Raw genomic sequence first — 72,089 nt, forward strand, 5'->3', positions numbered from 1 at the left:
GAAACAAGAGCAATAGGCTCTATACTCCCTTCTTTATTATCCAAATTGAATTCCAATTCCTCACCATTAACCCGTAATATAAACTTACCTTTTTCACATCAATTATAGTTCGTGCGGTGGCTGAAAACGGTCGTTCTAGAATAATTGGCATTCTAACATCTTCCTCAATATTTAAGACAACAAAATCCACAGGTATTATAGATTGTCTTACCTTTATGAGCACATTTTTCAAAATACCAATTGGATGTGTGATTGATCGATTCGCCAATTGCAATGTGATGTTGGTAGCTTTTAACTCTTGAAGTCCCAACCTCCGGGCAACCGATAACGGCATAAGTGACGCACTTGCACCTAAATCACATAAAGGATTAGAAAAATGCAATAAACCAATAGTACAAGGAACAGAAAACTTTCTGGATCTTTTAATTTAGGATGGAGTTTGTTCTTAATTAATGCACTACACTCTTCCATTAATGCTATTATCTCATTATCTACAATTTTCCTCTTCCTTGACATGATATCTTTCAAGAAACGCGCATAAGAGGGAATCTGTGTTATAGCATCAATGAAAGGAATGTTAATGTGCAATTGTTTAAACATTTTGAAGAACTTTTCAAACTCCCGATGCTCTCTATCTTTCTTCAACCTGTGAGGAAAAGGAATCACATTAGAATTTAACTGAGGAGGAGGTACATCAATATTAATGACTACATTATCATTTTGGCTTGGTTTTACTCCTTCATATGCTTGCTCCTAATCTTTTTCACTACTTGAATTACTAGAGTCAGGTCCCTCAACCATTTTACCACTTCTAAGAGTGATAGCATTGACATGCTCTCTTGGATTCACTTCAATTTTACTCGGTAATTCGCCAGGGTTTCTGTTGTTGATCACATTGGCAATTTGACCAATTTGAACCTCCAAATTCCTATACATCCCAGCCAATTGGTCCAGCTGCCCCTCAACTCGCTCGAATATATCCGAAGTAACCTTAGCAAGCTTTTCCACCGCGATCTCCCAACTTGGTTTAGTTTCAGCTTGTGGTTGCCTCAATTGAAATCTTGGCGGATTGGCTGTCCTTGGTTGATTGCTTTGGTCTTTCCATCCAAAATTTGGATGATTTCTCCATCCCGGATTATAAGTGTTCGAGTAGAGGTTATTTTGAGTATTACGATTGTAATTATTGACAAATTGTACCTGCTCAAAATCAACACATTCATTAGCATAATGTTCACCTCCACATATAGAACAACAAGCTACATGTACATTAGATAAATTTGGACCAACTCCACCTTGTCTACTTAGTAACTTCATCACATTATTTATTTGAGCACTCAGCATATTGAGAGTGTCCATTTCTATCACACCTACGTGACGTCTCATGTTACCTTTCTCATTGGCCCATTAGTAATTATTTGCGGCCATTTCTTCTATTAAATTTTGAGATTCTTGAGATGATTTACCCATTAAAACTCCACTTGCAGCTGCATTAATCATAGTTTTAGTAGAAAAAATAAATCATTATAGAAAGTTTGTATGATTAACCAATCGGGTAGTCCATGATGTGGACATTTTCGAAACAAATCTCTAAATCTTTCCCATGCCTCATATAATTATTCATCTTCCAATTGGCTAAAACTCGTGATATCCATTCTTAGCTTAGCAGTGTTACCCGGTGAATAATATTTATTCAAAAATGCCCTTGATAAATAATCCCATGTGGTAAAAGTATTAGGAGCATGAGAATGTAGCCATATTTTAGCCTTATCTCTTAATAAAAATGGGAACAATCGTAGTCTTATAGCATCATCACTAACTCCATTCATTTTAATTGTATCACATATTTTCAAGAATGTAGCTAAGTGTGAGTTAGGATCTTCTACTGCATTATTTCCAAATTGAGATTGTTGAATCACTTGGATAAGTGATGGTTTAATTTCAAAATTGTTAGCATTTACCGTAGGCCTTGCTATGCTTGTTTGAGATCCTTATGTTCCTGGTAGAGCAAAATCTCGTAGAGCTCACCTATTTATTTCGTTTTCTGTCATCTCTTCTTCAAATCGTAGCTCTATTAAGATTTCCTCTATTGGTTGCCAAACCTCTTGTTCCTCTTGCTGTGGTATATGCCTTCTTTGTCTGCGTATTGTGCTCTCAATTTCTGGATCGAAAGGTGCAACTTCTCGAGATACCCGGTGCATACACTACAAACAGAAATAAGAGAGATTATGCAACTTCAATTGTCAAAAAATGCAGAATTAACTATAAATAGTTTAGCTAATAAAAATATAGTTGTCTAGATTAATAGAGATGATTAGTCCCTAATATTGCCGCTCCTCGGCAACGGCGCCAAAAATTTGACGGGTTTTTAATATAAGTGCAAGTTCAATTCTGATTTTATACCCGTTTGTCTGCAAGTATACGGGTCAATCAAGTAATATAGGGCATGTATTGGGTCGATCCCACGAGGAGCAAGTTAAATAATTACTAGGTCCTTATTTACTCTATTATTTAGACTAACAATAAATTGGAGAAGAAATATTATAAATGCTACTTCTTATAATCTGATTAGATCAATGCAAGTTACAAATGGAGAAATTTCACTAAAAACTTGAATCTAGAGATGTAGATTCCACTTATGGCACAAAAGATCCAAATGAATGAATTTAACACTTGTTACTACTCTTGTTTAACTAGGGATTCATTTCCAAAATTGCCAAAATCTCATTCTCATGATAATAATGGTCTAGAACTGCCTAGTTTTCCCTAATCTCTTGGTGAATAACTAACGGTGTTCTTACTTCATTCATGAAGTGTAAATTCAATCCACTTGAATGTATTTCTATTCTCATGAACCTATAACTCAAGCTCTACTCATGTTATTCCATTATTATTACAAATTCTCATTGAGTAATAACAACTATAAACCTGCTATTGGTGATCAAATAACAACAAGTAGTCAAACATGCACAAGTAGACAAGTTAATACAAGATGTAACAATTGCAAATAATATTCAATTCATATCATTTGACCATAAGTTTCATCTCCTCTCTAGATATAGGAATTTAGCTACTCATGAATGCTATCACAATCAAATTCATAACTTCATTAATGGAAAACATCATAAGTTACAAGTACAAGAAGGATAAAGAAAAGCTTAGCCAAGTTAATGTTGTAGCCCTCAAAATTCTGCTATGTCTTACACTAGATGATTACAAGATGAAGTCTCTAAGTGCTCCTTCAAGAACTTCTAGCTAGAGAGAAAATGTTACAAGAAGAAAACTAGCTACGTATGGTCCTATGACTTCCCTTTCATTTTCTGCATAAAAAGATGGTAGAAAGTACCTTTTTTCTCCCCTCATGATTCCAACATCTCAGATTTGTTAAAAAAATCAAAACAAATGTTGTTTTGGCTTGACAATAAATCATTTTGTCCTTCTTTTTGCTTCAGAAGCATGTGCCACCAAATTCTCTTACCAAAGATAGCTGGAAAGTAGTGTGAAAAGAAAGAAAAACGGCTGAGTCACTTGCAGAGGAAAGAGGCATATCTGAGGCCTTGGATCCGAGAGGTGAAGTATGATCCGAGGACTTCTCAAATGGATCCTAGCTCGGATCGATTGATCTCAGATCCACTGCTCCAAGAGTACAGACGAGGGCTCGGATTCTTTTTGTTGCACAGCACGGATCCATGTTCTTCAATTCCCAGATTTTCGATTCCTTCCCTTTTTTCTTCATTTTTGCTCCTAGTTTCTTTTGTACTTTATCATCCAGATGATCCTTGCTTTTTCTTTATCTCGTACATGAATTTCACATATCAGTATCCTTCAGAACATCACAGATTAAAGCATTAATCCACTCATTTAGCAAGTTTTGATTACTCAAACAACACTTAAGCAATTAGCACCAAAAAGAGTCCAAAATTGGCTTTAATCCTCTCAAATCATAGCAAAAGTGCACGCCAAATTTGTACAAAATATGCGTTAAATATTCACTTGTCAATGTCCTTTAAATCTGACTAGATTTAATTCTAAAGTCACTGGGAAGTTCTTAAAGACAGTTTTAATTATTCAAGGATCAATCGAAAACAAAATTTAAATGAGGGGTCAAAAGTAAACAATGGCAATAATTTAGAGGTTCCACAAAATTTTTACCCAACAATTTAGAATGGTTATACGTGATTAACAATATATATATTTACAATAGTTTGAATTCAAAAAACATTTAGATTTCTATTTCCACGGAAATTAGTTTTATTTCTCATATACACTAGATCCCAACAATACTAGGAGAGATTTATGATCTCATCCTGAAAGAAATTGGATTTTGTCGCTCAGCAAACATACTAGGAGATTGGTATTCTAATTCTAAAGTGAATAGAATCCTATTGGTGCCTATATATTCAGCACTATCAATCATGGGAACTTTATACATCAACAATTCAAATCGTATTTTTTCCTTGTTATACATACTAGTATAACAAGGAAATTGGTATACATTCTAGGATAACAATTCTAATCCTAGTATTTTCTCCCTGTCAAACATACTATTATAACAAGGAAATTGTTATACATACTAGCATAACAATTCTAATCCTAGTATTTTTTCCTTGTCAAACATACTAGGAGATTGGTACTCTAATCCTAAAGTGAATGGAATTCTATTGGTGCCTATATATTCAGCACTATCAATCATAGGAACTTTATACATCAACAATTTAAATCGTATTTTTTTCTTGTTATCTTCCAAGAAACAATGGCTACGAGGGGTCAACCCATCTCCATTATTTGTCTCAGTTTCTTCTTAATTCTTCTTCTTTTACATCCTCATGCTTGCACTGCAAGAAAATTCAGAGGTACCATGGCCGGTTTTATGAATGTTGAACTGGGAAGGCTGTATCACCTTGACAAGATATATCAGCTCGGTGACTCAATTTCTGATACTGGAAACCTTGTTTTAGAGAGTCCCCATGGCAGTGGTTTCTTGTTCACTAGACCCCCTTATGGCGAGACAACGTTTGGAAAACCTACTGGTCGATGTTCTAATGGGCTCCTCATGGTTGACTATTTCGGTATGCACCAAAATTAATTCCAAACTACTTTTTATTATTACTATTTTTTTTGTACTTGAGAATTTTCTTGCAATTTGCCTCTTATAACTTTTTTATGTTTACAACCATTATTCTTCCTTTTTTTAAAAAAAAAATTTACAACCATATCTTCCTATTTCTGGTTGAGGCTATGTGAATTTCTGTTTCTTTGGTTTGTCAAATTTCTAACCTAATTCTATTTATTTATTTTTTCCTAACTCTTCTAGATCTATTTTTTGTTTATTTTTTTTATGATATCTAATTAAGGATCAAAAGTTTACATATACTGAAAATATTAAACGGCAAAACCATCATCTAATCAGGCTTCATATGTGTTACGTGAATATCTTGAAAATTAACATGCTTAATTACACTAGAAAATTTATGCAAAAGTAAAGAGATTAAATTGGAGAGGACAGATTAAATCCCAATTTCATAAAGTTTAAGTTAGTTTTCTTATTACAAAAAATTAATAAGTGGATATATATGTTTTTATGAGGAAAATCGTTTTTGAAACAAGGCAGAATTCCAATTAATTCTTTTGAGGAAAAACTAGTCCTAATTTTTCTTGCAGAACGTTCGTATTTTGGTTCTTTTTTTTTTTTTTACTTTGAATCATATTTGCAACTGAGATTGTTGAATTTTGTTTAACAGCAATAGCATTTGGTCTTCCATACCTCGAACCTTACAAGAAAGCTCATGCAAATTTCGAACATGGGGTAAACTTTGCTGTTGCGGGAGCCACTGCTCTATCAGAAGAGGCATTGAAAGCTAAAAACATTACAAATCCAGCAACCAATAGTTCCCTTAGCGTGCAATTGGAATGGATGGCTTCCCACTTCAACTCCACTTGTCACACTAAACAAGGTTAGCAAATTAATTTAACTTTTTAGCACAGATCAAGAATATATTATGGTAACAATTATTGATTATCCTATTTCTTTTTTTCTTATTCTAAACCCTAGGATGTTGGAAGATGCTCAGAAATGCCCTTTTCTTTGTTGGTGAGATTGGAGGCAACGACTATAACTATGGATTCGTTCAAAGAAAAACCTTGGACGAGTTAACTGGTTTAGTGCAAGATGTTGTCCAAAGTATTACAGATGCTGTTCGGGTGAGTGCTCTCTCTGTTTTTGATTTAATATCCTTGTTAATTTAATTTCAAGTATGTTTTAATTTCTCAAAACGGTCTTTTTTTTAAAAAAAATTCTCAAATTCCTTTTTTTGTTTGCAACTGTTCAAAAATGGCATTTTTCATTAGGGATTTATTTATATGTACAAATAAAAATTTAACAATCTTATTTTCATCTAGCTAATTTTTGCTATTTTCAGAAAGTCATTGGTTTTGGGGCAAGACGAGTTATTGTCCCTGGTAACTTCCCAATTGGCTGTCTTCCAATTTATCTCAGTAGCTTCCACACAAATAACTCAGCAGCATATGATGAAAAACACTGTCTCAAGGACTTAAACAACTTCGCTGAAATTCACAATGAAGTTCTAAAAGCATCAATCAACGTGTTGAAGAAAGAATATCCCTATGTCGACATTGTCTATGGTGACTACTACAACGCCTACTTGTGGTTCCTGTCTCATGCCAAGCGTCTACGTAAGTTAATTTGTTACCATACCATCATTTTGCCGATATTTTTTTTAAGTATATATATGTACTAAATTATTATCTAGCTTAATCCCACAACTTAAAATTTTTGGTTGAAAATTCTTGCAGGATTTGATAGAAATTCTTTACAAAAGGCTTGTTGTGGAAGTGGATCAGGGCCATACAATTTTGATCCTCGAAAGATGTGTGGAGTTGAAGGAGTTTCTGCATGTCCCAAACCTGATAAATACATAAGTTGGGATGGAATTCATTCAACACAACGAGCATATAAGTACATTGCAGGATATTTGTTGCGCTCTGTCTTGCCTCAAATGAGGATGTTTCATCTTTGAGTTGGAGATCATGTTATAGTTTCTGCTAGCTAGTTGTCGTTTCAATTCGGCCTGCAGGGGTTCCTTTTCTTTTTGATTATTTATTTGTTTATTCAATGGTATAACACATTCCATCTTTTACTTTCCATTGACGTTTCTATTGTTATCAATAACATTTTTATTTAGATTCAAATTGAAAAGAAGTACTTTGCATTAATCCAGTAGTACTTGGTACTTCAAAGTTTGCTTTTCAGTTTCATTTTGTTGTTGAAAACAGTTCTCTTGGTCTTTTATCGAGGGGGAAATGGGGAATAGTTTGATTTTAGCCTTAATCTATTTCATGTCTAATTTCTGGCTTTGCACCTGAGTCTAACTCAATAATCCTTAATCAAGCTACTCAAGTTTGGTCAATATTGAGTTAAGTTGAAAAGAGCAGTTGACTCGAATAATTCACAGATTCCTTCTCCTTCAACTTGAGAAGGGGGTATTGGTAGATAAGCCAAGCACACTTCCCTTGCGATGATACACTTCATCCAATCAACTTTCAAACAAGCAAATTACAATTTTGATCACAAAAAATTTGTTTGTTTGTGTTCTGTGATATTATATGCCTTAGCCTTGAATTTACTTGTCTATTTATAATTTATAATGAATTAATTTTTTCAACACCAGTTGTGTATTCACTAATATTAGTAAAGTGCATGTCAATGCGCAAAATTCAGATTTAAATTAAGATTAATTATTAGAAATATGGATTCTCTAGCGTGTAATACTGTCAATGTAAGAAATATTTACCCTTTACATGTATGACCAACAATCACCATGCTAAGTATGAAGTTTGCTATATTTTTCGATTCAAGACAAGTTCCAAATAGGGATGGCAATGGATGCAAGTGTCCACAAGGGAAGTCATGGGGTGGAGGTGGGGCGAGGCGGTTGCGAGGGCGGGGTGGATTATTCTCCACCTATTTTAAATGATAGTCCCCCTCCCTATCCCTCGTAATCACATAACAGTGGGGGCACCCATGGGGAATGGGATGGGGCAAGGTGGGGAGGAAAAATTGGGGGACGAGCCAAAGGCGATGGAGATTTTAGAGCACAAGGGATCCCCTGTTCCATTTCTGCCCGTTGCCATCTCTAGTTCCTAATCTTAGAAGAAAAAAAAAATTGTGGAATGGTGAATTTGTCAATATATAAATTTCATTTTGACCCCCTAAAATATGTGTGATTTCCACTTCAATCGCTAAACTTCAAAATGGAACACTTAAATCCATAAACTTTAAAATCTGTCTCATTTAAGGAAAACCATTGACAGAACCCACAAAACTGTTAGGGTTTTCAAGATGTTTAAAACACTCTCCATTAGTGAGGAACATTTAGGAAAAATCATTTTTCCTAGAAAAAAGAGAAATAAGGAAAAACAAAAAAGAGAGAGAGAAAGAAAGTGGAATAGAGTAGAAACCCTTCCACCTCTCATCTGGACAGTATTCGAGCAGTTTTCTTACCATTTCAATATCAAAAATTTGTTGAAAATCGATTGAAACCATCATGGATCTGCTATTTTAGGCTTAACCAACTATCTGCTTTGATTTTTGAATTCATGCTATCCGATTTCCTTTTGTTTGAGGTATACAGATTATTAAACAATAGAGGGGTCATATGGTAAAATATCAAATCACAGGAGGACTAAAAGTAATGTACCCCTATTTATTTATTCAAGATCCATCGATTTCTCAATTTGATCTTTAACAGTAATAGACACCCCCAACGTCTTTTACGCTGAGATGTACCTCTTAGAGGATACTTTCACTATGCAGAACAGTGGAAGTATTTTGTTTTGCTAGAAAAGCTGAGAAAATCAGGGCAAAGAGGAGGACCATGGAAGTCTGATAAATATGATGTGCTTAATATAGTTTAAAAAGCCAATGTATTGAATTCTTTAATATCTCTGATTTTGTTGTAGTGTGCTGGATGATCAAATATGCAACAAAGGATGTAAGTTTGTTCATAATCGTAGAGCTTGTGACCTGTGTTGCAGATAGACTTTCTCTTCAATTTCTCAGGCAAAAGGCATGGTCATTAGCCGGATAGAAAGATTAGTGGACAGTCCAGGACTCTTAAGTTGATCCCGGCTGCGCAAAAATTTGTAGTTTATACCTAGTTTTTGGTAATCTGCTTGGCATCATATAAAATCAAGAAAAGATGGTAGCAGCCCTTCTCTGTCGCATATTGACTCTAAAACATCCTCTACTGATTTGAGCTGACAACTTCGGTACGTACTTAGCTTCAGATGTAAATTTTATTTTGCAGTATTGATTGAGTTCATTAAATTAGACTGATGACTGATGACAAAAGGTGACGATGGTCAGTGAACGAGGAATTTCAATGCATCAACTTCATTTTTGGGGTACCATTTTGAGATTGAGCACTTGTTTCTTGATGAAGTTTTTTGCTTCTATTTGGTACTAGTTTTCAGCTTCTTTTGCATTTAGGTGACAGTAAAGTAAATCTCGTAAATGATAAATACTCAAAGATATACGGTAGAAAAATAATGCATCTATACTCCCTATAAAGGCATGAGAATGTCAGTAAGATTCTAAGGTACGGTCAGTCTTAGTAGATGAGACTATAAAATTCTGTCTTATTTTTTAGTGATACTCAAGATAGCCTTTTCTTCTAATGATTAGATATATGTAGTGTATTCTAATAACAGTGAATGATGGTAGTAGTTAAAAAATGAAAAGCTTTAAACGTGAGTAAATTTCATTTACAGTGAATAATAATGGTAGTAGTTATAAAATGAAAAGTTTTAAACTTAAGTAAATTTCATTTTCGGTGTTCTAATAATTGACAACAATGGTAGCGATTATGGAATAAAAGTATATAAACTTAACTAATTTCTGTTTATGTTGACATTTAAAAAAAAAATAAAACACTCCAATCTACAAGAAGTTGAGATGAAAGAGGGTCCCCGGGGGGGGGAGGAAAGAAGAAGTATACTTGTTGCTATGCATAAACCCAATTATCTCTATTAACAAAATCTTAATTGCCAAACTGTATAAGCCAGCAAAGATTTTACGTGGTTTATCATTTAATTTCCATTATTGAAAGAATTAGCAGTAAAAAGAATACAAATTCCATGTAAGGCTCCGTTTGATAATACTGAATCTGAATTCTGAATTCTGAATACTGAAATAATTAATTTGCTGAATTTTAAGCACTGAAAAGAGATATATGAATGTCTGGATCTTAATGCTGAATCTATTTATACCGTTTGATAAATATTCATAACTTAATGCTTAAAAAGCTAAATTGTACAATTTTGCCCTTCTATCTTTTAATCCAAAAAGAAAATAGAACCTATGATTTAATTAACTTAAAATTGTTAGGTATGAAAATGGCAATGATTGTGAAGAGCAACGCATACAATGACAATGTTTCTTTGTGTGGGAAAAGGGTATGGTTTCATCGTTTTGAGAATGAGAAAACGAGCTTTTAATACTCCAAAAGCACGTTCAATTACATTTCTCAATCTTGCATGTGCTTGGTTAAAGCGTTCTTCTTTTGATCTTGGACGAGAAGCATTTCGAAAATCAGACAACCAATATTTAATATTTCGATATGGTGTCATAAAGCCACGTGTGTGTGGATAAGCTGCATCACATAAATAATATTTATCTGCATAAAAAATATATATATCAAAATATAAATGTTTGTGGATGAAAATTACTGCAAAAAAAATACTATTGTTAAAAAAAATTTTTGAATAGAGAATATCAGGTTGTTTTGTTTAATTAGATAAGGATTTTAAAAAGGGAATATTAGGTTGTTTAATTAGATAAGGATTTTGAATATAATTAACAAACATGGATATATTTGGTAGATAAGATAAAGTAGTTGAAGTAAATCTCTTGATTCTTATCAAATTAAGCATTCAGTTACGATTCTTGTGCTGAAAAAAATACATACAAATTCAGTACCACTTAATAAGTTCAGTATGTGAATTTTTATTTATCAAACACCCACAACATCTGAATGTCTGAATGAATTCAGTTTCAGCACTTTTTTATGTTATCAAACAGGCACTAAGTCTATTTTTATTTTTTTGTTTGCAACAAAAAAAATGAAGCTTCTATTAACTTCCATTGGTTAAAAAAAACTTTAATTCTTTTCTTAATTTACAAACACATATAGGGATGGCAACGGACGGGGTTGGGGTGGGGACCCCTACCCCCGCTTCTCCTGCGAAGCTAATAAAAGTTGTCATATAATTTTTTATAGTCAAATTTTAACGAATAATCATCAAATACTAAAATATCAACACATCATCAAATTATTATCTATTGTAATTTTACAATTGAAACCCATAAAAACAATCAAACAAGAGTTATTTGAATACAATCCAATATCATGAAACAAATGTAATTAAAATAGTCAAGTTTTTATTTTTGACACAAATATATTAAGTCATTATTGTGTTTATTTTTGAAAAAAGTGTTATTGTGTTAAATGTAATTAGAAATTTAGTATAAATGTATTAGTTAATTTGGTATAACTAATTAATAATTTCTATTAGTAGACATGTATAATTTTTAGTATAATTGATGATATCAATTATATTACATATACTAACATCCATTTTACACTACATTTAACTAATAATATCATTATTATAAGTTTGTAACTAATTAAATTTATTTATTATTTTTTTAACGGGTGGCTAGGCGGGGGACAAAACGGGGGAAAAATTCCCTCCCCCCGCCCCACCCCACAACCTACCCCAGCTCCTACCCCATTAACCCCCCATACGGACACCCGCCCCAATTGTCATTCCTACACACATAGGTAGGGTGTGCTTTTGCGAGGGAGTGATAAGAGTTTGGCTAACAAGGAACAAGTGATTAGTAGACACTTGTTGGGAGTGCTTATTTTATACTAGTATAATCAATTCAGGAAAGTGTCCAAATGTGTCCAAATGTCCAAATGTACAAGTGAAATAAATTCAATTTGTAGGCTTGCATGTTAATTCAGGTGTAATTTTAAGCGTTCTAAACAAGGGGAACAATATTTGGAGGATCTTAAAGATTTGAATTAGGGGTGCAAATGAGCCGAGTTCGAGTCGAATTTTGGCTAATCAAGCCGAGGTCGAGTTAATTTTGTGAAGCTCGAACTCGAGCTCGAGCTCGACGAGCTCAAAATATCAAGATCGAGTTCGAGCTCGACTCAAATTCGAGTCGAGCTCGAGCTTAAAAAAAAAATTATTATTATTATTTTATTTTTAAAAAATAAAAAATAAATATTTATTTTTAAAAATGAATAAAACAATAATTTTTTTAACAAATAATAAAATAGTAGGGATATATATGTAATTTTACTATTAAAATAAAAAATAAAAAATATATATAGAATTGAGCTCGCGAGTTTAATGTTTTTGACCTCGAACTCGACTCGAGCTCATATTCGAGCCACTCGCGAGCGGCTCGATTCGCGAAACACCCCTAATTTGAATCATATTTTTTTCTTTTCAAGAATTGCTTGTACTTATATGTTATACATATAAAACTCGAACCAACTACTCCTATTCTTCCATTAAGAGAGTTTTAAAACTCTATTTGGGTGTAAGTCAAGAGATTTGACCATTTGGGTGTTGATCCCTTGACCTGTCTTCTAATATCCAGACTTTCCTGGAAAATGTTTCATGTGCCTAGAATCTATCATGTCGACAAAAAAATTATATGTACATATAAAACTCTATTTCCTCAACAAAGTTTTTTTTTGTATTCTCTATATAAATAAGTAATTTCATACCTTCTCTCTAAACGTTTTTGACACTATTTTCCAGTATAGCTTTTCCACTTTATATCGCACGGTACGTTATTATTTTGATAACAAAATCTTAATTGCCAAACTTTATAAGCCAACAAAGATTTTACGTGGTTTATCATTTAATTTCCATTATTGAAAGAATTAGCAATAAAAAGAATACAAAGAATACAAATTACATGTAAGTCTATTTTTAATTTTTTTTTGTTTGCAACAAAAAAATGAAACTTCTATTAACTTCCATTGCTTAAAAAAAACCTTAATTCTTTTCTTAATTTACAAACACATATAGGGATGGCAATGGATAGGGTTGGGGTGGGGGAGTGGTCTTCTCCTGCGAAGCTATAAAAGTTGTCATATAATTTTTTTATAGTCAAATTTTAACAAATAATCAAGTACTAAAATATCAACACATCACCAAATTATTATCTATTGTAATTTCATAATTGAAACCCATAAAAACAATCAAATAAGAGTTATTTAAATACAATTAAACATCATGAAACAAATGTAATTATAATAGTCAAGTTTTCATTTTTGACACAAATATATTTATTAAGTCATTATTGTGTGTTTTTTTTTTGAAAAAAGTGTTATTGTGTTAAGTGTAATTAGAAATTTAGTATAAATGTATTAGTTAATTTAGTATAACTAATTAATAATTTCTATTAGTAGACATGTATAATTATTAGTATAATTGATGGGTTTGAATTGAGGTTTCACGGGTTCAGGTTAGAATTGGGTTGAACCCGAAAAGAAAACGGGTCGAATTCGGATCAACATATGGGTGGCCCGATATGACCCGATAACCCATTCACGAATTAAAAATAATTTAATAAACATAAAAATTATTTTATCTAACTAAACTAATATTTTTTACTTTTATACTATTTTAATTTATTTTATATTTGGTTTGGGATAAAACACTTTTACGGTGTTTTAATTTATTTAAGATTTGGTTTGGGATTACTTATTTAAAATTTTATTACTTGATTATGTAATTAGTCTTGTACGAAATTGGTTTTATTAGAAATTACAGTGATAAATTAATAAATTAAAATTAAGTTTCAAGTCATTTCGGGTCTACCCGCCAACTCGAAATTTTCGGGTTCGGGTCAGGTATCCTGACCCATTTCGGGTTGGCTGGTCAAGTTTGGGTCAGCGAATTTTCTGTTATACCCGGATCTCAACCCGATCCGCCAATCTAATTTGGACCCGATTGCCACCCTTAGCTTTATGTGCCTAGAATCTATCACGTCGACATAAAAAATTATATGTACATATAAAACTCTATTTCCTCAACAAAGTTTTTTTTGTATTCTCTATATAAATAAGTAATTTCATACGTTCTCTCTAAACGTTTTCCACACTGTTTTCCAGTATAGCTTTTCTACTTTATATCGCACGGTACGTTATTATTTTGATATACTATCTGAAAAATTATATTGAGAAACCACAATTATGAAAATCTTGAAGTATAAATATTTTAGATTTCTTGTTTTTGTTGAAGTTTCCCGAATATTATATCCATTTACTTCGAGGCCCTTCACTACCAAAATCAGAGGTCATGACCCAACGCATTGCCAAAAATACAAGAGGAATTCTTTCGAGCATATAAACAAACATGTAGTAATCAAATTATTCACTGAAACTCCATGATCGAACATTTTCTCTTGCTCATTTCCTTCTACAAGCGTCAGACCCTGGTCAAGATTATTATCTTTAGCTAACAAGTTTTCAACAATGCCTGACCGAATCCCACCTGATTTGATCGAAGAAATTTTCTCCAAGCTCCCTGTAAAGACGCTCATAAGATTCAGGTTTCTATCCAAGTCTTGGCGGGCTACAATAGGCAGCCAAGAATTCATCAAAAAGCACTTGAGGAACTTGTCCCATCACAACCTTATTCTTGGAAATTTCAATGGCAGCTCTAATCTTGTAGTTGGTGAAGTATATCTTTACTCTGCAGACTATGACTCTTTTCTTGAAACTGACTGCGCCGTTTTCAAAGAACTCAATCTCCCAGTGGAGCCCAGGACTGACCTTGAAACTGATATCCTGGGTTCATGTAATGGACTGCTTTGTGTATTGTCTTTGTGGGATGATCGCCCTATTGTATGGAACCCATCGACCAGAAAGCACCGGATTTTACCGAGTGCCAGAAAAGATGAATTTCACGGTGTTCCCGTCGGTGGTAACTGCTATACCTGTTATGGGTTTGGGTATGATTCAGTGAGCGATGATTATAAGGTGGTTGCTATTCCAGTGCTTTATGGGCGTGATGATCAGGTTTACTCTAAAGTTAAGGTTTATGGTCTGAAAGTAGAATCTTGGAAAAGGGTTCCAGATTTTTCTTACTATTTTCATAAGCATGTCAGTGGCAAGCTTGTAGATAGGGCATTGTATTGGGTTGTAAAAGCTAGTGAATCCAATTCTAACAAACTTATTGCTACCTTCGATCTTGGAACAGAGGAATTCAGGTTACTTCCACAACCTGAGTATTTTGATCGCCATTTTGATATGCGTTTGGGTATTTTGAAAGGATGCCTTTCCTTGATTTGTGAATATTATGAAAGTCATTTTGATATCTGGGTGATGGCAGAGTATGGAGTCCAGAAATCTTGGACAAATTTGGTTTCAATCAAAATATGTGATCTATCTACTAACTGTCGTCTCTCTCCTAGCTGTCCTCAAGCAATGAAGCCAATAGCTTATTCTAAATGCCGTAGACGAGTACTTTTGGGACAGGCTAATTAGCTGCTGCTATGGTATGACATTGAAAGCAAATCTATTTCTTATCCTGTGATGCAAGTTACTGGGGTTGAACAATTCTTTGAATTGGGTATATTTTTACAAAGCCTAGTGAAAGCTTAGCAGTGCTAGTAAGCTGAGAAACACAAAAAGAACAGCTGTACTACAAGAAAAGAGGTAATCGCATAGGCATTCCATTTCCCTTTTTTTTTATTAATAGCTTCATTCCCTTTGCTGTGGATTTAATTGTAAACTTAGGTTTCGTTTAACTCCTAGAGTCTTGAGCTAACTTGCCACTATGGACTGAATAATGAGATATAAGATTTGCAGCCCATTTCTTGCTAATGTGGGCTAATGTATCCTTGCTACACGGTGATGATTGAACCAAATGTGAGATTGTTGCGGTCAGGTTGGACCTTTTGGCTTGATATTTCTTTTGAGGTTGTGGAATGAAATACTCAGGGAAGAGATTCTTGGTAAGGGCAAATGTCCTCTCTTCTCTACCTCTTATATTCATCTCTGCTCATAAGATTCCATTCTTGTATATTTGCTGTTGCTTTCAGACTCAAATTGCATGATCTAACATGGAGTTATAGATATCAGTATATGCGCACAGATAGTTGTTAATCTTAAATTTTGTTGCATTAATTATTAGCTAACTAGTTTTTGTTTAAGATGGTAGGCAGACAAGTTCAGTGATCTCATCCCAATATACTTTTACCAAATCTTTGTAGAAAGCATTACTTCAGCATATAATAGATGATGCCTTGTCAATTTTCCCCCTTTTTCGGAGCTAAGTACAGCAACTTAATTTTGAGTGTCTTGTATGACTCAGGATATCTGCTATGTACTTGTAGAAGCAGTAACTTGTCTACCTCCAGTCATCGAAGGATGCACCAACCGTTGAGAATGAACTTTTGTCATTAAGCACCTCAATTAGTTAAATCACTCTATATGCATGTCACCATTTTTTATAAAGATTTTCAGTTTCAAACTCTACAAAAGTAGTCATTGGCATGTTAGTTCTGTTTTTAAGGTTGTCTTTGCATATGTGTGCATGTTGTTTCTATAAAAAGGTCTTCTGTAATCTGCAGCAATTTCTTTGTTGGTAAGTTGTATGGCTTGGACTGACAATTTGAGTCTAATCTTTGGGGTTACACTTGTCATTTATCTTTAAGCAGTTGATGGAGCTTGCACATATATTATCATGCTAATGGCACAACTTGTCTTGGATTTTTATGAAATTGCCTCTGCTATTGTTGATGGTTAAACTTGTTGCTGGACTTGATATTCTTGATTTGCTGTCCTTTAACTTGTCTTGAATGTTTATGAATTTGCTTATGTTATTCTTGATGGTTTAACTTGTTGGTGGAATTGATTATTCTTGAATTCAGTTGTTTGATTTGCTCCCATCTGTTTATATAGCATTCTTTCCTGAATAGGCACTTAGGTGTTTTCCTTTTTGCTTCTCACTTTTTCATTGGTCCTGTTGAATTCAAAGCCTCAATTGTTGACTTTTCCAAGCCAAAATTGTTGACTTTGAAATCTTTGGCCTAAGTTTCTAAATCTCACATCGGTTAGTTTAACATTTGAGAGGTTGCTTGAGAGCTATAAATAGCTCTCAAACAAACCAATTCAATCACACCAAGCAATAGCATCATAACTTGCTTCCTTCTCTCTCTTTGTAATATTTCTTCTATTGAAATATTAAGTTGTCAGTAGTGTTTGAGGACATAGGCAAATTAGCCGAATCTCGTTAAATTCTGGTGTTTTATTTTATTGTCTATTTAGTAGCTATATTTATAGGTATATTTGTAGTGAGTTATTGTGCAATTAATTGCATATATAGGTGATTTTGTCTAGGCAATTGGTACTTAAGTAGGCCAGTGTGTCTCATCAAATATTTCCTGGGAATTACCATTTTACAATTTTAGGTACAATAATTTACTCATTATACCTTAATTTGGTAAAACTTCCGCAACAATTGATATCAGAGCTCGAGATTTTTTAGTTTGCTCTGTGGTTGCAACATAGTCTGATCTTCCACATCAGAAAAGATTTCTTGGGCTATTGTTACTCTACATTTAGGAGCTACTAAATATAATTTGTAGAGATGGCCGAAAGTAGATCTTCATCTACAATGCAAGCATCAACAAGCTCGTCATCGTCTATTATGGCAAGAAATGCTATGATGAATGCAAAATTAAATGTGGAGACATTTGATGGTACCGGTCATTTCGGTATGTGGCAAAGTAAGATTCTAGACGCGCTCTTTAATCAAGATCTAGACATTGCCATCTAAGAAGAGAAACCAAAAAAGATTGAAGAGAAGGAATGGAGGACGCTAAATCGTTTAGCGTGTTGTACAATTCGATCGTGTCTTTCAAGGGAACAGAAATATGTGTTCTTAAACGAAACCTCTGCAAATAAATTATGAACCGGATTGGAGGAGAAGTTCTTGAAGAAAAATGGTCAAAATAGGCTCAATATAAATAAGCGTTTATTTCACTTCACTTATGTTCCCAGCACAACTCTAAATAATCACATCACTAATTTCAATCAGTTAATCACTAATCTGATGAATTTAGATGTAATATTTGAAGACGAAGATTTGGCTCTCATGTTGTTGGAATCTCTTCCTGAGAAGTTTGAGCATCTTGAAACAACTCTACTCTATGGGAAAGATGAAGTGTCCTTCGGTGAAGTTAGCTCTGCCCTGTACAGCTATGAGCTCAGAAGAAAAGACAAACAAAGTAGCAGAGATGGAGCAGCAGAAGCTCTGGTAACTAGAGGACGCTCACAAAACCAGAGAAAGAGGAGGAGAGGTAGATCCAAGTCAAGAGCCAGACTAAGCAAAGATGAGTGTGCCTTTTGCAGAGAGAAAGGGTACTGGAAGAAGAACTGCCCAAAATTGAAGGGTAGACCTGACAAAGAAAAAGCTGTTGCAGATTCAAATGTAGCTGAGTGCATTGATCAAGATTCAGAACTTTCATTAGCTATCATGCCTACTGGTCATTCTAGTACATGGCTATTGAACTCAGGTTGTAGTCATCATATGACGTCCAATAGGGAATGATTCTTTGATTTCAAGGAAGAAGAAGGTGGAGTCGTCTACACGATAGATGAGGCCATATAGCAACAAATGGGGTTCGTTCAATTCGACTGAGAAATCAGGATGGATCAATTAGGATTCTAACTGATGTCTGATATGTGCCAGAATTGAAAAAGAACCTCATTTCTGTGGGAGTACTAGAATCAATGGGCTATAAGGTGTCGGCATATAATGGAGTGATGAAAATCATTTCAGGTGCATTGGTACTGGTGAAAGGCATTCGAAAAAATAATAACTTGTATTACTATCAAGGTAATGCAGTTGTTGGAGTAGTGGCAATGGCTTTCAGTGATGATTGAGAATTGAAAGTAACCAGATTATGGCATATGCACTTAGGGCATGCCGGAGAAAAATCCTTGAATTTTCTGATGAATCAAGGACTATTGAAAGGAGCCAGTGTTTGCAAGTTAAATTTTTGCGAGCATTGTGTCAAAGGGAAGCAGACAAGGGTAAATTTTGGCACTGTAATTCACGATACTAAGGGTATTTTGGATTATGTGCTCTCTGATGTGTGGGGATCTTCCAAAATAACTTCTCTGGGAGGCAAAAATTATTTTGTTACCTTTGTCGATAACTTCTCTCGAAGAGTATGGGTGTATACTATGAAAGCGAAAAATGAAGTATTGGGAATTTTCATCAAGTGGAAAAAGATGGTGGAAACTCAAACAGAAAGAAAGATCAAACGCCTTCGAACAGACAATGGAGGTGAATACACTAGTGATCCGTTCATGGAGGTCTGTGAAAATGAAGGCATTGTTCGGCACTTCACAGTCAGAAATACACCACAGCAGAATGGGGTGGCAGAGCGTATGAACCGGACATTGGTAGAGAAAGTTCGGTGTATGTTGTCCAATGCTGGGTTGGACAAACAATTTTGGGTTGAGGATTTAGCATATGCAAATCACCTCGTTAATCGCTGACCATCAACTACTATTGGCTGCAAAACGCCATTAGAGAAATGGTCGGAAAAACCTGCTATAGATTATGATTCCTTACATGTGTTTGGTTCTACTGCATATTATCATGTTAAAGAATCAAAGTTGGATCTAAGGGCGAAAAAGGCGCTCTTTATAGGGATTACGACAGGCATTAAAGGTTATCGTCTTTGGTGTCTCGAGACAAAGAAGATAGTTTTCAGCAGGGATGTCACCTTTGATGAATCTACCATATTAACAAAGGTAGATGTACAACAGAATGATGGTACTCCCCAACAGGTGGAGAGCACTCCTAAGCAGGTGGAGTTTGAAAGAAACATTATCAGACCAGCAGTGAATATAGGAGCAGATGAAAGGACTCCTATGGTAGAAGAAGAATCAATTGAAGAAGATGTTCCAGTTGGAAAGTCTTCATAGCAACTTGAATCAATTGCATTGAGTAAGCCAAAGAGGAATATCAAAGTACCTGCTCGGTATGTTAATATGGTGGCTAATGCATCTACAATTGCAATAGATGAAGTTCCTACCACTTATCTTGAAGCTGTCCAAAGTTCAGAGAAGGAAAAATGGAGGACAGCTATAGAAGAAGAAATGTAGTCCCTTTATAAGAATCAGACTTGGCAACTTGGCAACTTGTCAATCTGTCAAAGGGAAAGAAGGCAATTGGGTGCAAGTGGGTATATGCAAAGAATGAAGGATTTCCTGACAAGTCTGGTGTTCTGTACAAAGCAAGATTGGTAGCTAAAGGTTACGCTCAGAAGGAGGAAATTGATTACAACGAAGTGTTTTCTCCAGTCGTGAAACATTCCTCCATTAGAATTTTATTGACTTTGGTAGCACAATTGGATCTGAAATTTGTCCAATTAGATGTAAAAATTGCGTTTTTATATAGTGACTTGGAAGAGAAAATCTGCATGACTCAACCAAAAGGATTCAAAGTTGCTGGTAAAGAAAAGATGGTGTGCAAGTTGGACAAATCGTTGTATGGATTGAAGCAGTCTCCAAGGCAGTGGTACAAGCGATTTGACAATTTTAAAATGAGTCAGAAATACACAAAAAGCAAATATGATGACTGTGTATATTTGCGCAAGGTACGAGATGGATCCTACATATATCTTCTTCTTTATGTTGATGATATGTTGATAGCTTCCAAGGATCAAGGTGAGATTGAAAAATTGAAATCTTAATTGAGTCGAGAGTTTGAAATGAAGGATCTCAACGAAACCAAGAAAACTCTCGGCATTGAGATAAGTAGAGATAGAAGATTGAGGAGGCTTTATTTGACTCAGAAAGAATATCTTAGTAAAGTATTAAAGAGGTTTGGCATGAATGAAAAGACCAAACCTGTTAGTACTCCACTTGTTCCTCATTTCAAATTCAGTGCATCATTATCTCCAAAGAATGATGCAGAACGAGATATATGGCAAAGGTACCATATGCAAATGCGGTGGGTAGCTTGATGTATGCTATGGTGTGTACAATACCCGACATTTCACAAGCAGTTGGAGTTGTGAGCAGGTACATGCATGATCCTGGTAAGGAGCATTGGCAGGCTGTGAAATGGATTTTACAGTACATTTTGAACACCGTAGATATTGGATTACTATTTGAGCAAGATGAAAAGATTGGTCAAGGCGCAATTTGATATTGTGATTCCGACTACGCAGGTGATCAAGATACACGTCGATCAACGATTGGGTATGTGTTTACACTTGCTAAGGCACTAGTTAATTGGAAGTCTATCTTGCAGTCAACGGTTGCTTTGTCTACTACAGAGGCGGAGTATATGGCAGTTATGGAGGTTGTTAAGGAAGCAATTTAGCTTCATGGGTTACTTGATGAATTGGGAATCGGACAGAAGTCTATCAAAGTTCATTGTGATAGTCAGAGTACTATTCATTTAGTAAAGAACCAGGCTTATCATGTAGGGACGAAGCATATCGACGTACGGTATCATTTTGTAAGGAAGATTTTGAAAGATAGTACAATACTACTTCAAAAGATTCAGACCAAGGAGAATCCTGCTGATATGCTTACGAAAGTTGTGACAACTATCAAATTCCAATATTATTTGAATTTGATAAATGTTGTGTACAACTTGAAGATTGGCGTTTGACAACACATTTGAAGACACCACCGAATTTTGAGGGAGGAGATTTGTATTTTTAGTGGGATTAGAAATTATGCCAAGATAGAGATTTGTTGAATTCAAAGCCTCAATTGATGACTTTTCCAAGCCAAAATTGTTGACTTTGAAATCTTTGGTCTAACTTTCTAAATCCCACATCGGTTAGTTTAACATTTGAGAGGTTGCTTGAGAGTTATAAATAGCTCTCAAACAAACAAATTCAATCACACCAAGCAAAAGCATAACTTGCTTCCTTCTCTCTCTTTGTAATATTTCTTCTAGTAAAATATTAAGTTGTCAGTAGTGTCTGAGGATGTAGGCAAATTAGCCGAACCTCGTTAAATTCTAGTGTTCTATTTTATTGTCTATTTAGTAGCTATATTTGTAGGTATATTTGTAGTGTGTTATTGTGCAATTAATTGTATATAATGGTACTTAAGTAGGCCAGTGTGCCTCACCAAATATTTTCTGGGAATTACCATTTTGCAATTTTAGGTACAATAATTTACTCGTTATACCTTAATTTGGTAGAGCTTCCGCAACAGGTCCTTGGGATTTTGCTTTTGTAACTGTTGTTCCTTGCATTTTAGAAGAAACAATTTCTTGAAGGCACTAAATAAGTAGCTCAAAGTTTTTCTTTGTTGCCTTGAATTAACAAAGTATGAAGTTCATAATTAACCAATTGTGAAGTTTCTCAATTAAAGCATAATGTCTGTATGAGCCCTAAATCTCTAAACACTAACTGTTTTCTGCCATTGAAGTACTATATAAACCAATTAATGGATGATGACAATTTGGAAGATTTTTTTTTATTTCTACATTTTCAAAATTCTGAGATTTCTCTTTTCTGATGCCTTCAACTTTCTTGAACCATATTTCATTTCTGTGCAGGTAAGATTCTGTCACACAGGAAAGTTTCTAAAGCAGTTGGAAATGAGAACTTTGAGAAGCCTGGTTATTTTTCTAGGAGTGAAGTACCCATTTGAACTGAATTTTGGACAATAAGATGTAATGATGATACGGATTTCTTCCTTTTTGTTCTTTTAAGAATATCTGGATAGATGCTTAGTACTGAGTTGATATTTCCATTAACTGATCCAGCTTGAAACTCAATGCAGCTGAAGAAGTATATGTTTGAAGCCCAAAGCAGATATGTGTCCCTCTCTCCCCTCCTAAGAGAAGAAAGGAAACAAAGAAAGAAAGCAAAAAAAAAAAAAAAAAAAAAAACCTCTATGTTTGGTTTCTCTAGACTTTTTGGTTTTCAATTTGTGTACTTTTAGATAAAACAACTTAAGTTGCACTGGTTCCATTAGGGTAGATATTGTTAGAACTTGTAATTGAAGACAAGTTACCAAGGATTTTTGTGAGAGCCTAATAGGTATGGATAGTACACTCAAATTGTTATTCGAATGCATGTATTCATGTCTATTATCACGCATTGCACTTGGACTTTTTTTTTTTTTGGCAACTTCATTTCACTTTTTTTTTAACGTTTAACTACTTAAACCTCTCTTTGCTTGTGCTTGTTAGTCTCTTGTCGACGAATTTTACTACTAATCCATAACAAAATTTTAAATAATCCACCTACAAAAAGTGATTAAAAATCACAATATTTTCCTGAGCGATAGAGAAAAATATGGAATCCCTAAAATCAAGGGATTAAGGACATAGATCTAGTTTATTTCTTGCTAAGTTGTATTGTAACTTAATATAGGATTTTGTAATTTTAAATTGTCGAGACAATGAAAAAAACCATAAAAAAAACACACACACACACACACTCGCAAAAGAATTGGGACAAATAATTTTAAGGTTTTATATGACCTATACAAAGTGGTGTAACATAAGATTTTAAATAGCGATAATATATTCTCCTTTTCGTAATCAATGCTTGACAAATGCGTTTGAAAATGGTAGAAAACGATCATGCAAGAATGGAAAAAACAACTAACTTAATGGAAGACAAGTTGCCTTAGCACATTCACTTCACAATTTATCAGAACTTGGATGGAAATTTTGACGACCAACCAAACTACAACAAAATCAGAAATTTCAGAGCCTTCACTACGTTAGCATTTTAACACAATACTAGGAGGTGGTCTCCGCGCGTGGATCAATGTAATTATGCCCTAACTTGTATTGGTTATTGAGAGTTGGCCTGATGTTGGAGTAAGAAGAAGCATGTAAACTATATAGGCTGTTAAGTTTAGATTAAGATAAATATGGAATGATTAAGATGAGAGTTGGGTGTGGAAGTGAAATAGGCTGAAATCAATTAAAAATAAGAAAGGGATAAATGTTGGGAGAGTGGTTTACATGATAGCCGAAAATGTTAGAATGGTCCAAGCATTAAAATTTATAAATCGAAAAACAGTAGAAATGGCTTGCTAGTTGTTGATGTTGATTCCGTTTATATCTAAAGCTTGATCCATAAAGTGGAAAGTAATGATTTCATAAATTGCATATGAAATGGTGGATAATGGTAAAATATATTGTGGAAACTTTTTTGGTTTTGAAACGCATGCTACCATATTTCAATGTAAAATTTTTTGGTAAAATAAAAGACAGCTATATATGAAGTGGGTGAACTACTGCGAAGATGGATAACAAGGTAAATATTCATTAAAAGGAAATTGTTATTGGGTGTAAAGTTCAATTTGTAATTGATTTTACTTTTTTAGTATTTTTATTTATCAAACCATGTTTATTGATTAACCACAAAGAATAAAGGAAATTCATTAGTATTAATAAATAAGGATAACATAGTTTATGAATAGTGTTACAGATACAAAAAGTTAATGAGTAACTATAATAATCAATTGGCTAATTATAATAATGCATATGAAATACATGGTACCAAGGGAAAATTTTTCATTTCCATTGTTATCAAATATTAAAACAGTAAAGATAGTCTTTGATTCTGAAATGAAAACAATGACGTCATGTCATTGTGCTGGAGTTGATGCTGGAGAACGAAAGCTTTCCAATTTTTTTTGAGCCGCTTCCCTTTCATCCTAATTTCTGTTATGTTATCTCCAGTTTTGAGAGCTATAAGTGGAGTTTTTTGTTCATTGAGAAAGTAGTCAACAAATCGTGGGATTTTCTAATACAAAAAGTAAAAGTTAGAGAGCTAGGTTGAAGGAAATGAGTTAGCTAGGGAATAATTTTAAGGAAAATATGATAAGGATTCTTTACCAATGTATACGGGTCAGCTAAGTGAAAGTTTTGATAAAAGCATACTAAATTGGATAAATCTTGGGGAAAATGAGGTTGAAGTGAAGATGTCACTATTTCTTCATGAATTGGTGAACAAGCATGAGCTGCACATAAGAGACATTTCTGTTGGAATAAATAATGTAGGATTGGAACGTTAGTATGAAATAGAAAGGATAAAGATGTGTTATGAATATATACATCTTGCTAAAGATGAAGGCTGGTTAGAGGGACTATCCAGCCGAGATTAACTTGCTGTTGCAGTTCACAAAAATTAATAACATCAAAAAATAAATTCCCAGTATGTTGAAGCAATAGTATGTGATGTTCCTTAGCAATATTCTGTTCACAATATTCATCACATCCTGCTCCTAACGAGTTATCATTTACTATAATATTCCATTGTTCTATTCCATGCCTAAAGATAATTCTATGACGGCCATGTTGAGATAGTAACGATTTGAATAGAGGAGGCAAAACCTGCAAATGATGTTAATATAACATGGTTTTTAAATGAAATCTAAAGATGGGAAAATTTTGGAAACATAGTGGTATTGAACAAAAAGGAATGTAGTTGGCCTCTATTTTTGCATCTGATGAGAAAGCAACATCTTTGTGAATTAGTGCTTGCCATCTTGAAGAAAAGTAAGGTATGGATTTGTTCTAGTTGGCAGTGAGGTTTAAAATTGAAATGAAAGAAGAGAGTTTAGACATAAAAAAAGATTCTGAATCTGAAGGGGTTATGAATGTATGGTAAGAATAGAGTCATGAAGTTTAGAATAGAAAAGATAGGTATATATAGAAAATTAAGAAACTTAAAAGAAATTTTCTTTTAACGTAATTAATGCATAAGGACAGGAATCATTAATGAAGATGGTTGAATATGTCAGCTTATAATTTAATTGATACACATTTACAGTTTGACAAAAAATAATGGTAAGAGTAAATTGAGTTGGTGCATATTATCAGAATAATTAAAATGAGATAAGGTTGCAATAAATAAGAATGATTCAGGAATGAGCATGTGGTTCACTCTGAACCAATATTTTTATACGTGTAAGAAAGATAAATGGAAACAATTTTGATAACATAAAACATTTAGCTTGACAAATAAAGGATTTTGCGTCGACAACAAGAGATCATTATGTAATCTTGAAACAAGCCAGAGCATAGTTAAATAGCAGTCATTCTATGATTTCTGGGAATGATAAATTGCTGAAGAAAAGACAGCATGGCAATACTATGATTTCTTAGAATCATAAATCGCTCAACAAAAAGCATAGAGGAGCAGTTTAGGTCCAAAGTAGCAACCCTAAGTTTCAAAACAAACTTTGGAACATGAGAACTTACTTCAGTTTTGGCTTCTTGCTGCAAGAGACCCTTCAAGTTGAGAGGCGTTCTTTTCTAGTTTTTCAGCCTAATCAAACTTTTGATTCAGTGAAAGACGAACCTTTGAAGTTGGATTGTTTTCTTCAATAGTTACAGTGCCTGGAGAACCATGACATTAATTTGGAGTAAGAAAAAAATTTATTTATGTGTGATAAGTACATTCATATACCTGAAGTTGTGATCTATGAAGGGTCATCCTGATCATGAACTGATAGAAAGGGAACGATTAATTCATTGACAGAGGAAACTTGGGTAGCAGCATCGACAATCTCAGAATAATAGATGATTGTATATCGTTGCTTTGTATCTGCAACTTGAGTTTGTACTAGCTTAATGTGTACCAAGAACCACTTTGACTCAAGTTCTTTGTGGACAGTTTCAAGTGGAAGTTCAATGTTCTGTGAATAAGAAAGTATTTAAAAAAAAAGTTTTCAGAAAGCAAAGAATATGGTTCTAGTTTATGATTTAGTATAAGTGAATAATATAGCATTGTAATGACAATTGTCTTCTTACTAATTTGCCGGCAGTTGAACATGGACATGCTTAAAGTGTTCCATTATTTCAAGAGTATTGAACGTCAGCAGTTGTTCAACTTGTTCTCCAAAGATAGAAGCTGTAATAACTCCAGTATGATCCCGTAAATCCATATCAAAGCAATACCTAGAAAAATGTTTGCAAATAAAAGCTTAGCATGTGTAAAAAATGATGATGATAGTAAACTTTAAAGCTTTTCTGCAAAAAAAAAAAAAAAGGTTTCAGTAAAGGACCTTGGCTCAGTAGGATGTTTTTCTTTGCAAGTATTACAGCTAAAAATGACTCCATGGCTGTTGCAATACCTCGATAACATTTTTTGCAGCTCATATGCCAGTATTTCTGAAATATGTGCTGGAAAGTGAACTATGCTTTGACCCATGTACTCTAAACTCAAAAGTAAAAAGTATGAATATATTGTTTGATAACTAAACATAGCATGAAATAAGCTATTAGCGAAGATGCTTATACCTTGTAGGAAGGATTAACATTGCAAATTAAGGTGGTTTTCTGACTGGTTTCAATGAAATTTCATGGTTGAACCTAGTATAACTTTTTTGTTCTAGAATAACTGTCAACTACTTGCTATTTCTTATTGCCCTATAATAAAATAAGATTAAAGATGTAAAGAACGAATTATATAGCATGAATCATGAACTGCTGAGAATGATAATGAGGGGGAAGAAATAAATCAAAACCAATTCTTTAGTTTCCTTGCTTCTTGAACAAGAGGATCAACAAGGATTGCAGAATCAAACCATGTGGACAGAGAAACACCTACATAGAATACTTATTGATTCAAGACCATTTGTTAGAGAGAGTTATATATGCATATAAATGTATCAGATGATGGTTAGGCATTAAATTGTAAGTTACCATTGTAGTTGCTAACTTTTATCCTTCGGACAATAATAACAGGAAAGTTGTTCATGGCAGAAATTATCTGTTCTCCTTCATTTTTGATGAAATCATCCCACATAGAAAGTAAAAGAGTCTACGATCTACTATGAAATAAATAATCAGTACTTAATAAGATATATCTAATAGGAGAAATTATAACTATTGATCATTATATATAAGATAAAAATTGTATATCTTACTCCTCGTTCACAAGGGCAAACTTTTTAACAATTGACTCTCTGTAGTTTGTGGTAATTGTCTTTTTCTCCAATGCTTCAATAACTATTCCGAGGACATCTACAGAAAGGAAAAATTTGTCAAATATTTCATGCAGAGATATACATGTTATTTATATAGACCAAGTAACGAGATATACCAACTGATTTAGCTTTATCATCCATGTACTGTGCCAAATCTCTAAACTTTGTACAGTTGAACTTGACAAGCATCATGTCTTCATCATCAACAACCTCTTGAATAACAGTTCTGCTAGTGATTGTCCATTGATGAGTTATTTCAGCAGTCTAATATTTCGGCAAGATCGGCCTCACTTCAGCATTGGATATCTTGTATTTCTTATGAACTTGGAGGATTGAGCTCATTCTAGGGATGTCATTGTTGAAAATAATGCCTTCAACTTTTGATCCCTATTGTATTACAACATAACTTCATGTCATTCATGTTTATTTTCTATAAAATTTAAATATGCATATGTCTAATATAGATATTTTTGGCTATGTACCTCAGTATCAACAAATATGAACTTTTGTTTTTTTGTCAGGGTGGACATTGATTAACTTGCTGTTTTTCTTGAACTGTGATTTTGCATGTCCAGCTTTGCATTTTAGGCATAATTTCTTTTATTGTCAGCAACTTTTCCATTCTACATTTTCATGGATAGAAAAGAAGAAAGATATCAGAAGCATTGATATATACTGGAACAACCATTCTTGAAAAAGAAGAAAGTTATTATGGTCAGAAAGTACCATATCAGTCAAAGAACAATGAATGAATAAATCTGTATAGTATACCTAAGCTTAATAACATCAGTGCTGAGTTAGTTGAAATATTTCTTGAAACACAACATTTCTAGTCTTGCAATCAACTTTAATGTCTCCAAAAGTTCCAGGCACAATAAGAATTTTAACTGCAGCTGATGCCTTAGCTGTAGATAAAGCTACGTACAACTGTCCATGAGAGACAACCGGCTCACGAAGGTAAATCCCCACATAATCAAGAGTTTGTCCTTAAGATTTGTTAATTGTTAAGGTAAATCAAAGTCGAACAGGAAATTGTGTTCTTATAAATGGGAGGCCATTCTTTTCACTATCAGATGTTTGGAGAGGAATTTTAGGTAGCCAAAAGCTATTTCAGCATAGATTATATGTTGTCTGAGCTCTCTATAGACGAGACGTGAACCATTACACAATCCTTCTACAGGGTTCAGATTTCTCAAAAGAATGAGGAGACAATTTTCTTTAAGCAACCACTTGTGAGGAGGAAGACCTTTTGGGTTTTGTAAATTGAGAAAATCTTCATAATCTCCTTGATGGCACTAATCAACTATTTTATCAGATCTAGCATAAACATGAAGATTTCCAGGAAACCTTTATATCATGATATCATTTAGCTCGTCAACTGAATTGTTTTTTGGAGTAAGAATGCACCTATTGATCATAGTATAAGGATCATTTGAATAAGCCTAAATATGGAAATACAGATTCTATCAACTTGGATATAAGAAAAGTAAGTCAAGATACATGTAAAGGACAAATTTAGAAAGGGAAGAAGTAGTAAAAAGAAGCATAGTTGAATAACAATTTTATAACATGTTTAGAGATTTTTCTTATTCATAATATGGAATAACCATGTTATTCAATAAGGTTATTTGGCCTGTGCATCAACAGGCTTCCTTCCTTCGCCCACCCTCAAAAGAAACTCTGAGAATGCTGGGTCAAAAATGGCCTGCATATTTTCTGTCAGTTTCAACTTATGAAATTTATTCCATAGAAGTGAATTAGGAAGGCTAGCTTTTATGAGAGTTTGTTTTGAAGCCTTCTCAATTACAGGTAAAGTTTGTCGAAAATCTCCTCCAAAAACAATGATATTTCCTCCAAATGGCAGCTCAGATTCCATTATGTTTTTTAGCAAATCATCAAAGGCCTCAATAGTTTCTCTTTTGGCCATTGATGATTCATCCCACAAGATCAGTTTTGATTCAAAAAGTAATCTTGCAACACTACCTTGCTTACTGAGTTGGCAGGTTTTATTTGTTGACAAATCCAGTGGTATTTTAAATCTAGAATGCGCTGTTCTTCTGCCTGGAAGAACAGATGCTGCAACACTGGATATTGCCATTACGATAGCAACATGCCCCTGAGATCTTAAAGCAGCTAAAATCAACCTATAGAGAAAGGTCTTATTAGTTCTACCCGGACCATCGATAAAGAAACTTTGGCCAGCAGAAGAAGAAATTGCATGCAGAATTAAATCATAAGCATGCCGCTGCAGAGCATTCAATTTAAAAGGCAAAAGTAGATCTTCTGGTAATACCTCAATATTCCTTTCACTGTTAATTTCCATTGTTAACTGTTCATGATATGCACCTCTAAGGTTATCTAGAATTAAATGGTAATCATCAATATTTTTACCCATCTGCTTGAGCAATCTGCTGATATTTTTCAAGACTTTACTTCTAATTTCAGCAGAAGAATAGTGATAAAGTTCCTGTGATCTTTGATAATCACTACATATCTGTTGTTCAAATTTGTCCCAGAGTAATCTAGGATCAGTGGGTGAATAATGAACAAGAACAATAGCAAATAACAGTCTCAACGATGATGGCATCTGAAAAACTGCTGCTTCTTCAAGGGTATCTTCTATATATGTATCAGACTCTAATAGACCAAGCTTCAAAGCAGCTTCCCTGAAGCAGTTCATTTTCTAACCATTAACAGTTAAAAGGTAATCAAATGACATAGGTGCTCGGGCATGATTTAGCAGCACTCTAAGGTAATACCTTTCTCCTTCCTTAGAACTAACAGTTACCAGTCTTCCAATAACCTTTTTACATTTTCTCTCAGTCCAAATTTTAAATTTAGTAGACCAAACAAAATGCATAGGAAACTCTCTATAAAAGCACTTCAAATTTTCAGCTTTTGAGTTTGTTTTGTTCATTTCAAAGAATTCAGTTAGCATGATCTTTGAAAAATCAATCTTTCTCATCAATTCTAAAAGATTTGAATTTTTGTTGAAAGTGATAAGCTGCTGGCCAGGGAGATGAACTTGAAGAGAATAAACTGCTAGGGTCATCTCATTTAGTCGGAATTCATAGATTTGCCAAACTTCAGGGTGTGAAATCCATCTTCCCTGCTAGAATTCTTTTATTTCATCGACATCAGTGGAGCTTTCTCCAGTAACAATCTTAAAACTAACAAGATCATGTCCTTTGAAAACATATTTGTATAAATATTGCACCAACTTCAAAGTGGAACAAATTTCCACATTCATGTGGCAATCAAAAAGGGCCAATAGATAAGGACAATATGGAATAACCCATCTATTGTCAAGTTCATATCTACGCACCTTTATCTTTCTACCATCATCTCTCCTCCTATAACATGGATAACTATCCTCAGCATGAACCGTTTGTTCACAGAAATTTTTGGGATAATGATGCTTGCATGAACCATTCCTTATACATGGGCTAGTTTGATCCATAACTCCACATGGATCATGAATCATGTGTTTAAGAACAAAAGAGTATAGATGGGGATATTGATGAGGGTTAGGCAGCTCGGCAGGTAGTATCCTATCATAAGATTGAGGATTCAACAACTTGAACTGTGGTTTCAAAATTAATAACAAATAAGCATGAAGAAATCCTCTTTTTGGAATTTAATAACATAAACACATGCAGCTACTTCTCCAAAGATTTTCTTATCTAAAAGTTCAGATTTAAGCATTTCAAATTTTGGTCTGAACACTCTAGACAAAAGATCTAGCCTATCTTGAGGTTTTTCTGTAAATTGCAAATTGTCTTGAATTTCTTTCCACATTGGATTACATGTCATCGTAAGAAAAATATTAGGTTTTCCATACTTTTGAACCAAGGCCATGGCATCAAGATATCAACGCCTCATATCTCGCGGTCCACCTATGAATAAAGCTGGTAATATCATTTTACGACCAACCTTTGAACCTTTAGTCTGGCCTATTGAAAGACTATCCAACACTCCTTCAAGAATTTCAGTCCAAATATCATTCTGTCTTTTCCATAGAAAATCTAGCCCAGAAGTTCAATCTTTACATACCCATTAACAGAAAATTGCTGTAATGATCTATGTGTGTGCAGCAACATGGATTCATCATTATCTCTAATCTGAAATCTATAACACTAATATTCTCTAGCCGAGACAGTGTATTCTTCTTTCTTGCCACGGTCAGCAGCTATAAAAAGGAAAGAACCAGTATATCAATGAAGAAATGCATTTATTGTAAATAACATTCACAAATTTGGAAAGACAGCATGTGCACTTGCCTCTTCTTTCCAAATCAATCAAATCAAAGGAGTGTTCAACAGAAGATGGATCAATATCAATTTCATCCTCACATAAACCATCATCTCTCTTTCTCTTATAGACTCGTTTAATCCCATGGTGCCATCTAGATTCACCCCGAGGAAATAATAAAAGGTATTGTAAAGGATCATAACAACTATAGTAATGTTGGATCCTATGACTTGTGTTCGAGTGACTATAGACCAAAATATGTGCCTGTTTATCAAGAGATTCATCATCACTTTCAATCCATATTGCAGCAACTTGGGAAGTAGAAAGGAGATTATATACACATTGGTCTAGAGTAGGGTAGCAGTTAAGAGCAATGTTCAAGTTGTTAATATTTGGCACATCTCTGAGATCCTTGAAAAATCTATCATAAGGATTCTCATAAAGGATATCCATCAACAACCTCAAAGTGCTCTCACACAACTTGTCACAACTAGCTACTCTTCTTTTGAGCTGCTCATCAGTATCAAAAATATATAGCTGAATTCCAAAAGATCTATCAGCTGATTGCGATAAGCTATTGAGAAAATGATAAACTTGGTCTTGAACACGAAAAGTATAAACACCCTTTGTATTCTTTGTTAATTCTGAATCATATTTTGCCGCAAAAGCTGTGAAAGCTAAGTTATTGTTATAGGTGCGAGCTAATTTTCTAAAATGCTCACTCTCTTCATCGTTTCCTATGAAAAGACGCTTGAGAGCATAAGGCATACTAGGAGCGACAATAGAGATTTCCCCTTTGGAACAATAAAAAGTAGGAGGTTCTAAATAGAACCTCTTAGCCCCACAATATTGACATTCTGGAGTACCAGGAAGGAGTAAAGGTGCATCAGGAATATGATCAATCCTTGAAAGATATGTCCTGGCACCTATACCATTTTCCCCTACAGATGGATCAATATAGCTGATGGAATAACAAAGTCCAATTCTGCGAGAGGGGGAAAATAGTATAAAAATGACTTAAATGGTATTAGGGTCACTAATAAACAAAATGCAACCTGTTGCGCAGGCTCTGATATGAACGGTATTAGGGTCACTTATAAACGAAATGCAACCTGTTGCACAGGCTCTGCTATGAACAGTATGGCTACGCGTTGGCCTGGGAAGAGTAATAGCAGCAGCAAGATTAGAAGGGTTTCTATGTCTTTTTCTTGTCTTGGAAACATCAGCCTTTGCTTGATGTTACTGAGCTGAATTTTCGTCGCAAGGCTAGATAACTGCAATAGTAAATCTTAATAAGATGTCCATTGTAGATTATCTTGCCATAGATATGTTACAGGTATGGTAAATAGAGCATTTTGCTTTTTTTCTTCCACGATCAGAAGAAACTAGACAAGCAGCAAAAGATATTGGCAAAGGTGACAATTTAAAGGACCAATATTATACCTTCAGAGAGACATCTAGGTTCAGAATCAACTTGAGTAAAAGAAGATGCAAGGTCTGTTGAAAAATGATCCAAAGATTTATAGTCGAAAACATTATTGATTTCAGAATTTGGTTCATTCATATGATGAAAAACATTATCTGAATTCTCATTCTGAATATTAAACCTTTGGTTAATCTCATTAGGCAGGACTATACTATTTCAAGGACCCCAAGTCAATGTTCCTGACAAGGTGTTCCTGTGTCGCTGCCTAGAAGATTGAACAGTAGACCAAAGATTGGAAATTGGAAAGCATGCTTTTTTTTGCTTGTTAGTAATATTTCTTAGCTAAGGATCCAATGTAATAGAGGAAGGAATAGAGTTTGTCGATGAACGACTTAAAGATTCAGAGCTGATACATGTTTCAAGATCAGAATTTGGCTTTTACGTAACTTGGAGAACATTATCTGATTTATCTCTCTGAATATTGAAGACTTGCTTATTCTTGGCAGAAAGAATAGCAATGTTTTTTGAAACATGAGATGGTTTTGTGGATATGGTATTCATGTACCTTTTCCTAGAAGACCGCACCGCAGGATAATCATGAGAAGATCCACATTGTTCTTCTCTTTGCATGACCGCACCACTTTTTTTCCTACCTCTTCCACTCCCTAGCTCACCAATGAGTGAAGTTTCTGCAATGTATATAAATTAAAGGCTGGACTTGTATCAGGATGGGATGCCTAACTAAAAATAGGGAAAGATACCGGTATAACAATAGAGTGATAAAGACATGGCTGATGTGTGGGGAAAAATCAGGCTGGATATACCTTCAGGAATAATAAGAAGTGGATTTGATTCAATGGGAACAACAGAAGAAGGAGCAGGACCGGAAATATTAGTGATAGCAGATCCACTGCTGGCCATGTAGTCCAATCCCTCTCCAATCAGAACACCCTGATCATTAGTAAAACCAAGCGAGCTATGTCGTAGCATTTCATTAAGCGTAACATTGTCATTTCCACTATCCTGAATGTTACTGTCTCCACGTGAACAAGGATCAGGAAAAAATACACATGTTTCTACATAACCAAGTGGAACACTACGAACAAAAGAACGCGATGATTCCTTTCTTTTCTTTGCAGCCCTAGCTTCACTTCGACGGCGTAAAAGCGCAGCCTTCTTACTTTGGGGGATTTCTGTATATCATTTTCGGCATATCGCATTTCTATCCATCTAACTTAATTAACCAAGGAACAAGGAACATAAAATAATATACAAAAGCACAGGCAAAGGAAAAAGGGGACAGAAGACAGAAAAGTAGTATGTAAAGGAAAAAATAAAGTAGATATCATTCGTTGACAACAATAACCTGAACCAGCACAACAACGAACAATAAAACTCAACTAACAGAACGAGGAAAGAAATAGATATACAGCAGAAACAGATGCAGAGATTCATATATATATTGAATGCAATAGGAAAATAAAGGAGTATGTGAAAACTAATAAATATACAACATCAAAATATTAAAGACCTATGGAACAATTCTCGGACAAACTCATAGCCTTTTCCAGGAGTTTAAGAAGAAACAAAAACTACCAGAACAAAAAGTAAAATAGGGGAAAAAGAACGAACATCTAACCTACAGCAAAAAAAAAAGGTTGCAGAGTATATAATAGAAGATGGCAAAGAAACAAAAAGCTATAAAAAAGAGAAAATGATTAGCTAACTTGAAACAATACGAAGCTGCAGATATGTAAGAGAAGATAACGAAGAAAGAAAGTTCCTTACAGCAACCACAGACGAAGAAAGTTGCATGCAAAATGTAAAGGGAAAACAAGGGAAAAAGGCATAACACAAATAAGAACAAATAATGGACAAATGAAAGGTAGAACAAAGAATCAAAGAAGACAGGAAGTTTAAAATAGGCTTACCTGAATGCAACGGCAAAATACAAAACACCCATAAGCAAAGTAAGTAAAGCTGAGTTAGTCCACAAATGACCGACCAAAAAACATATTGGAATAAATAGCATTGTAGACGAGATAGTTCAGTAAAAGAAAAAGCTCACCTGACCAATCTGTATCAAGAAGAGCAAACCCAAGAAGAGGCTTCTAAGGAACAGAGCAATAAAAGAGAAAATAAGAACTGAGCAAAGCAATTGCCAAAGACAATCATGTAAGAGAGAAGATAGGATGTCGTGCTATAAAAAATGATACAAAAAAGGAATGCAAAAACTAAACACATCACTAACCATTAGCATAAGCAGAAAATCCGGGCAACAATGCATGGCTTTACCTGCAGCGATGTGTTGGACAGAACAAGGAAAGTGCTACAGTCAAATCAAGAAGCTTCTTTCAATAGCCGTCAATAGTAATGGAATTATGTTTTTTTACAAATACAATCCAAGGATAAATAGAATTTTACCTATTCACATGAGCACGAAGAAGATGAAGAAAACGGTAAAATCAAAGCCAATTTCTTGTCATTAGTAAGAAAAATGCGATGGGAGGGAAAAATTGTAATACAATTGTCCTTATAGTCAACTGAACTCAATTATTACAATGATCACAATCAAGTCCCAATACATCTGGGAAAAGGCGAAACACAAATGTTAAAGGGTTCCAATCGGATACAACGAAAGTGAAGGCAAATAATTATAATAATAAGAATAAGAAATAAAAAATGTAGCATTCATTTAAAAAAAATAATAATAACATTCCCATTCTTTTTTTTTTTTTTTGCACAAACACATGCAATTCTTACGTGCAAGGACGACCACAAATTGTCCAATAATGTTTTGTCACATCACAAAAAAAAAAGGAACCGTCTTGGCACACCCCTAAACATTTTGTACATATGTGTTAATTAAGCATAATTCCACAGATGGTAAGAATTAACAATTTTGTACTTCTGTGTTAGACTCAAAAAAAGTTGAAGATTTTGTTGCTTCTATCATTTTTGCAATACAGCATGGTCAAAATATTGGTATTTTTCACTTATCCAAAAGCGTTGATATTTTAGCTTAAATTAGCAGCCTGTACCTGGTCAGTTTAAACCTTGAAGACAAATCAGAAAACAACATGACCAGACCACATACGTTACACTACCAACCTACCTCCATACCTGTTTTCTGAACTTGTAGATTTTGTGTTTCCGGTCCCCCTTCGTTGTGATTTTTGCTGTTTCTGAAACCATCCACGCTGATACGGCTTTGCAGAAGCATATCCAAATTAGGCCTTTCTGCAGAAAAATTTTGCGGTGCAGCATTAAGAATTGATTGCTTTTCAAGGTCAAACAACAGGAGCTGATTACAGTGTCCCAAAAGCACTCGCCTGCCACACTTGGAGTAAGCTAATGGCTTCACTCCCCTGCCATTACAATAACAAGTTTCAATCTGATTAATGGAAATAATCAGATTGTAAACGTCATAGAAAATCATGAATCGTCCTCCATGAATTCGAATTCAGGCTATAAATCTTAACTTCGGGCTTAATATCCGTACAAAAAGGTCGGAATTTGTGGACACGATCATGCAGAATCCGGTGCTTCCTAGTTGTTGGGTTCCAAAATACAAATCCTTCTTTGGAGATATGTAAACAAAGCAAGCCATTGCATGAACCTACGACTTGAGTACTCATGGCCGAAAGAGATTTTTTTTTTTTTTGGAAATTGTAGGGCAATCCAATGGAGCATTGAGTTTGAGTTCTTCAAAATTGGAGCAGTTGGTTTGAAGGAGAGAATCATGATCACAATCAGCTGAGCGAAGGTATGCATCTTTAATGCGAAAATGGGTATAGTTGGAGCATATTTGTTGGGAGTAAGACCACTGCTTTCTGATGAATTCTTGGCTTGCCATTAAATCCCGCCATGAGTTTGACAGGCAACGGTATCTTAAGAGGGACTTTACAAAGAGGACGATAAATATATTGACAACAAAGAGGACCTTTTTTTTTTTTTGAAAAAGAGGATGTTAGTATCTCCAACTGGTACGCACACCAAATTCTCAGTGCCACTTTTTCGAGAGCAGATCCTCTGTCTAATATTTTGTGTCTAATTTCCTGTCCAATGTGAGACTACGTAGTTTCACTTTTATATCTGCTGATGTGACAACTAAAAATAGGTAGTTGTTTGGCTGTCCAACTATAATAATTTCAACTTCACACAAATTAAATAAATTCATTTAGGATTAAGTAATTAATGCCTTTGAAAAAAGAATAACGTAGTTTAGTTAGATAAAATTATTTTTATGTTTATTAAATTATTTTTAATTCGTAAACGGGTCATATCGGGTCATATCAGGTCACCACGGGTTGACCCGAAATCGACCTGTTTTCTTTTCGGGTTCATCGGGTTCAACCCGATTCTGACCCGAATTCCCAAAACCTCAACCCAAACCCATTAATTTCGTGTTAGGTTCGTGTTGTGTTTTCAAGTCGTGTCGAAAATTGCCACCCCTAATATCAGCAGATATAATAAGTAAAACTACTTAGTTTCACATTGGATAGGAAAGTAGACACAAAATATTGGATAGAGTATCTGCTCTCCACTTTTTCAGTGACAACTCAGTGCTACTTCTATATTTATGTCAAGTGTCCTATAATCTTTAAAATCTTTGGAAAGATCTGCTATAGGTTTGTCACCAAACTTCACAGCATTGGGAGCTCAGTTAAGTGAGATACTTGACAAGTTCAATGAGTTAAGCGTTGAAATGACTGCACAAAGGCGTAATCAGTTGGTCGCAAGCAACAGTGGTGGTAGTGTCCCGAACGACCAAGAACCTGCCGATAATCACCCACCTGCACAAGACCATTAACCGCCCCACACATCCGATACCCAAACAACTTTCCTGCCTCATTTCGCTAATTCTCTTGAAAATGTCTTTACCCGACTATACTCAGACATTTCCTATATGCATCCGAATTATACATTGATGAACCCAACCAGTAGTCAAATTCCTCAAACTCATCCACAAATCAATTTGAACATTTCCCCTATCCCTCAAAAATCCCACCACCACATTACAGAGCCTTTTGTACTGGATATTGCATCTCAAGAGAAGGCAGCGATTGAAGAACAACCCGCCCTTATTGACAAGGACCTATTGAGAAGGTTGGATTGATTCAACGAATTTATGAAAAAGAATCAAGGATTGAGCAGGCATGGTGGGTTGGACAACGATGAATTGTATCTTTTTCCAGATATTCAACTACCGTTGGGATTCAAAAACCCTAAATTTAGCAAGTATGATGGAACTGAAAATCCTAAGACGCATCTCAAGATGTTTACCAATAAATAAGGCAAACCCGTGGATTATTAAAGTTTGCCTATGTGTCTATTTTCGAAAAATTTGAAGGGAGATGCTCTAGATTGGTATTCAAATTTGAAATCTAGAAAGGTCAAAACTTGGTTGAATATGTTAATAGCTTTTGTGAAACAACGCGAACAACACCGGAGGGTATTAAAAGAAAGCCATCGAAAGATCACAAGACCTATACAAAGCGGTGGAAAAAGTTAGCTGCCAAAGTGGAGCCTCATATGACTAAGGAAGATATTGTTCATACTCTCATCAAGACTCAAGATCCACCCTACTTTGAAGAAATCTTTCGCATGACGGGAAGTTCGTTTGCTGCTATCATTAACAAGTTGGAGGAGTATGATGAATTTGTCAAAACAGGAAAGATTTTTAATGTGTCTGCATTAAAGTTGCAATTGGATACTCTACAAAATCAAAGTAACAATGGGAAAAAGCCCCCATTCAAGAAGAAAGAAGGAGAAATTATTTTTATATGGGATCAAGGCCCGTCTTTCAAACCCAAAATCTGGAACCATCCCACTTATTCTGTTTCTTACCCACACTATCCTAACTCTCAACTAGTCTACCACACTACTACCCAACTCCATCATTTCCGATCAAAACACTTGAATACCTCATTGTTACCCTCAACCCCACAACCTATCTTTCAAAATCACTCCCATCCCATTTATCATTTCAGACCAACCCTACAAAATAATAACCCTTCTCGAAATTCTTTTCAAATCAGTGGAGTTCAAACTCGAAGGCAATTTTGAACTTTCATCAATTTGGACCGATCCATTGATCAATTGTATGAGTAATTAAGAGCAGCTGAAAAAATTAGCACTGTTCCTTCCAAACTCTATTCCAGAGGTCCTCCTATCAGTTATGATCTACATGAAATCTGTACTTATCATTCTGGAAATTCAGGTCATACCACTGGCAATTGTTGGGTTTTAAAACATAAAATTCAGGAATGATTAACTCTGGAGACATCTTTCTTAGAAAAAAGAGAGAGCAGGGACCAAATGTCAGTAAGAATCCTTTACCTAAGCATGGGAGCATTGTGGGAGTTATCATTACTGATGAAGATTTTGTCGATCCCACTCAGTACATTGTAGATGAAACTGACGTGTTTGGCGTAATGGAGACTGACCATGTCAGAATGAGAAAACTGTCGTCTGTTGAAAAGTCCATGACTAATGATAATGTTGAGGAAAAGTTGAAATCTTTTATATTTGAAAAAGAGGAGCTATTTATAGTAGAAGGAGGGCCTTCCGAGGTTGACAATTCTAAAGCTCATTTTATTCTGGATCTACTATATTTTGAATGGGATATATCAGAACCTGTTATTCTAAAATTTTCACAACAAATGCCTATCAAGAACTTGCAAGAGGTACTATAAAACTACGAGGAGTCTAGTCTGTTAATTGAAAATAAAAAAATGCTTGAAGGATGAGGTATCTATTATTACTAGGTCTGGGATTATTGTGGGAAACCCCGAAATCGATGTTCAATCTTGTGCCAAGGTTAAATCTCCGATGCCCAAGCTTCTTGTGTCTGAAAATGAAGCTGTGAATTTTCTAAAAATGCTGAAGAGAAGTGAATGTAAAAAGTAGAGCAATTGGATAGGATGCCTGCTCAGATTTATTTTTTGAATCTTCTCTTGACTTCCGAGTTACATAGAGAGGCATTACTCAAAAACCTGAATGAGGCTCAAGTGTCTAAAGATATCCCTGTGGATAAATTTTCTAATATTGTGAGAAATGTACTTGCTGTAATCATATTGCTTTCTCTGATGACGATCTGACTGCAGAAGGGATTGGGCATAACAGAGACTTATATATATCAGTCCACTGCAATGAAAAGCTGTTGCCAAGAGATAAGTCGCTGATTAAATCAGATTTGCTAGATACCAGTATTATGATGGCTAGGGAGATGATCCGAGATGGATATGAAATAAAAAAAAGGTTTTGGGCGGGAATTGCAAGAAATTTTGAAGTCAATAGAGATTCTGACGCAAAAAGATATATTTTGACTGAAATTTCATCCAACTGCTAAGGATAGAAGGGAAATGCAAGCTCGAAAACAAACTGAAAAAAAGGGTAAACAAACTGTTTTAAATATCCCACCGTTATATCACACTTTTTCTCGTCCATCAGAGGTGATCATGCCAGAAATGAAAAATCATGTGAAGGAGATTGAAGTGGATTTATCTCAATTATTTGTCGGGGCCACTTGTGAGGAGGAGCCAGCAGAGAATTCAGAATTTTCATTGCAATTATCGAAAGAACTATTCAGAATTGGACTGCTGATTATCTTCCCTCTCGAAGGAAATTTTGGTAAATTTAAGGGGATTGTCTTTTATCTATATTCATATCCAGATAGAGCGATAGTCTGGATCTTTTGTTAAAAGAAATTACTTTCATTTTTTGAACATTTATTCTCGTTTCAGTTAATATAACTTGTTTTGTTCAAGGAAATTGTTGAAACGAAAATAAAGGTTTGGACTAGATATATCTTTAAATAGCAATCATGTCTGTATATTTGTCTTTTTGTGAAATCTCAATGCATTTTGAATTTAATAAAATGAAAGACTTCTCCGGTATTTGCTATTTATTTATTTATTACTTATATTCTATTCTATTTTCAGATGACCACAAATAAAATTCTCTGATCCTTTGGATGTCACCATTTTGGAATTCGACGGTTGCAACCTCGATATCTCTCATGAACTTGAAATCATGCAATTTGAAATTCAAAACGAGAGCAATACTGACGAAGAATTTGAGTCCATTTTAAGGGATTTAAAACAGTATGAAGAGAAACCCAAATCTAACTCAGAAGAAACAAAAATCATCAATATTGGCACTAAAACAGAAGTTAAAGAAGTTAAAGTCAACATTTATTTGAATAAGAAACAGAAGGACGAAATGATTGAATTATTAATGCTATTTCAAGATGTGTTTGCATGGTCATACGATGATATGTCAAGGATCTCTACGGACAAGTAGTTCACAACTTGCCAACTGATCCAAATTTTTTATCTGTGAATCAGATGCCGCGTAAATTCAAACCAATAATGAGCCTCAAGATAAAGGAACAAATTGTGAAATAGCTCAATGCCAAGATAATCGTGGTGTCTCATTATCCCATCTGGCTCTCGAATCCTGTGCCAGTACTTAAGAAATCTGGAGAGATGCGAGTATGTGTTAATTATAAAGATCTGAATAGGGTCAGTCCGAAAGATGATTTTTCTTTGCCAAATATTCATTTTCTTTTGGACAATACTGCGAGATATGAAATTGAATCTTTTGGTGATTGTTTTGTTGGGTATCATCAAATCTTAATGGAAGAAGGAGACAAAGAGAAAACTTCTTTTATCACCCCATGGGGAACCTTTTATTATCGAGTGATGCCTTTCAGATTGAAGAATATTGGAGCTACTTATCAGAGGACCATGATTACCCTGTTCTATGACATGATCCACCAAGAAATGCAGGTTTATGTGCATATATCATAATTAAATCAAAGAAGATCAAGAACCATTTGATTGATTTAAAGAAACTGTTTGAAAGGTTGAGTATAATTTGAAATTGAACCCTACTAAATGTGCTAGTAGAGCCCCAACTGGCAAATTATTGGATTTTATTGTCAGCAAAAAAGGTATAGAGATAGATCCTGTAAAAATAAGAGCAATTCGAAATATACCCATTCCAAAAATTCAAAAAGATGTGAAAAGTTTTCTTGGAAAGATTAATTTCATTGGCCGATTTATTGCACAGTTAACCTCTACCTGTGAGCCTTTGTTCAAATTGTTGAAAAAGAATGCGCCGATGGATTGGAATGAAGACTGTCAGTAAGCTTTTGATAAGATCAAGAATTACTTGTTAAATCCTTCGGTCTTAGTGCCACCTCAGCCAGGAAGACCTCTGATTATGTATTTGTTTGTTCTTGATGAGGCTGTTGGATGCATTCTGAGACGGCATGATGAATCTGGGAGAAAAGAACAAACCATCTACTATCTGAGTATGAAATTTACAGTATATGAGGCCAACTATTCTTTCCTTGAGAGAAATTATTGTGCTTTAGTATGAGCAGTTCAGAAGTTGAGACATTATTTGCTCGATTATACCATGTACCTAATTTTACGTTCTGATCCTCTAAAATACCTGTTGAAAAAGTTGATGCCCACGGGACGTATGGCTAAGTGGCAAATGATCCTCTCCGAGTTCGACATTGTCTTTACAACACAAAAGGCAGTGAAGGGCCAAGTCATATCAGATCATTTGGCAAAAAATTCCAAGCGATGATGATTACCGGCCATTGCATACCTACTTTCTTGATGAACAAATTCTGTTCATTGGAGCAGTTGAGAACATGAGTGAGCAGTATCTTGGATGGAGGTTATTTTTTTACAACGTGTTGAATTCTTTTGGAGCTAAATTGGAGCAGTTTTGGTGTCGTCTGAAGAGAAACACTATCTTGCTACTGTCAAATTATGATTTCCTTATACCAACAACATGGCCGAGTATGAAACTTGTATTTTTGGATTGAAAATGACATTAGAAATGGAGATCAAGGACTTGATAGCATTCAGTGATTTCGATTTACTTGTGCACTAGACGCTTAAGCAGTGGATCACTCGGGATTCAAAAATTATGTTGTATCATTGTATTTTGCTTAGCTTGACCAACAAATATAGGAATTTGGAACTCAGACATATTCCTCGCACTCGTAACATCTTTGCTGATATTTTAGTTACTCAGTTTTCGATGATCCAACATCTAGATGAGCTGCTGATTGAGCCTATACAAATTCAACTTCAAAATAGGCCAGCGCATTGTCTGGTTACGGAAAGGGTCTCCGATGTTCGCCCCAGGTACAATGATATTAAGGAATTCATGAAAATGGGATCCTACCCTCCTGATACTGATTCTGTTGCAAAAAGTTTCTTACACAGAATGTCATCAAGATTCTTCTTGAATGGAGAAGTGTTATACAAAAAAACATCTGATTGGGACCTTTTGAGATGCATTAAATGAAGAGGAAGCCGATTATATGATGAAGGAAGTGCATAGTGGGGTTTGTGAATCACATATGAATGGGCATCTATTAGCTAAAAATATCACGAGAACAGAATATTTTTGGCTTACCATGAAGCCTGACTGTATAGATTTTGTTAGAAAGTGTGTTAAATGTCAAATGCATGGTGATGTTATACGTGCTCCTCCTACAGAATTGTATAGTATGACTGCTCCGTAGCCATGTTTCATCTGGGGAATGGATGTGATCGGAACTATTGATCCTCCTACTTTAAATGGGCATCATTTTATTTTACTGGCGATTGAATATTTCACTAAGTGGGTTGAGATGTCAAATGTTTGGCGATGTTATACATGCTCCTCCTACAAAATTGTATAGTATAACTGCTCCGTAGCCATGTTCCACCTAGGGAATAGATGTGATCGGAACTATTGATCCTCCTACTTCAAATGAGCATCGTTTCATTTTACTGGCGATTGAATATTTCACTAAGTGGGTTGAGGCCATATCCTATAAGCATGTGACTAAGAAAGTAGTATCGGATTTCTTGAGAAATAATATCATCTGTTGTTTTGAGGTACAGGAAACATTGATCACCGACAATGCCAAAAACCTCAATAATGATATGGTGAATGAGTTATGTGAACAGTTCAAAATTAGACATCGAAATTTGGCCATTTACAGGCCTCAGATGAATGGAGCCGTTGAAGCCGCAAATAAGAATTTGAAAAAAATCATTCGTAAGATGACTGAAGCACACCGAGATTAGCACGAAAAACTACCTTATGCACTGATAGCGTACAGAACTACGATCAGGACTTCTACCGGTGCAACTCCTTGCTATCTTATGTATGAAGTAGAAGCAGTATTGCTTGCAGAAGTTGAAATTCCTTCCTTATGCATTCTGATAGAAGCTCAGATAGAATAACCTGAATGAGTCAGAGAACGTCATGAGTAGTTGTCTTTGATTGATAAAAAGAGGTTGAATGCCATTTGTCATGGACAATATTATCAGCGAAGAATGGCTCGTGCTTATAACAAAAAAGTTAAGTTTCGTTTGTTTGAAGTCGGAGATAAGATCTTGAAACGGATTCTCCCAATGCAAGAAGAAACTAAAGGAAAATTTGCTCCCAATTGGCAAGAACCATTTATCGTTAACAAAATGCTATCCGAAGGAGCGTTTATCCTTATGGAAATGAACGGACAAGTTTTTCCCCAACCAATCAATGCAAACATGCCCAAAACATTTTTCATGTGATTATAAAAAAGTTTTTTCTCTAAAATTACTGCAAGAGACGAATTTAAGGCTAACATTCTCTCACTTTTTCATTTCGATATCCTATTCCTAATTTTTTTCCTTTTGACTTTTCAGTTCCACCTTCCTTTTTCTCTTGGCAGTCCCTTGAGATCACTAACCCATATTGGGGCAATTTTGTTTTTTTGGTAAAAAAGAGAGAGAAAACGAAAAAAAAAAAAGAAAAAAGAAAAAAGAAAAAAAAGGAGAAAAAGAAAATAGAGAAATTCGATTAGTATTAAATTGGGGCAAAATTTTATCTCTTTCAACCCTAGATCGGAGCAAGTTTGGAAAGAATGATACCTCAAATGATTGCAAACCCATCATATGATTCGTTGTCAAGCCTTTCAAGTCTTAACTTTTCCTTTACTACTCTATCCAATCCTAATCACAAGAGCCAAAATTGCCGACTTTCATCTTTTGCAGTACTTTGGAGAAAATTTTTCTTAATCAACTTGCAAATGATGTAAATACAATTTTTCTGAAATATTTCAAATATGATTGTCTCACTAGTGCCACAAATTCTCAAAATATGATTGGATTGATACAATTGGGGTTAAAATTGTTTTGTCTATGTTTCAAGATGAAAACCTGAAAGAGCACCTCAAAAAAAAAAGAGACACAAAGGGAGACAAAAAAAATAGAACAACTAAAAAAGAGAAAGAAACAAAAAAAAGAATGAAAAACAAAAAAAAGGAAAAAAAGAAAAAAGGGTGGGGTGACCTTAGTGAAAATGCGAAAGGGCGCTAAAGTAGGGTTTTGGAACACAAGAGAATCATGAACGCAGAACAAGACATTGAGATTTGAAAGTTGGTGACTATATTGTTTTGGGTCTCTCTCATACTGTTATTCTTTTGCCAACAATGAATTCCAAAATGGAGGGTGTCGAAAGGGTCAGATGGAGCATTTTTCTTCATCAAAGGCCATCCGCTAAATATGAATCCAACTTTTGATCCATGGACTTATGTTCATAAATTCAACAATTTTGTCTTACTATTCTATTTACTATTTTATTTATTTATTATGCATCATTGTTTATTTCATATCAGCATCATTGCATGATGAATAATACATTTTTCAATTTTTTATATTTCTCATTTGTTGTGTCTCATTCAAAAGACAATCCCCTATAATTTATCCCAAAGGAGTCAGAAAATTGAAGGTCGTATGATAATAAAGCATGGATGATTGATATTAGAAGGTTACAAAGATTTTGAAGGGATTGTGGACCAAATCTAAGGGAGCGATTTGTCGATATTGAAACTCATGTTTACACGGCTCTCAAGGCAAAGGGATCACATGGTGCTGGCACTGTTTCTATCACAGTTGTTTCTTTTCTTTTTTTTTCCTTTTTACAGGAAAAAATTATGTGACACAATACTGGTTCAGTTGAGCATGATTCATATTGGGGCAAACGGTAGAAGGATTGAACTCCAAGTTTCGTTGTACATTTCTAAAGAAAGAAAAGAAAAATCATTATTCCCTCCCTTTTAAAGTTCAAAAAATCAAGAAAAGTTGTAAGTCCACCAAGTAAGTTTGCCTTTGTTTATTACCTTTTACGCAATATGCATTCTGATCTTTCAATTCGATAGCATAGAACTTGTATTTTCATTTTTTTATCTAGTTATTCGGGCTAGAGTTTAATCCCACCCATTATCTAGGTTTCGAGCATATTTTCATTCTCTTGATAGGCATCTGGGTTCAGATTCAATCCCATTGAACAATCTCCTTTCTTAACAATCAAATTTAATTTTCTGTTGGTGAGTATCAGCGTCCACTGTGTATCCTTCTACCTCCCTTCTTTGACAATCAAATTTAATTTCTTGTTGGTGAGTTTTAGCGTCCACCGCGCACCCTTCTACCTCTCTTCTTGACAATTTAATTTTCCTTTGGTGAGTCTCAGCGATCGCCGTACACCCTTCTACCTCCCTTCTTGATAAATCAAATTTAATTTCCCTTCTTGGAGCGTAACCGCGTGTCCCCGCTCATCTTTTTCTAATTATGGCAATTTATTTTTCTTGACTGTTTTGATTAACAATTGTGCTTTCTCATTCATTTTGTATTTCATGTTTAGAAATTCTGAGAACTCAGACTTCTTCGACTTTGCAAAGATCCCAGATGGTCAATGCACTCGTTTTATTGTGCTTCACTGGTATTCGAACTACGTTTGACCTGATTCCCATGGTAGGATACGTAGGCAACTCTACATGACTTCGGTCATGTTTTCTGCAATGTTATTGCTTCATTTTGATCAATAATTATAGCCAAGTGTTAGCTTGTTATTTTAACTCAGGTGTAGTTAGAAGAGACAAGTAAGCAATTTGGTGTCTACGTTTTTGTTTTGAATTTTTTTGAAACTTTAAACAAAGAGGGGCAAGTTGTAGACACCAAATTTTTGCCAAAATTTTGTCAAATTATGTGTTTTCTTGAATATTTTCTATTTGATGAGTCATTCAATTTCTTGCATTTATATATATATTTTCTCATTTTTGTAGGTTTATCTTAAGAAAAGAAAATTAGAAAAAAAATCAACAAATCAAAATCAATAGCAAAAATCAAAATCAAATCATGACTAAACTTACACATTTTCATCATTTTCCCTACCAAATACATTTAACCAATTGTTATACTCAATTTTTTTCATTGATCTTTCTTGTCACTTGGTATGACAAATTCATCATGTTTTTCCATGCACCTTTCCTGTCATTTTGGGAGGCTATCATTTTAACCAACAAAACACTCCACTCTTCCTCTCTCAAAAAAAGACTCATCTCTCAGCTCTCTTTTTTTCTCTCCGGACGAGAACAAAAATCAAACACACAAGCTCCACTTTGGCTCAAGAAAAAGACTCTCTCGGCCCTTTCTTTCTTTCCTCTCAACAGACAAGACAGAAAAAAGAACCAAACACTCCAACTCAATACATCTCTTGGCCTTTCCTTTCTTCCCTTGGAACAGACAAGCCAAAAAAAGGCAACGCTCCACTCTCTCTCTACTTCAGCCTTTCCTGGAGCTCCCAACAAAAAACACGGATAGAGGAAAGAAAAGAGAGCTCTCAGTTGAGAGCTTCTTCTAGGCTTCCTGACAAAAGCCACAGAAAAAAAAAAAGGGGAAGCTTAGGAGCTCGCTGCTAGTGCCATTACCACCACCACTGCCATAATAATCTCCATTATAAAACCATTGTAAGTCTCTCCTTTTATTATTATTTTTTTAATTTATTTATTTTGATTATTTTGATTCCAATGAGATAGCTCCTGGAAATTTGGCAAAGGTTTAGTTGATTCTTATTTTAATGCAATCTGGTTCGGTTCATTTTTTTTTCTTTGGCTTTGATGATCAATAATTTTCTGAGTTTTAAGAAATAAATTGGTTGCTGCTGTTGTATTTTTTTTTTGGAATAAGCCATGAACAAAAATTAAGAAAAGAGAAATGGCCTTGTAAATGCCTTATTTGTGTTTGATAAAATGCCACAATGAAAATATGAGTTAAGTTAGTGAATCTTTTATGCATATTTTCATCAAAATAGTTGACCACTAGCTAGCACAAAGCCTGCAAATGCTTGGTTATCCAAAATTTTGGAGTTTTTGAGCCTTAAAAGCATTAGAATAATTTTCTTCATTTTTTGGGCTATTTTGACTTAATGCATCATTTTGTTGTTGTTTACTTCTCAAACTAAGATTATAGTTGTAATGTAGATGTTATAAGAAGGGTTTTGGCATAATTTTTATGATTTTTGGTGAAAGCTTAAGGGTTTTAAAAGAATAAAAAAATAGGCTATTTTTTGGCATTTTGGCCACCTTCGGGTCACGTTTGTAAAAACTAACTTCAAAAATGGAATCTACGTGAAAAATGGAGTGAGTGGGTGTATTTTGAGAAAATATGGCGACCAAAAAATTGACCGGCGGCTGGCGATGGTCCGACGGTTGTGGCGTCGCCGGAGGCTGCCATGGCCACCAACCGAGGAAGCTTCAGCTGGCCGGAGTGGAAGGAGAAGAAAAAAGAAGAGAAGGAAAAGGAAAGAAAAGAAAGAAAGAAAAAAAGATTTGGGCTAATGTTTATTTTTTGATGGGTCATGTTCTTCAATTTCGATTGGGCTAGGGACTTCTTTCTTTAGGGCTTTTTCATCTGGGCTTCTATTTATTTTCATGAAAGCAGCCCACATTTTTCTTCCGGGTAGGATGGCTCAGGCCCAAGCAATAATAAAAAGAAAGGCCCGATGGCTTTTCTTGCCCCAGTCAAAAACCAAAATTTGCACTTTAGCCCCTGATCTTGGGAGTGATTTTACTGTAGCCCAGAACACTTTAAATTTCTTTCACTTAGGTTCTTAAATTAATTGCATTTGGGTCCCTGAACTTCATCTTTCATTTAATTTTGACCCATCAACTTTGAAAAAATATTTTTGGCCCTAAATGTTTTCTATTTTTGCAATTTAGTCCTTAGTGAATTTTGACTCTTTTTATTATGATTGTTTCTTTTCTTAAATAGTTAATTATGTTATTTTTGAATATATTTAACTTGTGATTTTTTAGATGTTCTTAAATTTCTTTATGTTTGACATATTAGTGTGAGTTTAGTACTTTTATTATTATTTTTTTTCAATTAAATTGGTGCCTTGATTCTTTTATTCATTTTGAGTATAAATAGGGAAATTTGACTCCATTTAGTCACCACTTCAAAAGGGAGGTACCTCTATTATTATTATTTCAATATCAATTACGTGCTCTTATGTACTCCTACGTGTTCCTATATGTTTATATATTTTTATATGCTTTATTTATTTGATTTAAAAGTTTATTCGAATTTTCTTATATTTGTTTAGTTAATTTTTATAATTATTTGAAAGACATTTAAATATCTCAAAAATGTAATAGATAGGATAACTAGATTTGTTTTATTATATTTTTTCATTTTAGATTGTAATTAGGTCCCCTATTGTAATAGATAGGGTAGATATGATTTTTTTTATTTTTTTTATTATTTTATTTTATTTCCCCATTTTAGATTGTAGTTAGATTTTCCACTGTAATAGATAGGTTTTCGCGTGTTTATGTGGCTTATGTGTTATGTGTTTTATTCACTTTTTTTAGGATTTTTGCATCTAGATATTATGTTTATGTGTTATGTGCTACGTGCTCTTACATGTTTATTTGTTTTAATTTATGCCTTATTTGTCTTACTATGTATTAAGAATCCATGACATCGTCACACTAGTCTAACGCTAGTTGTGGTTTCTTTCTCCATTTATTTGCTAGTCCAACGCTAGTAAGAATTTTTAGAAATGGGCTAGTCCAACGCTAGACCAGTAGATCGTTCACACATTAGATTCATCTTTTGTATGATATCTATTAAATTTTAGGATATTTTCTTATTTGCATGATATTTTCTATTACATTATCCCCTACTCTCTATATGTGTTAATCATATCATTTAGAATTGCATCTCATTTAAGAAATTGTAAAATAAGTTAGTTCATTTCCTTATTCATATTAGGAGAATTATTCATTGAATATGGGTATGGGTGATTATAACTCTTTAATTTAAATATCCCATCGATCCCTGTATAAGAAAATCATATCACGAGTTTTTGCTTCCTGTACCCATTATGCTGCATTCCTTTTCTTTTGATCACTTATGCCTATGTATATAATTTCTTTTTTTTTCTTTTAATTTTATCATTTGCATACTCCTGACCCCTTCAAGGAATTATTTTGGCATTCGCAATTAATGCGATTGGTATCAATTAAATTCTTGAATGGACATTTTGCTCCTCTCGACATTTTTATAAATTTAAATTTGCATCTATGTAAAAGACATCCAAATGTGATAAATTTAAGAGTTAGATTAGAGAAATTTTTACTAAATCTCGCAACTAACTTATATTAGGTTGAAAGGGTGCCTTAGATTTGAGTTAATCGAACCTTTGTCTTCCCTTTCTTCAACCGTGACTCCCGAACTCATCTTCTCTTATTTTTTCAAAGACCTGGAGTTGTCGAAAAGAGTATTATTTTATTTCATTTTTATCAAAAATATTTTTGGGTGATTTGGTACACCCAAACTCAATACCAAGTAGCGACTCCTCTTTTTCTTAAAAACCATTTTAGACTAAATTTTGGACCCAAACTGTCGCATTCTTTAAAGTCCCATTTTAGGTCCTTTTTTTTTCATAAAATCACATCTTTTATTAAACACCTTATTTTTTCATCTCGGAAAATAAGACGCGACACCAATTATGGGTTTCGATGTCCTTTCGCTGGTGGTACCTGGTATACCAATTATGGGTTTGGGTATGACTCCGTGGGCGATGATTACAAGGTGGTTGCTATTCCAGTGATTAATGGGAAAGATGATCAGGTTTACTCCGAAGTTATGATTCATGGTTTGAAATCAGATTCTTGGAAAAGGGCTCCAGATTTTCCTTACTATTTTGATCCGCATGTCAATGGCAAGCTTGCAAGTTGTGCATTGCATTGGGTTGTAAAAGAGAGTAGTAAATCCAATTTTAACAAACTTATTGCTGCCTTTGATCTTGGAACAGAGTAGAGGTGGCAAAATGGGCGGGATGGACGGGATTTTGTTTGAGTTCGAAATGGAATCGAATCATATAAATTTGGATCTAACCTTACCCATATATGTTTTGGGATTAACTTGGGCGAGATCACTTTGGGATGGGTTTAGATTGATCCCGCCCAAGATCCAAATCTATTTTCTATATTTTTTTCCTTTAATTCTTTTTTATTTTTTATATAACTTTAATATTTTTATTTATTAAATTTCTTTTGATCTTATTGTGAATTTATATTTTCCTGAATTCATTTACACTCTAGAATGATCAACAGTTACTTTTAAAAGACATAATATTTTGGTAAGAATGAACATATCTTCTCCCTGGATTAAACTAAAAATTGGATTAACAAATAAAGGAAAAGATAGATATACAGCCATATTCCAACCTTACCCATAATGTTGTCTGACACAAGAACTAGAAACAAGATTTTTTAACTCCAAATTCATTCTTACTTACATTCTTAAAATTTCCAAAATTTGATATAAAAGAAATTCATATTAAATGCTGAATAAAGCTAGCATAGAACGAAGAAACTGATTAAAATTGATAACAGGGTTGCATATAGAAATCTATGTAGATAGTTCAACAATTAGCATAAAATCAACATAAAGGGTGCCAACAATTATTAGTAAAGTATTGATTCTTGTAGACACCAAAATTTCACTAATTCATTTTATTTTTATTTATTTTTTTCAAGTTGTTTAAATGAAATCATTTTTATTTAACTGGTTTTCTTTTGTAGGAAAGTGAAGAAAGGAAAAGAAAGAAAATAGAAGTGAAAAAAATTAGATTTTTGCAAAAAAAAAAAAATCAAAGATGAATTTTTGGATAAATGAAATTTTTTGGAAAGATATTTGGGCCGAATGGGTATCCAAGTATTTTCCAACATTTTCCATCAAATAATGGATACAATTGAGATGTATCCCATTTTAAACCCAATATCAAATTACAATACCCATCCCGGCCAAAATTCTTTTAGACATGGGTAACCTATTAGGACTTGGGACAAATTGCCACATTTAGAACAGAGGAATTCAAGTTACTCCAACAACCTGAGTATTTTGATCGCCATTGTGATATGTGTTTGGGTATTTTGGAAGGATGTCTTTCCTTGTTTGGGCAGAGTATGGAGTCCAGAAATCTTGGACTAATTTGGTTTCAATCAAAATATGTGATCTATCTACTAACTATCGTCTGTCTACTAACTATCCTCAAGCAGTGTAGCCAATATCTTATTCTAAATGCCGTAGACGAGTATTTTTAGGACAGGCTAATCAGCTGCTGCTATGGTACGACATTGAAAGCAAATCTATTACTTATGTTGTGATGCAAGTTACTGGGGCTGAACAATTCTTTGAATTGGGTATATTTTTACAAAGCCTAGTGAAAGCTCAGCAGTGATAGTAATTTGGGAAACCCAAAAAGAACAGTTGTACTACAAGAAAAGAGGTAATCGCATAGGCGTTTTGTTTCCTCTCTCTCTCTCTCGACTACTAGCATTCTTTCCTTTTGCTGGGGATTTAATTACAAACATAGGTTTTTTTTTTAACTTGAGCTAACATGCCACTCCTAGGATTGAATTATGAGATTTGATATTTGAAACCCATTTCTTGCTATGTGAGCTAATGTATCCTTGCTACACGGTGATGATTGAACCAAATGTGAGTTCTTACAATCTTGTTGGGCCTTTTGGGCTTGATATTTCTTTCCCTGTTTGAATCTTTGATGTTGTGCAATGATAGAGTTGGGGAAGAGATTCTCAGTAAGAAAGTGGATTTGGGCTAATGTTCTCTCTTCTATAACTCTTATATTCATCTCTGCTCATATGCTTACGTCTCCTAAATCTGAACTTTGTTGTATTAAGTACAACCTAAGTAGTGTTTGTTTAAGATGGTAGGTAGACCAGTTCATTGGTTTAGTCTAATATGCTTTTAACCAAATCTTTGTAGAAAGCATTACTTTAACATATAATAGATGAGCCAAGTACTGCAACTAAATTTTGAGTGCCCTGTATGCCTCAAGATATCTTCTTTATACTTATAGAAGCAGTAACCCATCTACCTTCAGCCGTCAAAGGTTACACCAACTTTTGAGAATCGACTTTTGTCTCCCACCACCTCAATCAGTTAAACAACTTGAAATTAACTCATTTCCTGTTTCTCTATATGCATGTCACCGTCATTATGTATAAAAATTTTATGTTTCGAACTTAACAAAAGTAGTCATTGGCATGTTAGTTGTGTTAATAAGATTGTCTTTGTATTTTCTCTAAAGAGCTCTTTTCTAATAAGGTTAATAAGTTGTATGGGTGGTATGACAAATCTTTGGTGTTACACTACAGTGGTCCTCTATAGAAATCTATAGGTATAAAATTTGCATCATATGATGCTGATTGCGGGAAGATTATAATTAGAATATGTGTATGACTTTGTTGTTACTTATAGATATGCACGGCTCATATCTATCGTGATATTCTTAACAAAAGTAAAAGTAGTATTAATTTTTCAAGATGTTTCCCTGAAATTTGATTTTGACGTGTTAGCATTGTGATGCGAATTCCTCCATGATGGTGAAATTCATCCTCACGAAACCCACGATCTTGATGGAGAATTTTCCAGGTTTGGTTGGCAAAATCCCTTTTGACCCAATATAATCCTCTAAGTTGCGAACACTCTTGATACGATCTCAACCCGCGACTTAACCAACTAACGAACCAAGGAATTTTGGTAGAATGGCGCCACAAACAAGTGTGTTTCTTGTTTGATAAGCCAAGTCGAACTTCCTAGAAAACTATCTAAGATGTTCAAGGGGTGCTTGCAAGAAGTCAAGAGAATGCTCTCAATTTTATTAATGAATCAAATCAGCTTGGTGTTGTAGGTTTGAAGCTTATTTATAGTTTCTTACAACTCAAATCCTAATGAAGCTTGGAAACTAGAAATCGGCCCAACTATGGCCCATCATGGCCAAATCTACTAACTAAATATGGCCGAAAATAATAACTAAAATAAGGCAACTAATGACTAAAAATGGCAAGGACTACAAACTTAAGTCACTTGCTTTATTCTACTAATTGAAAACGGAAAACTGATTAACTTGAAACTTGATGGATCTTGTGACTCGAAATGCCTTGTGTCAAGGGTCTTGATCCTCTAGTTGGAGTAGAGTCACGTACTCCGAATTGTCTTCAAAGATCAAACTACCTTCCTTAGCTTCTCGGACCACGCGTACCAAGATATTCAATTGCTCCTTCATTCACTTGGCACGAGCTCTAGTGATTGGTCTGAATGGTATCACCACGTCCTTGGTGGTAGCTTGGATGACCGCATCATTCCCCTCCTCTTGAGAAGGATTTGCCCTCATTTAAGAATGTCACCTACATCAAATGGGCTTAAATCAGAAACGTTGAATGTAGCGCTAACACCATACTCACCAGGCAGGTCCAATTTGTAGGCTTTGTCATTGATGCATTCAAGGATCTGGAATGGTCCGTTGCCACGAGGTGAGAGCTTGCTCCTGCGGTGAATGGGAAACCGTTCTTTGCGCAGGTGGAGCCAAACCCAATCACCTGGTTTGAACACAAGCTTGCGTCTACCTTTGTTGGCTTGTTGAACAATCTGTGTCGTACGCTTCTCAATGTTCAAGCAAGCCTTCTCATGTAACCTGCGTACAAACTCAGCCTTTTGTTGCCCATTGAGGTTAGCTCTTTCACTTAAAGGTAATGGGGTCAAATCCAAAAGCGTCAACGCATTAAACCCATAAACAATTTCAAATGGAGAGTATTGAGTAGTGGAATGCACAGTCCTATTATATGCAAACTCTACGTGAGGTAGACACTCCTCTCAATTTTTCAAGTTAGACTTGATGATAGTGCGTAAAAGAGTAGAGAGAGTGCGATTGACAATCTCGATTTGTCCATCGATTTGTGGATGACTAGTGGTTGAAAATAGTAATTTAGTATCTAACTTAGACCACAAAGTCTTCCAAAAATAAGAAAGAAATTTGACATCTGTATCTGACACTATGGTTTTAGAAATGCCATGCAACCTAACAATTTCTTTGAAGAACAAGTCTGCTACATGAGAAGTATCATCCGTTTTATGGCAGGTAATAAAGTGTGCCATCTTTGAAAATCGATCAACAACCACATAAATAGAGTCATTCCCTTTCTTAGACCTAGGTAAGCCAAGAATAAAATCCATTGAAAGATCTACCCAAGGTGCAACAGGAATTGGTAAAGGCAAGTATAAGCCATGAGGTTGTATCTTAGATTTTGCCTTCTTGCATACTATGCATCGGCTCACCACCTCCTCAACATCAAGCGCATCCGTGGCCTGTGGAAATGTTCCTACAATATAGATAGAGTCTTAACAATTCCAAAATGTCCCATTAAACTACCTCCATGTGCCTCTTTTACTAGCAAGAGTTGAATGGAATAGTTAGGTATGCAAAAGCAATTTAAGTAGAATAGGTAGCCATAAAAAATCAAGTAATTCCCTTGGGCAGCTTGAGAGCAATTCTGGAATGTGTCACCAAAGTCGGTATCGCTTACATACATATCCTTGAGCAACTTGAAACCGAGAAACTTAGCATCAAAAGTAGTGAGTAGAGAATACCTGCGGGATAGTGCATCGGCCACTATATTACTTTTACCACTCTTATAGTTGATGACGAACGGGAATGTCTCGATGAAGGCAACCTATCGCGCATGCCTTTTATTAAGATTGTGTTGTGCTTTCAAGTACTTGAGAGACTCATAATCGGTGTGAATTATGAACTCCTTGGGTCTCAAGTAGTGCTACCATACCCGTAGTGCTCGAACCAATGCATATAATTTCTTGTCGTAGGTCGAGTAGTTCAATGCTGCCCCGGTGAGTTTCTCACTAAAGTATGCAACAGGCCTACCTTCTTGTATTTGCACAACTCCAACTCCTATCTCTGAAGCATCACATTCGATTTCAAAAGCTTTAACAAAGTCAGGGAGGGTTAAAACGGGTGCATGTGTTAACTTATCCTTTAGTGCCTAGAAGGCTTGCTCTTGCTCCTCTCCCCAGATGAACTTCTCATTTTTCTTGATGAGTGTAGTAAGTGGGGCGGCCAGGGTATTAAAATCCTTCACAAATCGTCTATAGAAGCCTGCAAGCCCACTGAAGCTTCGCACATCTCCAATGGACTTAAGGGTTGGCCACTCTTGGATAGCCTGTACCTTAGACTCATTCACTTGTATCCCCTATACATTAATCACAAATCCTAAAAACACAAGACGGTCAGTACCAAAATTGCACTTCTTGAGATTAGCGTATAGCTTCTCCCTTCGAAGTACATCCAAAACAGCTTGTAAATATTCAAGATGCTCTTCCATGCTACGACTATAATTAAGGATATCGTTAAAATAAACTACTACAAATTTCCCTAAGAATGGTCTCAAGACATGGTTCATAAGTCGTATAAATGTGCTAGGTGCATTAGTTAACTCGAAAGACATTACTAACCATTCATACAACCCATACTTAGTTTTGAAAGCAGTTTTTCATTCATCTCCTTCCTTAATTCGAATTTGATAATACCTACTTTTTAAGTCAATTTTGGTAAAAATGATCACACCATGTAACTCATCAAGCATATAATCTAACCTAGGTATAGGATGGCGATACTTTACCGTAATTACGTTCACAGCTCGGCAATCAGTGCACATGCGCCATGCTCCATCCTTCTTAGGTACTAGAATCACTGGCACCACGCAAGGGCTCAAACTCTCTCTCACCCATCCCTTGTCTAACAATTCGTCCACCTAACGTTGTAGCTCCTTAGTTTCCTCGGGATTGCTCTTGTAGGTCGGACGATTAGGTATGGTTGCTCCAGGTACAAAGTCTATTTGGTGCTCAATCCCATGAATAGGCGGTAAACCTCTTGGAATATCCTCGGGAAAGACGTCCTTGTAATCCTGCAAAAGTGGAACAACAATAGTTGGGAAGTTAGTAAATGGATCGTCATCAGACAACCCTACTTTCTTGCACACAAGTACAAGATGTGGTTGTCGTGCACTCATAGCTCGCTGTACTTGCTTGGCTTTTACGAGCATCAAATGCTTTCCCTCATTTTTCCCTCTTTTCTTTTCTTTCCCTCACTAGCCGAATGCACATGTGCCGTTTTCTTTTCATTTTGTTCCGCTTTGAGTTCTTTCTTTTTTCGCTCACTTTCTAGCTCGAATTCCTTTTGAAGATTCTTTTGGTCGACATGAACTTGCTTAGGCGTTAGGGGTGCAGGAATGATCTTGCGGTCCTTATACATGAAGGAGTACATGTTGCTCATGCCCTCGAAGTTCACTTGCCTATCATATTGTCATGGTCGCCCAAGGATTATGTGGCTTGCATGCATAGGCACCACATCACAGAGAATCTCGTCCTCATAGCGACCTATCTTGAAGGAGACCAACACTTGTTTGGCTAGTCGAACCTCCACACTATTATTAAGCCATTGAAGTTTGTAGGGCCGGGGGTACTCCGTAGTTGGCAAGCCCAACTTCTCCACCATAATAGCACTAGCAACATTCATGCAACTGCTGCCATCAATGATAAGACTGCAAAACTTGTCCAGGACTAAGCAATGTGTATAGAAGATATTTTCTCGTTGCTCATCATTCTCTAGGGGTTGTGCGGTTAAGACTCGTCGTGCAACAAGCCTGAATCCCACTTCACCCTCAAGTGCACGTTCTTCTCCTTCATCCGAGTCATCTTCATCCGTAGCTAAGGGTGGCATATCGACATATTCGGCTTTATCATCGGTTATGATTTCTCCATTAGGTAGGACTAGCATGATCCGTTAGTTAGGACAATGCTGGGCAATGTGTCCTTGCCCTTGGCACTTGAAGCATCGATCATCTCTTTCTCCTACTTTGGCTTGGTTGGTCACCAATTTTCCCTTGTTATCCCTCTTAGGTGGCTCAACTCTTGCTTTACTAGGAAAGTCAGATTTGGCGCGATTAAAGCCTCCTCGGTCCTTGCTCCTTCGCTCATTCCTTGGGGTGAATTGCCTTGAATTTAGGGTAGAGTAAGAATATCCAATCCGTGTGTTACCCCTTCTCTTAAGACGGTGCTCCACCTTTTCAACTTTGGCCACCAACTCGTAGAGCTCTAGGTAATGTTCCAACTCAACCTTCTCGGCAATTTCAAGTCAAAGGCCATTTAAGAATCTCGCCACGGTTGCTTCCTTGTCTTCTTGAACATCGGCCCTTAGCATGAGAATCTCCATCTCGTTGTAATATTCATCTACACTCCTAGTGCCTTGCACAAGAGTTTGTAACCGTTGGTACAAATCTCTATAGTAATGGCTTGGAACAAATCGGGTCCTCATCATACCCTTCAATTCGGTCCAAGACATGATCTCCGGTAGCCTACTCCTTCGTCAAGATGCTGTAAGTTGATCCCACCATACGACCGCATATTCACTAAACTCGATCACGGCTAACTTCACCTTTTGTTCATCCGTATAGTTTTGGCAAGCAAAAATCATCTCCACATTCGACTCCCACTCCAAATATGCTTCTTGATCCGACATTCCCTTAAATTCTGGAATTTTCATCTTAATGCCTTTGAAAGGATCGGAGGGTTCTTCTCGGGTCCGTGGCTTAGGCTTGGGACGCCTAATAAACTCCTCTTCATCATTAGAACATTCGGACTCCACAACCTTGGATTTTCCCCAAGAACTATGAGGTGTACTCGGAGAACCTCTGTTGCGGGATAATTCGCTTTGAATAGGTTCCAAAACGTCGTCCAACATCTTTTTGAATTTCGCCTCCAATGCCTCCGCCAATAACTGAACGTAAAATGGAAGGGCACCTGGTTGTGAATTACTCCTTTCCCCTCATTGTGACATAGTGGAATAACCTGCAAAACAAGACAAAGAAAACAAAGTGTTGTCCTCACCCGCTCCCTCAGGTGTATGCATTCTTGCTCGTGTATTCACTCAAACTTTCCCTCAAATATTCCTCACGAAATTGTTCTTAAGGCCTCCGCTTGCTTCCGTTGAAGAAATTAGATGATTTTCCTCAAAAGTCAACTAACTCCAAACAAGTAACGACTTGTATGAGGCTCGGTCAGATTTGAGGTGAAATAGATGAGACTGGACAGTGGAATGAATAATCTGGAAGTTTGACGGAAAGAGTACAATAAAGACTCAATGACCGACACTTACAGCTGGAATTTAAGACACTAAACCGAGGCTCTAACAATGAGTTTTAATGACTGAAAAAGGTGGGAAAAGAAGCTAGACAATCGACCCAAGAAACTACAACAATGGGACTCAAGAAACTAGCTGAAGGATGTTGTTGCCGTTTGTTACTGTTGCACCAGATTTAGGAAGTGTTGACAAGCGAAGGTTCTTGGATTAATTTCTGAAAGTATTCCCTTTTTCCTATCCCCACAAGGATTTGGTTGGCTGTGAAACGAAATCTTGGACAGCTTGCTCAACTTGGACTACGCAAACCCAATCCCACTTGGATTTGGAGTAGGGTTAATGGTAGTTTTGTGGTTGATGAAAGGTCAGCCGTTTGAGAGGGTTCTAGGCACACCCAACTCCCAATTTTTTGAAGAGTTTCAAGGCAATTTCGTGGCTGATGGTTCCCTTTTTTTTTAATATCTCAGCCAAGAATTCGAAACAAACTAGGGTTGCGGCTGGAATTTTGTTCTTGGCAGCCCTGGTTGGTCCAAAATTTGGTTCCCAAACACCCCCCCAACAAGCTTCAAGAGTTGTTCAAGAATTCAAGAATTAGTTTCTAGAATTCAAGAAACACGATTTTGATGAAGGTTTTCTCTTTCTCAACAGCCCAAGTTCCTAGGTTTTTGGTTCAAGACAGTTTGGGGTTTCAAGGGTTCAAGAATCTCCACCCAAGCTTCAAGAGTTTCAAGATCGTAGTGTAAACAACCAAGAATTCCAAGAAACTTAGATTTTGATACCGAAATCCAAGAACTTAATGAGATTAGTCACTGTCCTCTTCCCTTCCTTTTCTTTTTTTTTTTTTTTTTTTTGCAAGCAACAACAAGAAGCAGGTTGACGCCTAAATCTCCTAGCGACACAAACAAATTCTGGTTTTTTTTTTTTTTACCCAAATTGGACTCAATCACGAGAACAACAAGATAGCAAGTTGCTGGACAATTATCACGCACAAACAACGCAGAGACAATTCGGACAGATTTATCACAAGTGCGGCAAAGACAAAAAACGACTCAATATTTTATGTGCAACTTGGGACACGACTATCAACACTGAATGACACTTTAATTTGCTGGATACAAATGGTGGAAGCAATAACAGCAAGACACGAGCAGATTTAGCACAAGTCTCAATAGAAATTAGCAATAAACAAGACATGGACAGATTGCACAAGATTCAATAGAAAACAACAATAAGGACGCGACAACTAAGAGCACTAGGGGTTTTTTTTTTGTTGGATTAAGAAGAACCGAATAAGAAACTAGATAGAACACAACTAGGAATCAAGAAATTGACATGAAAAAACTGGAATTAGGAAGATATAACCTAGAAAACCATCAACTAGCTATGATGCTAGCTGATGCGAATTCCTCCATAACGGTGAAATTCATCCTCACGAAACCCATGATCTTGATGGAGAATTTTCCAGGTTTGGTTGGCGGAATCCCTTTCGACCCAATCTAATCCTCTAAGTTGCGAACACTCTTGATACGATCTCAACCAGCGACTTAACGAACTTGCGAACCAAGGAATTTTGGTAGAATGGCGCCACAAACAAGTGTGTTTCTTGTTTGATAAGCCAAGTCGAACTTCCTAAAAAACTATCTAAGATGTTCAAGGGGTGCTTGCAAGAAGTCAAGAGAATGCTCTCAATTTTATTAATGAATCAAATCTGCTTGGTGTTGTAGGTTTGAAGCTTATTTATAGTTTCTTACAACTCAAATCCTAATGAAGCTTGGAAACTAGAAATCGGCCCAACTATGGCCCATCATGGCCGAATCTACTAACTAAATATGGCCGAAAATAATAACTAAAATAAGGCAACTAATGACTAAAAATAGCAAGGACTACACACGTAAATCGCTTGCTTTATTCTACTAATTGAAAACAGAAAACTGATTAACTTGAAACTTGATGGATCTTGTGACTCGAAATACCTTGTGTCTTGATCCTCTAGCTGGAGTAGAGTCACGTACTCTGAACTGTCTTCAAAGATCGAACTATCTTTCTTAGTTTCTTGGACCACACATACCAAGATATTCAATTGCTCCTTCATTCGCTTGGCACGAGCTCTAGTGATTGGCCCGGATGGAATCACCACGTCTTTGGTGGTAGCTTGGATGACCGCATCACATGTCATTTATCTTTAAGCAGTTGATGGAGCTTGCACATATATGGTTCTTATCATGCTAATGGTACAACTTGTCTTGGATTTTTATGAATTGCCTCTGCTATTGTTGATGGTTAAACTTGTTGCTGGACTTGATATTCTTGATTTTGGTTCTTTGATTTGCTGTCCTTTAACTTGTCTTGAATGTTTATGAATTTGCTTATGTTATTCTTGATGGTTTAACTTGTTGGTGGAATTGATTATTCTTGAATGCAGTTCTTAGGTGATGTGTTTTTCTTTTTGATTTCCACCTTTTGCTTGGTCCTTGGGATTTTGCTTTTGTAACTGCTGTTCCTTGCATTTTAGAGGAAGCAGATTCTTGAAGGCACGGAATAAGTAGCTCAAAGTTTTTTTTGCGGTCTTGAATTAATGCAGTTTCTCAAATATAGCATAATGGCTGCATGAGTGCTAAATCTCTATAACACAAACTGTTTTCTGCCTTTGAAATATTGAATTAACCAAATCATCTATGATTACAATTTGCAAGACTTTTTTTTCCATATTCTACAATTCTAAAATACTAAGATTTCTCTTTTTCTGATATCTTCGACTTTGTTGGACCATATTATTTCTGTGCAGGTATGATCCTGTTGCGCGAGAAAGCTTTTAATGCAGCTGGAAATGTGGTCTTTGAGAAGTGTGCTTATTATAGCAATGAAGGATTCTTTGCTATGTAATGATGATTAGAAATCTTACTTGTTCTGCTTTCTGAGAGTCTATGGAGAGATGCGTATTACTGTCTTGATTTTTTTATTAGCTGGTCCAGCTTAAAACTAAATGCAGCTGAAGAAATATTTGTTTGAGGCAAAAAAAAAGGGATAATTGCAGAAACCTCCCCTGAGGTTTCTGACACTTGCACTGACCTCCCCTCTAGATTTAGAAATAGCATTCAGCGCCCTTGAACAAGAACAATTCATTGCAGAAACCTCCCTTGAGGCTTGATGTCCCATTAAAAAATTATTTGTAGAAGTGAGATAAGAAATTTCTTCCAATTTTGCCCTGATCTTGCTTGACAATTAGTATTAACAAGGAAAGGGTATAGGCATTAAGGATCAAGCAAGTTCAGGGGATATAAATGCAACATATTTTTCATTCCAATATCTAGCTTGGTTTGATGAGTGTTTTGGAAATAAATGCAATTAAATTTCAAATTTACCCTTGATATAACAATTCTTATAAAACAAAAGAATTACACATATGATAAATTAACATCTCCATAATTGTAACTACAATAGTTATTAACTTTTTTGATAAAATATAAGAAAATCATAAACCATAACAAAAATTAATACTAGAAAATAAATATAGTGGCTGTATTAATAAGAAGTAAATTCCCAAAAAGAGAGAGTTTTTAAACTAACTTTCTAAAGGGTGGCGATTTTTGAGTCTCTTCTCAAAGGGTGAAAAACGCATCGAAGGAATGCGTTCTTCCAAAATACAACTTTCAAATACGTTATTTTAATTTTCATAAATTTGTTTAAACATGAAAAATTGGTTAAAAAACGCAAACATACCAGCTCTTTATGGGAAACTGCCAGATTTTGTAGTATGTTTTATACCAGCTCTTTATGGAAAACATACCAACTCTTTATGGGAAAAATTGGTTAAATAGCACCCAAAGGAAAACTATTATATTTTGTATTTAACATAAATTAAATATGTGAAAGTTTAAAAAAAAAAATTGCCCATAACATACCAGCTCTTTATGGGAAACTGGCAGGTTTTATATTTAATGCGCTATTTAACCAATTTCGTTGGCATGTGGAGTCCTTCCTCTTCCAAAACATGAACGGCTTTAACATGCAATTAATTAGTTAACTGCATATAGTTTAACATGCAAATAGTTTGTTAATTAGTTAGTTAGTTAATTAGTTAAGCAGTTAAGTAGTTAATTAGTTAATTAGTTTAACATGCAAATAGTTTATTAGTTTCGGACAGACAACAGCTTTAGTTAATTAGTTAATTAGATAATTAGTTAATTAGTTAATTAGATAAACAGAATTTAGTTAAGTAGTTAATTAATTAATTAGATAATTAGTTAATAGTTAATTAGTTAATTAGTTTAACTATGCAAAAATAGTTTGATTAGTTAATTAGTTAATTAGATAAATAGAAATTAGTTAATTAGATAATTAGTTAATTAGTTAATTAGTTAATAAATTTAACTATGCAGAAATAGTTTGATTAGTTTAATTTGTTTAACAAATTAAACGTTGGTTTTGATGAAAGTACTCAAACCTTTCATCTAGTAAAGTCAAATACAATTGGGGGTACTCTAGTAAATTCACACACTTTTACCTTTTAAATTGGCTCCAACTTTTTCTAGGGGAGGTTAATGCTATTTCAAAATTGATAGGGGAGATCAGTGCAAATGTCAGAAATCTCAGGGGAGGTTTCTGCAATTTTCCCAAAACAAAAAAAAAAACTCCTTATGTTTGGTTCCTTCAGACTTCTTGCTTTTTTCAATTTGTGTGCTTTTATAGAAAACACTTGGTTTCTATTGCACTGGTTTCCTTTTCCAAGCGAATAAGCTGCTCGTTTGATTAGGCTAGTGTTGCTTGATGATTACTTGTGCTTGCGTTTGATTATTCTGCAAAATATCAAAGCCTTGGTTTTTCTTTTGCATGGTAGATTTTGTGGATCTTGGAACCTGTAATTGAAGACAAGTTACCAAGTATTTTTTGTGTTCATATTTTCATTGTAAAAATTTATACTGTTTGCTATACAACTCGGTAGAAGCAAACAAAACATTCTAAATTATTTATTCACTTTAGAATAATTTCAGATTCCTATTAGATTAATTTTTACTCTCATCTGCATTTTTTTTTCTTTTTCTATTAGATGATTGGCATAGGTAAACCTGCCATCACACTTTGCGTTGACCAAGGTACCCTTGCTAATTTTTGAACATTTGCAACAAATTCGAAACTTAATAATGAGTTATTTTTCGCTTGTTCCTAAGTCCATTTTTAAGATATTGCACAAATATATTTTCACAAATTATAGCTTTAAGGTAGAACAAACTCAATTTCAACCACCAAAAAGTTACAAAAGATGCATAATATCTAACCATTGGATTGCTATTTTTAGGAGTTTTTTTTTGTAGAAAAATGTACTACAACAATTTGATATATGTGAGGTAACAAGAAGGTAATTGAAAAAGTGTTCACAAAAAATTTTAAAAAAATTCTGCAAAAAATCAGAATCCAAACAAGAATGTTCATTGATGATGCTCATTTTAAAGAAAGATTATTCACTGTAGACTGTAGTCCACGTGCAGCATAAAAAACATCAATTTGCACCTCATGGGCTTTTGAGACTCTTGAGAGAATTTTTTTTTGAGGATGCTCAAATTGAAAGGTAAGTGAAAATGATAGAGGGCTGTTTATTAATGATTTATCAAAAGAAAAAACGAATCGGACTAATTTTTTATGCACTACCAATGTTGTGATTTTTTTGTACTAATAATTATGGATGTATGTCATATGTGCATGATTTAAATTTCAAATTTAAATTTATATTATGTGGTATGGTCTAAATCTCTTAGTGTAATTGATTTGATAGAAACTTTTTTCAACTAGTTGATTTGGATCTCGCGCCAGGATTTTGTTATTTGATTGAGTTTTCAAGGATTTGGTGATAATTGTATCTTAGTAATTTATGAAGTTTCGTATATTCACGTTCATTACATAAGGTATATTACATTCACATTCATTGTCACTAGGCCATCAAAAGCTAGTAAGAGCTAGTTTGCCTCGACCAAAGGGTTGTTCTAGCTACCAGAGATAGAATGCATGGAGTTGAGGTTTAACATTGATAATTGGAACATGTATAGTCTATACACATTGTCTAGGCAAAAGACGGTATCTACAATGTGATCATCATGGTTGAGAGTTGATTTATTCTGCCTTTACACATTGTCTAGGAAATGACGAAAAAACCCATGCAGTGAAGGAGCCAACGTGGGAGACCAGAATTCAGTGTTGAATTTTTTTTTTTTTTTTTTTTTTTGTCAAAACAGATTCAGTGTTGATGACATTGTTAGAATATAAAAACTTGCTTTCCATGCGACAAGAGATATTTAAAACATCAATTATAAATTTTAATTAATTAAAATTGTTTGATATCATCACCGAGTTAATTTATTATTGCAAAAACGTCTACCAGATCGCATAAATGCATTTTGGCCAACTAAATGTGCGAATATAGGCTATGTAGGTATGAATTTAGCCCTACCCATCAATTAATTCAGTGACTAAATACCATGGAACTTGCAAAAGTATTTCCATAGCAACTCCCCCAAATGATTAAATGAAAAATTGGATTCTGGTCTATCAAAAGTACAGCATATTCTCCATATTCCTCTCCTGCTCTCTGTAGAAAGTAAAATGCCTGTAAACTGCGGAGAGAAAAATCGTCAAAAATATCCCACGTCCCACATGATGACTTGAAGGAAATGCTTTCAAGGCTTCCAGTAAAGCCACTCTTGAGGTTTTGGTGGGTATCAAAACAATGGAAGGCCATCATAGGCAGTCCAGAATTCATCCAAGTCCACATTGCTCAGTCCCACAAAACAAAATCCCATCACAGCAGATATTGACTCACTCAACAAAACCAACCGGGCTATCTTTGAAGAACTCAATCATCCATAGAAGACTCCTCATTTCGGAACTGAGATCTTGGGTTCTTGCAATGGTTTGCTTTGTCGGATGAACACTGAAATTGAGTTTCCAAGAGAAGGATTCTGTTGTTGCCAGAATATAATCTATGAATTTGGGCATGAATGTGTGAATGATGATTATAAGGTGGTTAGGATTATTCAATTTTATGGAATTAGTTCTGACACGTTTGATTCTGACGTTAAGGTGTATAGTTTGAGATCGATTTCTTGGAAGAGAATATAAAATTTTCCCTATTATCTGTGTTATAAAAGAGGTTATGGGATGCTGGCTAATGGTGCGTTGTTTTGGGTTGTGAGTAGAAAACCCGAGTCAAATACTGCTAGGTTGATTGCTGCTTTTGATCTTGCAACAGAGGCGTATAGGTTGGTGCCACAGCCTGATTATTCTAATAAGAATTTCCATATGAATGTTGGGGTATTGGAAGGATGCCTTTGAGTGCTTTGCAATTATTACTCAGATCATGTTGATATTTGGGTGATGAAGGATTATGGGGTTAAGTAATCTTGGACGAGGTTGATTTCAATTAGGCAAAGTGATGTTTCCACGGGGCATTTTGAGGTAGTGAGGCCAATTACTTAATCTTTTAGACTTAAATCAAACGTATATAGAAGAAATGATTATCCTGCAGCTTAACAAAATCTTACTAATCTCTAAAGTAAATCGGCAGCAAGTACTTGCGAAAATAGTGACACAAGTAAATGCCTAGCAGGGATAGCAGTCAATGTCTCGTTACAATTTCCTATATGGAACGAAGCGCTTCTGGAGAGGACCATGACCTATGATTTTATCTTGTTACCAGAGAAAGGAAGCTGTTCCGGGAAAATCCCAATAAGAAAGAAGAGGCCCTATGATCTTATCAAACTAGGCATCATATTGCCAAGAATCGCACTGGGAACGTGACTGTTGTCTGTGCACGTAGTACTGTTTTCTTGTTCAGATTTCCTTCTACATCCTCGGGTTTTTATATAGTTTCTGTTGGTTCTTGACCAAAATAAATTATATAAGTAACAATAATTTCTCTAATCAAATTTAACAAAAGAATTAACAATAATTTCATACCTCAATATTGCATTAAAAATGCAAATAATTTGTACCATAAAAAGTTAATTTGGTATGGGTTAAGGTGAGGAATAGATCACTCTTTTTAAGATAATTCGCGCTCCTACGAAATACCATCCGATGTTGCAGGTATCAACATGTTACCTCTAGGATACAACAGCCCAACATTTTACTTAATGTAATCTACTCCAATCTACACTATTGGAATAAGACAGAAATATCACATAACACTATTGGAGGGGAAAAAACTCCAATGATAGTGAGAGGAAGAAAATACTATTGGAGAGGAAGAAAATAGTCTAAAGATGGCAAAGTATATATCAAGTTTGATTGATAGACACCTCTATTTACAGACTAAGAAATTAGGAGTATTAAAATACCAACATTAAGTGAAATTAACACCTCATATTTCAGCTACAAATTGAAAAGTCTAGATTCATTGTATAACGGTAAAAAACTCGCTAAATGAATTCGTAAACCTAATCATTACATAGATTACACAATTCAAGACATAAATCTCATTTTAAAGACATAAATTACACTTTTCAATGGTTTTATTTGTAGCTGAAAATTCATTGAACAATTTGTAATTTATTGTGTTTGAATTCAAAATAAACATGTGATATTTTTTTTATTAAAATATCCAACAGTTTCTCCCAAGATTTGCAAGAATATTCAGTAAAGGGAACATTAAGGCGAATGATTTTTCAAGATGGGAATTTCTCCCCATACAATTTGTGAAAATAAGAGTCAGATATTAGCTCTTTCCATAATTTGCAAACGCACTGCAACTTGTACAGACTTTTCATGTCCACTCTTGCTAGTATATCAACTAACAAGTCTGTCGGGAGCTCTCTGTTGATCATCTCTTTCTCATCTCTGTTGCCTTCTTTTGCATCTTCTTTCTCATCTCTGTCGTCTTCTTTTGCATCTTCATCAATTCTCAGCCGCTTGGTCATCTTCCTTAACATCAGCATCTCGAGGTCTATCGAACCCGTAGGGTGCTCACTGTCAATCATCTCCTCATCTTCCTTGCCATCTTTTGCTTCTTTGTCAATTCTCAGCCTCTTGATACCCTCCTTCAAGATCATCATCTGGTGGTGTAATTCTCTGTTGTTGTTGTTGTTGTTGTTGTTGTTGTTGTTTATTTTGGACCTCTTCACCATCTTAATATATTCTGAACTTCGTCAATTTTTTTTTGTTTATTTATTTTTTGGTTTGATGGATTTAGTTTTGACGAATATTTGTAGCAGTATCATGCCGAGTAGAAATAGAATAGCTGCTAATCCGAGAAGTTGTGGAGGATTAGGTTTAGTAGGACCGACCCCTTTATTCTAATATTTCCTTATTCCTAGATCTTCTCGAATTTGGACTCTTTTTTTTTTTGGTATTTCTTTCGTTAATGCAGGAATTAATCCATTATTTCTAAAGTAGAAGTGCAACTATAACGGAAACCTACTTAATGCTTTGCTTGGATTGTGATTTTTTGAAGGAAAATTTTTACATTTTTCATTATTACATTTTTTAATTACTTTTTTTACTTATACATCAAATTGTTATAATATATTTTCTGTAAAAACTCTTAAAAATGGCAATCCAAACAAGTTCTAGGTATTCGGGAAGTCAAAATTCTGATCTTCATCCATATCCTTCACGTTAAGTAATTAATAGTTGTATTGAGTAATTTAATTGAAAATCTTTTGAGCTAAAAAAAAAAAAGGAAAGTGCCTCCCAGATAAAAGCTACATCGTTCATCCTTAATACACAAACTAATGAGAGTCTTTATATTAACAGTTAGCTAATAATTAAAAAAAATGGTTAGGTAATAGTTAAATTATTTAATGTACGGGGGAATGTGTGAACAGAAAAGTTTTTAGGTACATAAACGAAAAAAAGGCTAATCTCTTATAAAGGGCTAAATTTAAATCTTGGTATAGTTCTAATTGTACAATTGTCCAGTTCTTTAATTCCTAATGCCATGGAACAACACAAATAATATGGACCGGATGGGAAGAATATTCATAATTTCCGCAATTGATCTTCTCTGTTCCTTTTTTACCTGTTGAGATGTTTAAATGAGGCTACATGCATGGTAGAATTCGAGGTCGCAATTAAAAAAATAAGATACGAATATCATAGAGTTAGTCATTCTCTAACAAATAATGATAAAGTAACAATCATTTCATTGTTAGATTTTTTGATATAATTCTGCCATTAATGTAGATTTAATGAAATGATAATGTTTTTATATGTTGATAGGTTGCATTTTTGTCATTAATTCTATTATTATTTTCCTCTTTTATTAAACCAAATATTGTATTGATTGATAAATTCTACTTATATTTGGTATTTGGTACTAATTGTAGGAAGGTGGAGCAAAAAGAGATAAAAGATGTGATTTTTCAAGAGTTTTCCAATTCAAAATGGAGCCTACGTGAATTATTGGTGGAAGATTAGAAGGAAGTCTACTTGGTTTCAAAAAGCTAAAAATTAGGAAAATGATAGGATGGCCGGCCCATGTGATTAATACGGGAAGGAGTCAGCAATTACGAGAACTGGAAACTTGGTTTTCATTTGACTAGTAGTTATTTCCTTAAACAATTCCTGAGTTTTCGAAATTAGTGGTGATAGACTAGTAGTTAATAGGTCACTTAGGTTTTCCTTTCTTTTAGAGGGGAGAAACTTTGCAGAACCGCTCCCTTAGGCTAGAACCGGATTTGCCCGAGAAGTATACCACGAACTAGTGCGCCTTTTACCGGAGGCGAGATCGCTTCAATCGGACCGTGACTCCTGAGAGAGAACGGCCGCTTGGCCCCTCAATTCGCCTTGCTTTCATGAGTTTTAGAAAAAAATCAATTGCAGCCAGATTCCATGGAGTCTGGCAGAATTTCTTCTAGGATGAACCACTAATCTTCTTTTCTAGTCAAGGGGACAACTGACATTTGATTCGACAATTTCTGTGAGATCTAAATTATTTTAACTATTTCCTTCATTTATTGGTATTTATATGTTTTCTACTTTTAATTGTTATAGCCATTGTGTATGATTAAATAATGCGCAATATTTAATTATTCATATAGGCTATATTTGCTAATTGGGGGTAGTTGAATTCGTAATTATTTGATTATCTCCATCCCAATAGCAACTGACTTAATTAGACTTATGTCAGAAAAACATACGGTCTAACTTAAACAAACTATCGTAGCGTGTTTGTTAGTTAGGATTGGATTTTTCTAAATTTTAATACAAACCAGAAATTAAATCCTACAGTCGTACCTAGGGTTGTTTCCGAGTTAGAGAAATAGTTAATGATCGTACCTTAACTATCGACAAACTAAGAAAATGTTGGTTGTTTATCGCGTGTATGACAACTATAACCAATCTATTAATAAATGTTGGAATTATTCTTGAATCGATGATCAGTTGCATGAACCATTTCTGAAGTATACCCTTGGCTAGAGTTCTCCCAATTATTTCCTTTAATTAATTATTTTCTGCATTTAATTTATTTAGTTATCAATTCATTAGCATCTAATCCTAAAACCCCCACTAATCTTGATTCGAAAAAAAACAAATTTCTCTCCAATCCCTGAGTAGACGACCCTACTTGCCACTGTCTACTAGTTAGTGAATTCAATTAAATAATTAATTATGGCATATCGGATTAAGCAAACTCTTCGGGAACAGGATGAATCAAGTAACCCATTGCACACCTAGGGTCCCTGCTCCAGTACTATGATTGATTATTGATTGCTTCAGGTGGTAACTATGTTTTATTTATTATTATTGCACAGGTTCAGCACCTGTTAATTTTTGGCGCCGCTGCCGGGGACTAGTGTCTGATTAATTTATTTCTTTTTAAGTTCATCTTGTTTTCATTTTTTTTTATTTTTCTCTTACTTTTTTTAATATATAGTTTATGGCTGCTAACATTCCGTATTTTGGTGATAGACTGGATTTTATTTCTAGAAGAGGTTATGAGACTCGTACTTTTTCTAATGATCAATGGGCTGTTGCAAATAGTGGAACTTATTTTGCCTTAC

General features: G+C 34.9%; 3 protein-coding genes and 1 non-coding gene across 4 annotated transcripts; 3 read left to right on the forward strand and 1 right to left on the reverse strand.

The window, feature by feature from the left end:
- Nucleotides 1-1,554: 1,554 nt before the first annotated feature.
- LOC113728349 (small nucleolar RNA R71) lies at nucleotides 1,555-1,661 on the forward strand. Its single transcript, XR_003458072.1, has one exon. It is a non-coding gene; the product is annotated as a small nucleolar RNA R71 (small nucleolar RNA).
- Nucleotides 1,662-4,855: 3,194 nt separating this feature from the next.
- On the forward strand, nucleotides 4,856-7,034 carry LOC113724570 (acetylajmalan esterase-like). Its single transcript, XM_027247457.1, has 5 exons — nucleotides 4,856-5,066; nucleotides 5,739-5,951; nucleotides 6,050-6,198; nucleotides 6,417-6,690; nucleotides 6,811-7,034. The coding sequence occupies exons 1-5, from the start codon at nucleotides 4,856-4,858 to the stop codon at nucleotides 7,032-7,034; spliced, it is 1,071 nt and encodes a 356-aa protein (XP_027103258.1).
- Nucleotides 7,035-14,579: 7,545 nt separating this feature from the next.
- LOC113724571 (F-box protein CPR1-like) lies at nucleotides 14,580-15,593 on the forward strand. Its single transcript, XM_027247458.1, has one exon. It carries the CDS (start codon nucleotides 14,580-14,582, stop codon nucleotides 15,591-15,593), a length of 1,014 nt encoding a protein of 337 aa, XP_027103259.1.
- Nucleotides 15,594-29,679: 14,086 nt separating this feature from the next.
- Nucleotides 29,680-30,735, reverse strand: LOC113724572 (uncharacterized). The gene has a single exon (XM_027247459.1). It carries the CDS (start codon nucleotides 30,733-30,735, stop codon nucleotides 29,680-29,682), a length of 1,056 nt encoding a protein of 351 aa, XP_027103260.1.
- Between the last annotated feature and the right edge of the window lie 41,354 nt (nucleotides 30,736-72,089).

Source organism: Coffea arabica, chromosome 2c (genome assembly GCF_036785885.1).
Source record: "Coffea arabica cultivar ET-39 chromosome 2c, Coffea Arabica ET-39 HiFi, whole genome shotgun sequence".
Lineage (NCBI taxonomy): Eukaryota > Viridiplantae > Streptophyta > Magnoliopsida > Gentianales > Rubiaceae > Coffea > Coffea arabica.

Coding starts and splice junctions, on each gene's coding strand:
- LOC113724572 (XM_027247459.1), bottom strand. CDS start 30,735: ATGAACTGCTTCAGGGAAGCTGCTTTGAAGCTTGGTCTATTAGAGTCT.
- LOC113724570 (XM_027247457.1), top strand. CDS start 4,856: ATGGCCGGTTTTATGAATGTTGAACTGGGAAGGCTGTATCACCTTGAC. Junction 5,952..6,049: donor CACTTGTCACACTAAACAAG/GTTAGCAAATTA, acceptor TCTAAACCCTAG/GATGTTGGAAGATGCTCAGA. Junction 6,691..6,810: donor GTCTCATGCCAAGCGTCTAC/GTAAGTTAATTT, acceptor AAATTCTTGCAG/GATTTGATAGAAATTCTTTA.
- LOC113724571 (XM_027247458.1), top strand. CDS start 14,580: ATGCCTGACCGAATCCCACCTGATTTGATCGAAGAAATTTTCTCCAAG.